Below are 52223 nucleotides of genomic sequence, written 5' to 3'. Positions count from 1 at the left end.
GAGAATCGTTTGAACCCGGGAGGTGGAGGTTGCAGTGAGCCAAGATTGTGCCACTGCACTCCAGCCTAGGCCACAGAGCAAGACCCGGTCTCAAAAAAAAAAAAAAGAATAGGGAGAGCTTTGGACAGAAAAGAGAGAGGAGAGAGAGACGCTAGATGAAAGGTGTGGAGAAAGAAAGGAAGATGTACAACGACTCAGAATGTCTGGGCAGCAGCAAGACTCACCCTAGGGCTGGAAGAGAAGGTGCAAAGAGGGGAAAGGGGAGGGTGGGTGGGAACAAGCTGGAGGTGAAGACAAAAGCCAGGCTGTGGCCAGATTTAAAAGGACACTGTGGACTCCCCCTCTCTTCTCCCTCTGCCTCCCCTGAGAGCCTCCCCTCGATTCTTGCTTCTCTTGCCCCCAGGCTCCTCCTCTTCCTGTGCCCTCTACAGGGGATCCCCCACTCCGGGCACAGGGTCCCTATCCAGAGAATCACTATCTCTCTCCATCCCCTCTTTTATACACTGATGAGTTTCCTGAGCTCCTTCTCATGGGAGGAAGGTGGTCCCTATTACTGAGCTGGGGATGGTGACTGGAGAGCTGGGGGAAGTGAGGAGATCCCAGGACATCCCTGGACAACTCAATAAAGTCACTTTTATCAATGCTTCGATCTCCTATTGCTAATTTTTCCTGAGCATGTGTGGCCTGGTAGTGAGGAGGGCGGGTGCTGAGCTTGTCCCCAGCCCCTCCGCCATCCCTTTGGTTGGGGGGTGCTCCCGCTGGGCTGGAGGCCAGCTTCCTCTCTCCCCTTCTGCCTCCCAGCCCCTGCCACCAGAGTCCATCTGCTAGACTGGCCAGGGCTGTGCCGACATACTCAGAGAGGCTCCTGCCAGGAACGACTGCCCACAACCCCTGGGCTCCTCCCTCAGCATCCTGACCTCAGGCTAGTGCTTGTCCACTGGGCAGGCAGGAGCGGGTGGCGTAACTGGCCTCACTCCCATCCTCACCTCTGCCATGGACCAGGGATCATAGGACCCTGGGTTCTGAGAAATCACTGAAGCCTGGTGAGGCAGCTGGACGGCCTCAGTGACGTTGCCTGCTTTGGCCCTTCTGCCTGGGACAGAGGGAGGGAAAAGGCATGCTATTCTGGGAGACATACCACATCAGTCCCAAACTCTCCCACCTGAAAGTGCTGGAGCCTGACTCAGAAACCGAGACAACCCAGCCTACTGCCGGGCCAGGCCTGAGGCAAGAATCCCCGCGGCCTGGGCCCAGGTCCCAGCTTGTCACCACAAGCAGCATCAGGGAGCCAGTGGGCTGTGATAGGAGGACAGAGAGAGGCCTAAAACTGCCTTTGCAAAATTATGACTGAGACAGTGAAAGAGATTTAACTTAACTAACTCTATCTTGCTTTTAACCTCCAAGCTGTCCTCGTTCATTCCTGGGCACAGGCTGAACTACCTTTGGGAAAATCTTTGTTTATAGTTTATAGTTTAAACAAAGATGGTGACAGCCCTTTCCCAAAGCAGACCTCCTTCTTGCCCGGGGACTAGACTGCCTTTGTAGATTAGCCACAAGATTAGAAATTATGGCTTAGAAGTTGTGCAGCTGGAGGCTACAAGCTTCTTATCCTCTCTAAACTGCTCCTAAGATGAGGGCTTGAGATATTTTGCAGACCCTGCACTTGATGGATCAGATGGCCCCACCCATATCAATAAACTGGCTCATCTGATCTTATGGCCTCCACCCAGGAACTGACTGAACACGAGAAGACAGCTTCGACTCCCTGTGATTTCATCTCTGACCAATCAGCACTCCTGGTTCACTGGTTTCCCCCAAACCACCAAGTTATTTAAAAACTCTGCTCCCAGCCTGGCACAGTAGCTCACACCTGTAATCCCAGCACTCTGGGAGGCTGAGGCAAGCAGATCATGAGGTCAGGAGTTCAAGACTAGCCTGGTCAACATGGTGAAACCCCATCTCTACTAAAAATACAAAAATTAGCCAGGTATGGTGGTGGGCGCCTATAATCCCAGCTACTTGGGAGGCTGAGGCAGGAGAATCCCTTGAACCAGGGAGTTGGAGGTTGCAGTGAGTCAAGATCGTGCCACTGCACTCCAGCCTGGTGACAGAGCGAGACTCCATCTCAAACGATAAACAAAAAACAAGCCAGGTGCGGTGGCTCAAGCCTGTAATCCCAGCACTTTGGGAGGCTGAGGTGGGCAGATCACGAGGTAAAGAGATTGAGACCATCCTGGCCAACACGGTGAAGCCTGTCTCTGCTAAAAACACACAAAAATTAGCTGGGCATGGTGGCACGCGCCTGTAGTCCCAGCTACTTAGGAGGCTGAGGCAAGAGAATTGCTTGAACCCAGGAGGTGGAGTTGCAGTGAGCCAAGATCATGCCACTGCACTCCAGCCTGGCAAAAGAGTGAGACTCTGTCTCAAAAAAAAGAAAGAAAAAAACAAAAAAACTCTGCTCTCCGAATGCTCAGAGAGACTAATTTGAGTAATAATAAAACTCTGGTCTTCCATGCAGTGGGCTATGTGTGAATTACTGTTTCTCTATTGCAATTCTCCTGTCTTGACAAATCAGCTCTGTCTAGGCAGCATGCAAGGTAAACCCCTTGGGCAATTACAGGCCCACACAGCCCTTCCACCACTAGCTTCTTCCCGCCCTGCGGAGCTGAGGCCTGGAGCGGCAGAGAAAGCCAAGGGTACCCCGAGGGTACCCTTTTGGGAGGCCAAGATGGGCCTTGAGCTCAGGAGTTCGAGACCAGCCTGGCCAACATGGTGAAACCCCGTTTCTACTAAAAATGCAAAAATTAACCAGGTGGGGCCAGGTGCGGTGCCTCCACGCCTGTATTCCTAGCACTTTGGGAGGCTGAGGGGGGTAGATCACCTGAAGTCAGGAGTTCAAAACCAGCCTGACCAACATGGAAAAACCCTGTCTCTACTAAAAATACAAAATTAGCCTGGTATGGTGGTGGGTGCCTGTAATGCCAGCTACTTGGGAGGCTGAGGCAGAAGAATCACTTGAAACCAGGAGTTGGAGGTTGCAGTGAGCCAAGATCACACCATTGCATTCCAGCCTGGAACAACAAGAGTGAAACTTCATCTGGGGAAAAAAAAAAGAAAGAAAGAAAACTTGACCAAGCACGGTGGCTCTTGCCTGTAATCCCAGCACTTTGGGAGGACGAGGCAGGTAGATCCCCTGAGAGGTCAGGAGTTCAAGACCAGCCTGGCCAACCCAGTGAAACTGTCTCTGCTAAAAATACAAAAATTTGCTGGGTGTGGTGTCGGGTGCCTATAATCCCAACTACTTGGGAGGCTGAGACAGGAGAATCACTTGAACCCAAGAGGCGGAGGTTGCAATGAGTCGAGATCATGCCATTGCACTGCAGCTTAGGCGACAGAGCAAGACTCCATCTCAAAAAAAAATACATATATATACATTTCTACACTCACGACAATTGTCATCTTCCTCTTTTAGAACACCAGACAAAACTTCAGTCCCCACACTAATATCATTGTTTAAGGTCAGCCCTCAATTCTCATTCACTTTTAGAGCCAAGGCAATTTATCAGGGAATGCTTCCTGCAGAGGGTATGTGGGAACAAGCACACGGGCATGTCTTTCCTGTAGATCTAAGAAAAGACTCAAGATCACCAAGCCTGCAGTCACAGGGTCCTGGTGAATACCTCTGTCACTGTCGAGGGCAAATGTCAAAACTCCCTGGACATCCAGAACCTCAGCCATCATGGTGAATGATCTGGAAAACCTGAGGAGGAGGTGAGCTGCAGGGTGGGGTGAGGAGGCAAGTTGAGGATACCAGGCCAGATGCTGAGGGCTGGCACAGAGGAGCAGGACCCACCCAGAACTGCATGGACTGCTCAAGCTGGCAGGGATCTTTATTATACAAAAGGGCCCAAGAGGGGCAGCAAGTTATCCAAGGTCACATGGGGGGAAGGAAGAAGCAGGACTAGAATCCACAGGGCCCTGACCCTCTGGGACACACATATACTCCCTTTCCAATGGAATGAAATAAGGGAGAGATACGGAAAGACAACCGTGGGCCCAGGGTGCAGCTGAAATGGGCACAGGGTCTACCCACTGGCAGCCTCTGAGTCGAGCCCCACCCCTTCCACAAAGCCGAAGTAGCCAGCGCAGTCCTTCCTCCAGAAGCTTGCGGAGGATGGGGAGAATCTATATGTGGTGACCAAGACCATGGAGATGCCCAAGGAAGCCATGCTGGAGAAGCGGGGCAAGGCCAGAGGAGCAGCTCCATCCCCACCTCACTGCTGTGGGGCTCAAGGTTGACAGTCTCGGAGATGCCTTCTCTGCCCCACCCCTTCCATGCACACTTGCCCCCGCCTTCCCCCACGCAGCCCCTACTCTCCTCTGCATGCTGTGCCATTCCCCTTCACACTTTTATCTTTGTTAAGGACTTTTTTATCTATCATCTCACAGGAATCCTGGGAGGAAGGCAAAACTGCTTTTGCAATCACCACTTCATAGAGTTTAGGAAACTGGACTTCAGAAAAGTCCAGGGACTGACCCAAGGTCAATCTGTGAGCAAAGCTCAGGTTTCAAAGTTCCCAGCTGGCACTTTCCCCAGGCGGCTCCACTGCAGCCGGGGTTCTTCCACCCTCTGCCAGGGTTCCCTTCTTTCATTTTCTCTATCTCCTCCCCTCCCCTCCTGCCCTGTGGACGACTGTCTTTTCCAGGGCTCTCTGTTTCCACACAGGAGCATCATCATGGCTTTTTGTCCCAAAAAGCAGCGAATCACTGGGGGGGAAGACCTGGAGTCACAGCATAGAGTGCGAGGGAGGGGAGGGGAGGCAGCCTCCCAGGGACGGTTCCTATTCAGGGCCAGGCCCTCAGAACTGAGCTGAAATTTGGAAGTTTGGAGTCTTCCAAACCAGCTGGTGACTCCACTCTCTCCTGGGCCCCTTCCAATCCTTATTTCACATCCCCTGCTGTGTGACTCCCTTATGCCTGCACCCTGCACCCACCTGTCCCCTCCTGGAGGCCACACTATATGTGCTGGGTGTGGGGCGGCGGGGATGGGGGGAGGTTGAGAATAGACAGAGAGGCCAGTGCCCAGTACCCCATTTCTCTCCCCCGCCTTCTTTTTTTTTTTTTTTTTGAGACAGAATCTCACTATATTGCCCAGGCTGGAATGCAATGACACGATCTTGGCTCACTGCAGCCTCTACCTCCCAGGTTCAAGTGATTCTCCTGCCTCAGCCTCCTGAGTAGCTGGGACTACAGGCATGCACCACCACCCATGGCTAATTTTTGTATTTTTAGTAGAGACGGGGTTTCACCATGTTGGCCAGGCTGATCTTGAACTCCTGACCTCGTGATCCACCCACCTCGGCCTCCCAAAGTACTGGGATTACAGGCGTGAGCCAGCGCACCCAGCCTGAGACAAGTCTCTTGTCACCCAGACTGGAGTGCAATGGTATGATCTCAGCTCACTGTAATCTCCACCTCCCGGGTTTAAGCAATTCTCCTGCCTCAGGCTCCCAAGTAGCTGGCTACAGGCACACACCACCATGCCGGCTAATTTTGTGTTTTTAGTAGAGATGGGGTTTCTCCATGTTGACCAGGCTGGTCTCGAACTCCTGTCCTCATGTGATCCGCCTGCCTCAGCCTCCCATTGTTGAGATTACAGGCATGAGCCACCAAGCCCAGCCAAGTGCCCCATTTCTGACCTTCACAGACATCCCCCATCCAAGAACAAGAAGCTGAAAATACCCTCAGAAGGTGGGAGAAGCAGAGGGCTCTTCTCCCCATCTCCGCCCCAAAGGTGGACAAAGCCTTAGAAGGTAAGAGGGACACAGAGACCCCCTTCCTAAGCAAAGGAAAGAAACCTGTCAAGTCAGCAACTGAAGCCCAGAGCCCCTTCTCAAGGGAAAAACTTTGGGGTGTTGGTGGGTGGGATGCAGAGAGGTCTTCTGGACATTGGCGGAACGTAGTGCTGACTGCGATGGTAGCCACAGGTTTCTTGGGCCTTTTCGGTACATCATCTCCCCCAACCCCCACCACACTGTTCTGGGTAGGTTGAGGCTAGGCCCACCCAGTGCTGCACCAAAGCGCAGGACGCCTCTTCCGTTTGGGCTTTCCGTCCTCGTGCTTTCGCTCTCCATCTATGGCAGTCATCCATGGTGACAGGGTGTGTCCCTTTCCCCAAGACAGGATCCTCAATACCCGTAGGTAAACGTTGTAAGGCGTTGAGCCCCCATGCGCCCTCACCACAAGACCCTGCTCCGACCATCTTTTCCTGGTGAAGTTTTCACGGGGGAACAGGGCGCCACGCCCCAGAAAGGAACCTCTGCCTGAGAATGAGGGACTTGCTCAGTAAAGTGAGGTCGAAGAGGGTGGAGAGGGGTAGGATCCCAGTCACCACTGTCCTGAACCCACAGCTCAGTCCGGACCCAAGATGGCCCCACAGCAGCACACGGGGTTTCAGGCACTGCAGGTGGAGGTGAAGGAATTGCTGCGGTGCAGATGTGCCAGACCCGGGCAGCAGAGCTTCTGCGGAGAGAATGACCGGAGGGGCGGGGTGGAGGCGTGGCTGGGGTGCTGGGGGCGTGGCTGGGGAGGCGGGGCCGGAGTGCGGTGGGCTTAAGTAGTGAGGGCGGGGCTAGGGCAGAGGCGGGGTTGGGGTGATGAGGGTGCAGCTGGGGCTTTGAGGACCGGGCTTGGGCGGACCTAGGGCTGGGCGGTGAGGGCGGAGCTGGTGCGGAGGTGGGGCTGAGGCGGTGAAGGCGGGGCTGGAGCGAAGTGGGCGGAACTGCGGGCTGCCGGGCAGAGGTGGTGATGGCGTTCAGGGGGCGGGGCTGGGTGGTGACGACAGGACTACTAGGGACGAGAGGCGGGACTTAAGGTCGCAGGGGGCGGGGCAGATTGCCCAGGGGTGGGGCGGGATCTGGGACAGGGTTCAAGTGCTGAGGAACACACTTCGAGCGCGGGAAGACCGAGCCCGGGATGGCGGGTAAGATGGATGGTGGGGGATGATAGGCTGGGCTTAAGATGGCTGAGGGCGGAGCTACAAGCTGGTAAGGCCAGAGGAGGGCTGGATGGGGCGTGATCGGCCTCCTCCCCGGAGATCTCAGCCCACCTGAGGAGGCTTCTTCCTGGGGAAAGAGACCGGGCCCTTGCCCTGATGGAATGGCCATTCTGAGCATGAAGACCTGCGTCCCCTCCTTCAGGAAGCGCGCTGTCTCTAATTGCCTGGGGATCATTACTTCCCATCTCTCTGCCAGGTTGATCTAGTCTTGGATCTACAGGAACCAGTTCTGGGAGGGAGGACTGGGGGTAGGAACGGAGTCTTTGAATGGCTGCAGGACTGCAGGAGACTTCAGCAACCTCAACTCCATGCTGGGGGAACATTCTGTACCTGCTGGGGGTTCTGTGTGGTGAGGGTCAGGAATGAGGGTGAAGGCCATCCCTGATGTGCCAGACCTACTAAGTTAGGCCCAATGGTACCAAGCAAGACCTACCACAAAATTTACGGGTCCCAGTGCAAAATGAAAATGCAGGACTCCTTGTTATAAAAGTTATTAAGAATTTTATTTGGCCAGACGTGGTGGCTCACACCTGGAATCCCAGCACTTTGGGAGGCCAAGGGTAGGCGGATCACCTGAGGTCAAGGGTTCAACGCCAGCCTGGCCAATATGGTGAAACCCCATCTCTACTAAAAGTACAAAATTAGCCAGGCGTGGTGGCACACCCCTGTAATTTCAGCTACTTGGGAGGCTGGGGCAGGAGAATCACTCGAACCCAGGGGGGCAGAGTTTGCAGTGAACTGAAATCACGCCACTACACTCCAGCCTAGGCGACAGAGCAAGACTGTCTTAAAAATAAATAAATAAATAAATTTTACTGCAGATCACTTCTGAAGTTGGTGGCTCCCTAAATGCAAAGCATCCTGTGATGTTTTTTCTCCACTGTGCAGACAGAAACCATCCTGGACTAGAACTTCTTCCAGGGGAAGGTGGGGTCCTTCTGTCTTTACTTTGAGCTACTTTGAGGTGAGGAGTTGAAAGTGGTCAGGCCCTGATGGGACTCTGTGGCCTTGACATACAAGGAGACCAAGGAGACAGACCCTCCTCACACCTGGGAGCCAAATGCCTTGACCCCACTCTGTGTCCTGTAAGCCAGCCTCTCCATATTTCGAGTGCTGGCCAACAACAGCTGGCTCTCCAGATATTTTCTGCATCAGGGATCCCCAGCCCTGCCCGCCCATGGCTAGGGAAAGCAGGGTGGGGCTTGAGGACAAGCCTGGGGGAGCTGGTGAAAATACAGAGAAGCAGCTAGGCACGGTGGCTCTTGCCAGTAATCTCAGCACTTTGGAAGGCCGAGGTGAGTGGATCACCTGAGGTCAGGAGTTCAAGACCAGCGTAGCCAACACAGTGAAACCTCATCTCTACTGAAAATGCAACAATTAGCTTGGTGTGGGTGGCAGGCACCTGTAATCCCCGCTACTAGGGAGGCTGAGGCAGGAGAATCACTTGAACCCAGGAGGCAGAGGTTACAGTGAGCCAAGATTGCGCTTCAGCCTGGACGACAAGAACAAAACTCCATCTCAAACAAAACAAAACAACAACAACAAAAAAAAAAACACGGGAAAATAAGGAAAAACGAGTAAGGAAACAATGCTCTGCCCCAATGTCGTGTCTGTCTGCAGTGCACTCTATAAGTCAGAGAGACAGGAAGGGGCCCACGGGGCAGGTGACTGGGGCTTCCTCTCTTAAGTCAATTCCCTCTCTTCATCCCTATCTCCTAGCAAACCCACACAGTCACAAGCTTGGTCCCCAAATCAGGGGTGATTATTGTCCATCATTACCTTGATTAACCACCAGAGGGAGGTAGAGAGCAAAGTTTACCACCTGCCTGAGCAGCACGCACCCCTTGGCCTCCTGCTTCAGCATTCTAATTGGCCTGAAGAGATTTTACAAGGCAGTCTAACTGAAATATCCATCAGCACAACTTAAATTCTGCCACAGGCCAGGTGCGGTGGCTCACGCCTATAACCCCAGTGCTTTGGAAGACTGAGGCAGGAGGATTGCTTGAGCTCAGGAGTTCAAGACCAGCCTGAGCAACACAGGGAGACCTCTGCACTCCAGCCTGGGTGACAAGAGTGAGACTCCATCTCAAAAACAAAAACAAAAAAAGTTTGCCATGCATGGTGATGCATGCCTGTAGTCCCAGCTTCTGGGAGCATGGAGGGGGTGCTGAGATTAGAGAATCCCATAAGCCCAGGAAGTCAAGGCTGCAGTGGGCAATGATTGCACCACTGCCCTCCAGCCTGAGCAATAGAGTGAGACCCTGTCTCAAAAAAGAAAAAGAAAAAGAAAAAAAGGCAGCCAGGTGCGGTGGCTCACACCTGTAATCCCAACACTTTCTGAGACCAAGGCAGGTGAATCACCTGACATCAAGAGTTCGAGACCAGCCTGGCCAACATGGTGAAACCCCATCCCTACCAAAAATACAAAAATTAGTTGGGAGTGGTGGCATGCACCTGTAATCCCAGCTACTTGGGAGGGTTAGGTAGGAAAATCTCTTGAACCCAGGAGGCAGAGGTTGCAGTGAGCCGAGATTGTGCCACTGCATTCCAGCCTGGGAGATAGAGTGAGACTCCATCTCAAAAAAAGAAAAGAAAGGAAAGGAAAGGAAGAAGGAAGGAAGGAAAGAGAGAGAGAAAGAGAGAAAGAGAGACAGAGAGAGAGACAGGGAGAGAGAGAGAAGCAGGGAACCCTGGATGGGAGGAAGGAGCAGCACAATACAAGGCTACATGTGGATATTTTCATTCCAAAAGCACAAAAGCTTCAACCTGGCTGACCCCACCAGCCCATGTATCTCCTCCCTGCCTGGAACCCACCAAGCCCCCTGCTTGGAACGTCATTAGGCCATCTGCGGGAATGGGGCAATGCAGTGCAGGGAGGGTAGAGAGGACACCAGGAGTGTGAGGACAGGCCAGGAAGAGTGCTCTGAGATCAGAGCTGGCTAAATGGGCTTTGCGGGTCCTTGGGGAGAGCAGAGCCACATGTAGCCTTTCAAAGCCACTGTTCCCCAGATCTTTGCAGAACCCACTAGACTAGGAAACTTGGCCTGCAGCCCATGGGAGGAGGGTCGTCACTGGAAAGAAACTCCCAAAAGTCTAACCGAGGCAATGCCAAGCTGGTGAGAGGGTGGGAGTGGGACCACCTTCCCCGGAGCTGATTAAGGCACAGGAGACTGCACAGCCTCAGGACTATATGCTGAAATGCAGGCGTCACGTCAGTGTAGGGCTGAGAGATACGGGGAGGAAGAGGTGGAAATCCAGGAAGAACCAGGAAAACAGACAGAGATGAAAAGGATATAACACATACAACAAGTTTCTACGTAAATATGTATTGTGATAGGGACCAGATGACTAACGATAACCTTTTTTCTTTTGAGATGGAGTCTCACTCTGTCACCCAGGCTGGAGTACAGTGGCACAATCTCAGCTCACTGCAACCTCCACCTCCTGGGTTCAAGTGATTCCCCTGCCTCAGTGTGGATGGAAGACCCCGTGGGAGACCCTGCAAGTGCCGAGCCAAGGGTCTGAAGCCTCAGCCTGTTCCCATATGAATACAGAATTAGAAAAGAATTAGAGAAGCCGGGCATGGTGACTCACGCCTGTAATCCAAGCACTTTGGAGGCCAAGGCAGGCAGATCACCTGAAGTTGGGAGTTCAAGACCAGCCTGACCAACATGGTGAAACCCCGTCTTTAAAAAAAAAGAAAAAAAAGAAAGAAAGAAAATAATTAGAGATGTAGTTACATAGTTATTCCTATATATAATCATGAATAATCACAGTTACTCACATGTAATCACATAAATATATATACTCAATATAATCTTTTAATCTTACTAATGATCATTGGGTTATGAAGCATGGAACTGAGGTGACATTGTGAACAAAGTGATCCTAAGGCAAGATGCTCTAAGCCCTCTGTCACGCCCGCATAAGGGCTGCTGGAGGGCGCCTCAGCTGTGCAGCAGCACCAGTGCTGGGAGAGCGCCCGCTGTTTAGCCGCTAGGGAAGGAGACGTCCAAAATGCCCGAGACGTCTCCTTCCTTGGGGGAGTCAGGAGAAAACTCCGCTCCCCCAAGCTCTTGTGGTAGGCCTGACGGCTGTCAGGGACGCCCACAGACATCAGGGGGTTTAACTGTCTCTATGTGATGCTGTGCTCCAGCGGTCACGTTCCATGTCCACTCTCACGCTCCGCCTCTGCACTTGGTCCCTCCTTCTCTTAAAATATACAATCAGTAATAGTAACATAAATCTTAATGTCTTTGTTCTTTCTTGACAAGTATGAAAAAGTGCCGTCGCATTAGGTTTTCTCCTCGCCTCGGCTACTTGAAAGTCCTGGGACCCGTATCTCCAAGACACGTGATTTACCTGACCCTATCACTGACCACCATTGCCTCACCCTACCTACCTTCCCCCTGCTCTGTACTCAGTAAAAGTCAGAGTGTCCAGGCACTCGGGGCCAAAGGACTCCGTGCTTCGGTTGGCAGTGGACCCCTGGGCCCAAACTCTGTTTTCTCTTTCTCAGTGTCTTGTGTCTTTTATTTCCACAGTTTTTTGTCTCCACACCTGTAGAGAGGGGCTCACAGGATCCTCCAGGGCTGGAGCTGTGGAAGGAGGATGAAGTAATGGATGGCTGCAGTGAGCCGTGATCGCACCACTGCACTCCAGCCTGGGTGGCGGAGCGAGGCCCTGTCTCAAAAAGGCATAGGGTGGATAAGAAGGGATGTAAACAAGCTGGGCGCGGTGGCTCACGCCTGTAATCCCAGCACTTTGGGAGGCCGAGGCAGGTGGATCATGAGGTCAAGAGATCGAGACCATCCTGGTCAACATGGTGAAACCGCGTCGCTACTAAAAATACAAAAAATTAGCTGGGCATGGTGGCGCGTGCCTGTAATCCCAGCTACTCAGGAGACTGAGGCAGGAGAATTGCCTGAACCCAGGAGGTGGAGGTTGCGGTGAGCCGAGATCGCGCCACTGCACTCCAGCCTGGGTAACAAGAGCGAAACTCCGTCTCAGAAAAAAAAAAAAAAGAAGGGATGTAAACAAAAAGAGAGTGAACAGAGAGGCAGGGGCAAGGTGGTTCTTTTTTCAGACATAGAGAAGAAATATTTGGGAGCATCTGTCATATTGAATGAGACGTTGGAGACACAAGTGGAGTGATGACATTTTTAGGGAGTTTTCCTGAGTGTAGAATGGTCTAGTCTCATTCACTACCAGCCCCTCACGAAAACCTTCAGTAAACATGGAATTTACTCTTCACAGCATTCAGGGTTGTGTTTCTTTTTCAATAAGTGATACTGAGAGGGGCCTCCAGGCGGGAGCAGAAAGGCTCAGGTGTGTCTGGTTATACCTGCACACATGCACGGCCACATAGCCCAACACTATCAGGGCCTTGCTTGTAAGTCCCTTATTCTGTCCTCTAGGGATGTGACTGTGTAGGCAAAATTTGAAATTCCTTTAAAATCCCTTCTAGGCAGAGATTTAAGCTAAGAAAAGGACCTGAGTGACCTCTCGTGCGACATCTGAAAGCCCACCACAAGCACCCTGGGCTTTTCCACGAATGTCGCCGTGCCTCTGCCTACGGATATGCGTATGTGTGTATACAACATTCCGTGAGGAGCAGAAACGAGGAGCATTCAACAACAGAAAACCATTTGGTCTAACTCCTTCTCTGCCTACTCAGACATCTGCTTCTAGCAGTACCAGAGATATGTCCATGCAGCTAAAACAAATCGAGTGAGGCAGCGCTATGCAGGCTGACAAGCCCAGGGCTGGAGGGCAGTGCTGCAGATGCTCTGCTCTCTGCTGGGGTGTGTGGACAGACAGTACTCCTCATCCTGTGTCGCACCCGCAGACCCCACCATGAATCTGAGATGCTCCCCAATGACCATGATGATGACAGAACAGAGGCGCCATCCCTGGTCACTCACACTCACACTCACACACACACTCCCACTGCCTCCCTCTGCACCCCTCCCAAAGGCACCTGCCTTCCTCTCCTCTCAGCCCACAAGCCAACCTCCAGCTGCTGCCTATCAGCCTTGGCTACCCCCACCCACGCTGGCACCTGCTTGGCAGCTCCCCATCCACCCCCTCAGCCCTCAGGAGGCCAGGGCACACGTGGAACAGGTTGATGCTGTTCTCCCGGAAGTGGAGCGGGAGGGGGGTGGGGTCACTCAGGCAGGCGGGGTCCCTGGAAGCCTCTGACCCTGCATAAAGCAGCCTGTCCTGGCAAGGGACGGTCATCCTCTCAACCTACAGACCAAGCGAGCCCTAGGCCCTCGCCCCAGACCCAGCTGCCGGACAGGACCCATCCCTGTTCCCAGGTAAGGACTTGATGACAGCAGGGGAGGGAGGGGTGTTCTGGGGACACAGGGAGATGGGTGGACCAAGAAAGGCATGGAACTCCCCTAGAGTCCAGTGGTATAAGTATTCTGATAGGCCTTGGGAGGGATGGGAGAGGTAGGCCTGTGGGCATCTGTCCGGTGAAGAGAAGGCTGCCGTTGCCCAAGCCCTCCCCAGGTGCACCCAGATGGCACCAGGAGGTTGTCCTGCCCCTTTCTGGCCTTTCCAGGAATAAGGGTTAAAAAAAAAAGAAAAGAAAAAGCTCCTCAAAGCTGGCAGAACAGCCCTACATATCTGTGCCATGCTTCCTGTCCCCTGCTGCTGTGAGTGCCTGCGGTGGATGTGGGGTGCCTCCATGCCAGCTGGTGTGGCCTCTTCCACCCACAGGGATAACTCGGGTGTGCCAATCGGCCAGAGCACCCGGACTCAAACTTCAAAGACAGAGACTTAAGATGTTGATCCTCAGCCTGGGTGTGGTGGCTCATACCTGTAAGCCCAGCACTTTGGGAGGCTGAGGCAGGTGGATCACCTGAGGTCAGGAGTTCGAGACGAGCCTGACCAACATGGAGAAACACCATCTCTACTGAAAACACAAAAAGTAGCCAGGCGTGGTGGCGGGTGCCTATAATCCCAGCTACTTGAGAGGCTGAGTCAGGAGAATCACTTGAACCCAGGAGGTGGATGGTGAGCCGAGACCGCGCCATTGCACTCCAGCCTGGGCAACAAGAATGAAACTCCGTGTCCAAAAAAAAAAGATGTTGACCCTCAGGCTTTCATGGGCCCCACATTCTCCAGGGTCCTCTCACCCAGGCGCACGTCTCTCGGGGCCACATTCATTGGTTCTTTCCACACACATTTGCCAAGCTCCAACTCTGTGCCAGGCGTGGTATTTGCTGCTGCTGCTGCTGCAGAGGTGACTAAGGCCCATTTCCTGCCCTTTGGGAAGTCACAGGCGAGGAGGTGAGAGGGTCAGGTGAGCAGATCGTAACAACAGGAAGGGCAGGTGTTCGGCAGAGCGCTTTGGGAACACAGGTACAGTCACCAGCTCGCTGGAGGAGTGAGGGAAGATGTCACAGGAGGTGACCTGAATTGTGTGTTAGAGGACGACTGGGGGTTGTTCAGATGCGGAAGGGGGTGTTATTGTAAGCAGAGGGGGCAGAGGGAAAGAGCACTGAAATGCCTGGATCCTGGCCAGATGCAGTGGCTCACGCCTGTAATCCCAGCACTTTGGGAGGCCAAGGAGGGTGGAACACTTAAGATCAGGAGTTTGAGACCAGCATGCCCAACATGGTGAAACCTCATCTCCATTAAAAATACAAAAATCAGTCAGGCATGGTAGCACATGCCTGTGGTCCCAGCTCCTTGGGAGGCTGAGGCGGGAGAATCACTTGAATCCGAGAGGTGGAGGTTGCAGGGAGCAGAGATGGCACAACTGCACTCCAGCCTGGGCGACAGTGAGACTCTGTCTCATAAAAAGAAAAAAAATCTGGATTCAGGCATCCCAGGGGCTGTGAGAGGAGAGTGTTTCTACTCATACCTGTGAGCTGGGAGGCACACACGAGGGGAGAACAGGTGCAGGGAAGTGTACCCCACACACAGAGAGGGCAACTGGGGCAGGTGAACAGCTTGGCCACCCAGGTCCTTAGTGCCAGCAGCACCTCCTTCCCTCCCCTGTGTCCTCAGACCCTGGCTCTTGCTAGTCTCTGGAGTGAGGAAACTTTACTTCCATTGCTAAATGAATGCTCTAAACAAGTCACAGTGGCTCACACCTGTCATCCCAGCACTTCAGGAGGCCGAGGTGTGAGGATCACTCGAGCCAGGAGTTTGAGACCAGCCTGGGAAACATAACAAAACCCTGTCTCTACAAAAAAAATTTTAAAAATTAGCCAAGTATATGACTGCAGTCCCAGCTACTCAGGAGGCTGAAGTGGGAGGACTGATCAAGCCTTGGCGGTCAAGGCTGCAGTGAGCTGTGATCACGCCACTGCCCTCCAGCCTGCACAACAGAGTAAGACCCTGTCTCGGAAGACAAGAGAAAGGAAGAGGAGGGGAAGGGAGGGGAGGAGAGGGGGAGGGGGGAGAGGAAAGGGGAGGGGGAAAGAAAGAAAGAGGAAAGAAATGCTCCAGCTGGGCTCCCTGGCAGTGAAGAAAATGAGTGTGGAGTGAGAAAAGGGCCCTGGCTTTGCTGGCCATCTATGGAACTTTGAGGCAACTGTTTCAACTCTCCAGCCCTAGGTTCGTCATTATAAAATGCAGACTCTCTTGGTTCTTTCCAGCGATGGCAGGAGATAATCCAGGCATCTCTGCAGGGGCCCAGCCCATGTCCCGGGCTCCTCAGCAGCCGCCTTGACACTCTCCCGTCTCCCCACCTCCACAGAGACCATGACCATGTTTGAAAATGTCACCCGGGCCCTGACCAGACAGCTGAACCCTCGAGGGGACCTGACACCCCTTGACAGCCTCATCGACTTCAAGCGCTTCCATCCCTTCTGCCTGGTGCTGAGGAAGAGGAAGAGCACGCTCTTCTGGGGGGCCCGGTATGTCCGCACCGACTACACGCTCCTGGATGTGCTTGAGCCCGGCAGCTCACCTTCAGGTCAGCCTCCAGCAGGGCCGGGAATGGAGGGATACTGAGGGGCAGGGGCTGGGCACCTGGCCTGTGAGGAGGACCTCAAAGCTCCCTCTGGCCAGAGGTGGTTAGATGTCATCTAGCCCAAAGCTATCATCTGGAGCTGAGGAGGCCAGGAGTCGGGGATACCTCTCAGCTTAGCCCATTTTTTTTTTTTTTTTTTTTTTTTTTGGAGGCAGAGCCTCACTCTATCCCACAGGTTGAGTTCAGTGGCGCGATCTCGGCTCACTGCAACCTCCGCCTTCCAGGTTCAAGCGATTCTCCTGCCTCAGCCTCCCAAGTAGCTGAGATTAAAGGCACCTGTCATCACCTCCAGCTAAGTTTTGTATTTTTAGTAGAGATGGGGTTTTGCCATGTTGGCCAGGCTGGTCTCAAACTCCCGACCTCAGGTGATCCGCCTGCCTCGGCCTCCCAAAGATTACAGGTGTGAGCCACCATGCCTGGCCTGCTCAGTCTCTTTTATTTATTTACTTGTTTGTTTTTGTAGAGACAGGGTCTTGCTTTGTTGCCCAGGCCGGTCTCAAACTTCTGGGCTCAAGCAATCCTTCCATCTTGGTCTCCCAAAATGCTGGGATTGTAGGCATGAGTTATCCCGCCCAGCCAGCCCAGCCCCTTTCATCTTTTCCCTCCTGCAGACCCAACAGACACTGGGAATTTTGGCTTTAAGAATATGCTGGACACCCGAGTGGAGGGAGAAGTGGATGTACCAAAGACGGTGAAGGTGAAGGGAACGGCAGGGCTCTCGCAGAACAGCACTCTGGAGGTCCAGACACTCAGTGTGGCTCCCAAGGCCCTGGAGACCTTGCAGCAGGAGAGGTGAGAGTGCGCAGGACCCAGGGATGACTGGGAGGTGGGTGGGGCAGTGTGTGGAAAGGGTGCTTTGGGCCTTCAGTTGAAAGGTAGGATCCTTGCACTGACCTTTGCCAATGTGGTCACCACAGGGGAGCTCTTGAAGGCAACCCTTCTGGCCCATGGCTGCATCTGGCCCATTTCCTAGTCACACCTCCAGGTCTGCCACTGCCTCCAGGACCACCTCCCACTATCACACACGCACAGGGAGGACTATGTCCACACCAGCTTGCTGTGTGATCTTGGAAAAGTCACTTCTCTTGGGACCTCAGTTTTTTTTCTGCAAAATGATGGGATTGGTTGATCATCTCTAAGGCTCCTTCTAACTCTAAGACTATGCAATACACTAGAAAGAGGAGGGATGGGTCTTAACTGCCCCCAGCTGAGGCCTGAGCGCTGTGTTCTGCTCCCATAAATGAAGCCTCCTGCCTGGCCCCAGTACACACTAGGCACGCCCTCGGGAATGCTGCCCCACAGCACAAGGGTGTGGCAGGTGCCACCTTGATGCTGGGCACCATGGATGTTTGGTTTGACACAGGAACTGGCTTTTAAGTAGTTAAGTAGTGGTTGAAAGAAGGAGGTAAGGACTGGGAAGGCCAGAAGGAAGGGCTGGGGTAGTCATCCAGCAAGCACGTATGTAAAGCACTCTACTACGGGCTTGGGTGCACCTAGAACATTTTTGTCCAAGAACCTTGCAATCTAGGAAGGTGAAAATTTTAAAAATCTGTGCAGGCCGGGTGCAGTGCCTCACACCTGAAATCCCAGCACTTTGGGAGGCCGAGGTGGGCGGATCACGAGGTCAGGAGTTCGAGACCAGCCTGACCAACATGGTGAAATCCCGTCTCTACTAAAAATACAAAAATTAACCGGGCATGGTGGCATGTACCTGTAATCCCAGCTACTCAAGAGGCTGAGACAGAAGAATTGCTTGAACCAGGAAGGCAGAGGCTGCAGTGAGCCAAGATTGTGCCACTGCACTCCAGCCTGGGCGGCAGAGCAGGAGTCCATCTCAAAAGCAAACAAACAAACAAAAACCTGTGCAACAGTAATTATAATTATAATCCAAGCCAGGAAGTGGTTAGTGCCGTAGGAATGGTTTCACCAAGTCCTGTGGCAGGTCAAAGGGACTTTTGGCTGGAGAACTAAAGGAAGATCTCATAGACATGGCAGCCTCTGTTCTGGGCCTTGAAAGACGAGCAGAAATTGGGCACGCAGGGCTGGGAGAAGGGTATCATTACGGCACACAGGTGAGCAATCTTAACCACCAGGGCCAGCCCGGCAGGGGCAGATGAGGTGTGAGTAGAACGAGCAGGAAATGCAGCGTGAACCCAAACTACGGAGGAGCCAAGCGGCAGGTCCAGGAGATTGAATTGTTCTGTAGGCGTCAGGAAGACCCTGAAAATGCTCTGATGTGTCCCATGACTAATCCAACCAGATGGAGGAAGTGTGTCAGATAGGGGAAGAGGACAGGAGTTTGAAGCAGTCAGACCAGGCAAGATACTGTTCTTCTTTTTTGCGGGGGGTGGGGAACAGAGTGTTGCTCTGTCACCCAGGCTGGAGTGCAGTGGTGCGATCTTGGCTCACCATAACCTCCGCCTCCCTGGTTCAAGCGAATCTCCTGCCTCAGCCTCCCGAGTAGCTGGGATTACAGGTGCCTGTCACCACACCCAGCTAATTTTTGTATTTTTGGAAGAGACGGGGTTTCAGTACGTTAGCCAGGCTGGTCTTAAACTCCTGACCTCAGGTGATCCACCCACCTCAGCTTCCCAAAGTGCTGGGATTGCAGGTGTGAGTCACCGCACCCAGCCAAGACACTGTTTATTCTATCCCATGAGCAATGTAAACTGAGGACCCGAGCTGGGGAAGGGCAACAGGAGTGAAGAGGAAGGAATGGATGCAGGGCATATTAACAAGGGCAGTAGAATGGCCTGGGCTTGGTAGCTGATTGCAGGATGAGGGAAGGGATTTTGTCAAACGTGACTGTGAGATTTGACTCAGGTTGTGACGTTATAGGACATTAAAGGTACCATTTCCGGTGACAAACAGGAAGACAGAGGTTAGAGGTAGATTTGGAGATTGTGAGTTCCTTTTGGATGTTTTGAGTTTCTGGCTCTGCTGAGACATCAGCTGAGAATGTTTACCAGGTGGTTGGAAATAAGGTCCTTGAACTCAGGAGAGAGGTCAAGGTGAAGATACACACGGGGTAATCAGCGATATAAAGATTAAAACTGTAGGGGTCGGGGAGGAGGTTCAATCCTATCATCCCAGCACTTTGGGTAGCCAAGGCAGGAGGACTGCTTGAGTCCAGGAGTTCGAACCAGCCCGGGCAAGATAATGAAACCCTCATCTCTACAAAAAATGCAAATATTAGCCGGGCATGGTGTTGTGCCTATAGTCCCAGCTACTGAGGAGGTTGAAGCAAGAGGATCACTTGAGCCCAGGAGTTCAAGGCTGCAGTGAGTTATGATCGAGCCTCTGCACTTCAGCCTGGGCAACAGAGTGAGACTTTAAAAAAAAAAGAAAACACTGTAGGAGTGGGTTGGGCGTTTCAGAGGGAGTTGAGAAAACAGGACTGAGAACAGAATCTTACAGAACACAAAATTGTAGAGAACCAAATAAAATGGAAAATGAGGTGCAGACAGAATGGATAGGATTTAGAAGCTAGAAGCACTGGAGTTGAACCAGGGCGGTACAGCGTGACTGGAAGCCAAGGGAAGCCAGCATTGCTCTGAGGTTTGGACAGCAGGATTGAGTATTGCACGGAGTTAGGCAAGGTCATTGAGACTGACAGGTAAGAAGTCATTGTAATCTCAGCTGAGAAGGAAATAGAAGGTAAAGTTATAATGCATTTAGGCAGATTAGGGTCAGGCGCACTGGCTCAAGCCTGTAATCCCAGCACTTTGGGAGGCCGAGGCGGGAGGATCACAAGGGCAGGAGATCGAGACCATCCTGGCTAACATGGTGAAGCCCTGTCTCTACTAAAAATACAAAAAAGTAGCCGGGCGTGGTGGCACGCTCCTGTAGTCCCAGTTACTCGGGAGGCTGAGGCTGGAGTGAGCCGAGATCGCGCCCCTGGATTCCAGCCTGGAGACAGAGAGAGACTCCATCTAAGAAAGAAGGAAAGAAGGAAGGAAGGGAGGGAGGAAGGAAGGAAGGAAGGCAAGCAAGAAAGAAAGAAAGAGAGAAAGAAGGAAAGAAAGAAAGAGAATTTAGGTGGACCGGGCATGGTGGCCCACATCTGTAATCCCCACTATTTGGGAGGCTGAGGCAGGAGAATCACTTGAACCCAGGAGGCAGAGGTTGCAGTGAGCCAAGATCATGCCACTGCACTCCAGTCTAGGCCACAGAGTGAGTGAGACTCTATCTAAAAAGAAAACAAACAAAAAAAGAATTTAGGAGTAGGGGTGAGCATATCTTTTGATATATTTGCCAATGAAATGAGGGGAAAAATAGGGTAGTAATTTGAGAGAGCAGCATGATCAAAGCAAACAAATTTGTTAGGATTCAGACACATTTATATATGGAAGCAGACAGAAGGAGCAAGTGGAGAAGAGAAACTGGTGTTAACAAGAGAGCGTAGATATGGAGAGAAAGGGTCCCAGAGAGATAAATGGGGAGGAAACAGGGAAGCATCTACCCCTGAACCAGAGGAAAAAGAGGTAAGAAGTACCTGAGAGGCCCTATTCCCGGCCAGGTGCTGGCCCAGATAATTACCCAGTTTATCTCTGAGCAACCCAGGATGTCAGCATCATTATACTCATTTCATAGATGGGGCAACTAAGACTCAGAGAAGCTGCCCTGCCAGTAAGCAGGAGATCTGGGTTTCGCCCTCAGACCTGATCCAGAGTCCTCACTCCTTCCCTGCCACCACAATGTCTAGCTCCTGGGAATGACAGAAGAAAAGACGAGGGCGTGGCACAGGCAGGAAGAAGCTCTGAACGGGTTCCCTTATGTTTCTCCCGCCACAGGAAGCTGGCAGCAGATCACCCATTCCTGAAAGAGGTTCGAGGTCAAGGGGAGAACCTGTATGTGGTGATGGAGGTGGTGGAGACGGTGCAGGAGGTCACACTGGAGCGAGCCGGCAAGGCAGAGGCCTGCTTCTCCCTCCCCTTCTTCTCCCCGCTGGGGCTACAGGTTTGATTCAAACACATACACACACACACACACACACATTCACATTCACACATACACATTTACATTCAGCCCCTCCCTGGAGGCTTCATTAGCTTTGCCTGATCAGTGCCCACCCAGGATGCTGAAAAGGACCACTCCTTCCCTCAGCATTTCAAGATCCAAACCCCAGACACACGCCCCCTCCCTGGTCAGTGGCACCCAGTGAGGGCAGATCCCTGTGCCAGATGCCACAGGGAACTACTGGGGAAGGGGAAAGTCCCATTCATAGGTTTTCCCTCATGCTGTTCCCAATCCAAAGAGGAGACATCCTTGCTCTCAGAAAGTTCTCAGGCTCATAGAGGAGACACAGAGGTTGAAGCCCAGAGAACACAGGCTTGGAAAAGTCAATGGAAATAGGAACGCTCCACATACGTCTACCTATCGCATCTAAACATTCAAGGGATGATTTGGGATTTGGAGCCGGGAGTAGAGGTTAGTCATGGAAGCCTTCCTGTAAGAGGTAAGCATGGGACACATGACAAAGAGGAAGAAGGAGCCAGGGCTTGGATGGAAGCTCTAGGATGATGCGCAGGCAGGAGATGGAGCAGGTTGGCCTGGTTCCCTTCATGCATCTGAAGCAGAAAGAGAGACACAGATTGCTAGAGGGAAAATCAGCAGAGCCAGGCGCGATGGCTTAGGCCTGTACTCCCAGCACTTTGGGAGGCTGAGGCAGATCGAGGTCAAGGGATCGAGACCATCCTGGCCAACGTGGTGAAACCTCGTCTCTACTAAACATACAAAAATTATACTTACTGGCAGGGGAGATCCCATGATCACGAAGGTGGTTTTCCCAGGGTGAGCCTGTGCACTCCAGATATGCTGACCCCTGCAATTTCCCCAAATGTGTGAAACTTGACAGCATAATTTGTGGTAGTGGGGGACCGCGTTCGCGCTTTCCCCTGATTAAAAAAAAAATACAAAAATTAGCTGGTATGGTGGTGCAAACCTGTAGTTTCAGCTACTTGGGAGGCTGAGGCAGGAGAATGGCTTGAACCCGGAGGCAGAGGTTGCAGTGAGCCAATATCACACCACTGCACTCACTCCAGCCTGGGCTACAGAGCAAGACTCCATCTCAATTTAAAAAAAAAAAAAAAGGAAAATCAGCATAAATGAGTGCAAGGGCTTTGAAGTCCTTCCTCAGAGACAGACCAGGGACACCACTGAGGGCTTCCAACTTCTTATCTCCCTGAAGGCTCTCAGCCCTGACCCCGCACCTCCCCAAACCCACACTCCCAATATCTCATACTTAAGATCTCCAGAGATTCACAAATTCTCATCATCTAATTCTAGGGATCTGTAAACCACAAGGAGGCTGTAACCATCCCCAAGGGCTGCGTCCTGGCTTTTCGAGTGAGACAGCTGATGGTCAAAGGCAAAGATGAGTGGGGTAAGCAGAGACCCACATGTTCTCCCCGCAAGACGAGAATTACCTGCACCAATACTGAGGCACCCTGGTCCCCTCTTGCGGCAACGTCAGAGAATGAGCAGGGGCGTGTTTTGTACTGTGATCCAACTGCAGCCGTGGAGGCTGCTCTGGAGAGAGGGTTGAAGAGGCTCCTGGGTTCTGAGCATCTCCTGGGTGCTGGGCACTGTGGTCACTGGGGGAGGGGGTACAAAGATGAACAGGCATCGCCTCTGCTCTCAAGACGTCTGTGGCCAAAGGAGGAAACAGACAGAGACTGGAATGGAAGGTAGAAAGTAGTGTTATCGCCGGGCGCGGTGGCTCACGCCTGTAATCCCAGCACTTTGGGAGGCCGAGGCGGGTGGATCACGAGGTCAAGAGATCGAGACCATCCTGGTCAACATGGTGAAACCCCGTCTCTACTAAAAATACAAAAAATTAGCTGGGTGTGGTGGCGCGTGCCTGTAACCCCAGCTACTCAGGAGGCTGAGGCAGGAGAATTACCTGAACCCAGGAGGCAGAGGTTGCGGTGAGCCGAGATCACACCATTGCACTCCAGCCTGGGTAACAAGAGCGAAACTCCGTCTCAAAAAAAAAAAAAAAAAAAGTAGTGTTATCATAGTAGAGAATTTATCAAGGAAGAAAAGATTGCTTCTAGCAATGGAGGCTGAAGCAGGGAATTAGATGAAGCATTTGGGGCACAAGGTCCTAGTCCTTAGCAGAGCCCTTTGGCTTGAGACTGGAGAAGGAACTGTGGGGCAGCTGGTAAGTGTCCTCCTGCCCTCCCTCTTGCCCTTCACAGATATTCCACATATCTGCAACGATAACATGCAAACCTTCCCTCCTGGAGGTAAGTGAAATTACTTACGGGCTTCCCACATCTTCCGCCCTACCCCTGACATTATCTGCTAAAATCCTCCACCGTCTCCTAGCTTATACTATAATCCCCCAAGGAGCCTCTGCTTTTGTTTCCCAAGTCCCTAAAAATACCCAGCCTCAACTTCAGGAAAGAGAGAGAGATGTGTATAAATACTGCCCCAGAGAGATGCAGAAACTGACAGACAGAGACCGGAAGGCACAGTCAGCAGCAGAATAAGGTCGGGAGACAAGTGCGTTCCCAAATTTCGGGGGTGGATGAGTTAGCATCATCTCCACGTGTTTTTATAATGATAACTGATAAAAACTGCCTCGACAACTGCTTTAGATGAAAAGGCAGAAATGGGTTTTGTGCTGACAGATGTGCATTTTTTGTGTCTTCAGGAAAGTCAGGAGAGGAGAAGGTCATCCGTAAGTGCTTCCTTTCATTCCACTGAAACTTTCTTGACTCAGAATTTTAAAACTCCAATCTTTTCCTTGCCTTCTCACGGGACTGACAGAAATGGCAGAGCAAGTCTCAGAAAATAATTGTCCCCAAAACACAGCAGAAATTCCAATAGCTTGGGAAAAAGTAGTGGAAATGGGGAGACTTTGGACCAGATGCCCAGGTGGTCTGATGCCTGAGACCTTTGTCCTCAAGATGCTTAGTAGCAGCCAGGCACAGTGACTCATGCCTATAATCCCAGCACTGTGGGAGGCTGAGGCAGGAGAATCCCTTGAACTCAGGAATTCGAGACCAGCCTGGGCAACATAGTGAATCCAGACCCTGTCTCTATTTAAAAAAAAAAAATTTGTGCCCACACTGGAGTGCAATGGCGAGATCTTGGCTCACTGCAACATCTGCCTCCCAGGTTCAAGCAATTCTCCTGTCTCAGACTCCCAAGTAGCTGGGATTACAGGCACCTGCCACCATGCCCCACTAATTTTTTATATTTTTAGTAGAGACGGGGTTTCACCATGTTGGTCAGGCTGGTCTCAAACTCCTGATCTCAGGTGATCTGCCCGCCTTGAACTCCCAAAGTGCTGGGATTTCAGGTGTGAGCCACTGTGCCTGGCCTTAAAAAAAAAATACTGGAGCAGATGTTTCTTTAAAAAAAAAAAAAACTGGCCAGATGCAGTGGCTCACACCTGTAATCCCAGTACTTTGGGAAGCCAAGACGGCCAGATCGTGAGGTCAGGAGTTCGAGACCAGCCTGGCCAATATGGTGAAACCCCATCTCTATTAAAAATACAAAAATTAGTTGAGTGTGGTGGCACATGCCTGTAGTCCCAGTTACTCAGGAGGCTGAGGCAAGAGAATCCCTTCAACCTGGGAGCAGAGGTTGCAGTGAGCCAAGACAGTGCCACTGCACTCCAGCCTGGACGACAGCAAGACTCTGTTTCAAAAAAAAAAAATTTTTTTAAGAGTCTTAGTAACTATAACCTGCTACACATACATATGCAACTCAGTCACCCAGCAACTGGGGCCAAAGCCACTGAGTCACAGTAACACCAGGAACGAGGCAGCTGGCATCTCCCAGGAGACAGGCAGGATGTATTTTCCTCATCTTCCTTAGTGTCTCATCCCCTGGTATGGCTGCCATTCTGAAGGATTGCATTCTTTTTTTTTTTTTTTTTCTTATTTTCTCAGTTATCAGCAACTTTGTTTCTCTCAAGACTTTGGCATGGAGGTAGCATTAGGGTAGAGAGAGGAGAAGGCAAAGTCATTCTTCTTTGTCAACTAACTCATGAGAAGGGAACACAGACCTTCTTTCTCTGCTCTTGGCTGGAATCTTAGAGAAAGAGAAGTCAATTGTGTACTTATGTGGGATGAGGCCTGGGACATCGGGAAAATTCACTGTTGGGTTAGATGATAGCATGCGTCCTGGTCCACCTTCTCGTCCCGACCCTCAGGCCCAGGCTGGTGGATACCCCCGTAACCACATTCCTTGGTAAAGAAAAAAGGGGCCAGGCTCAAACTGGGGGGTAGGGCATGGGGACCTAAAGGGGGTGAGCGTGGGAGCCCTGCAGGGAGAATGCTTACTGGAGGGCCGTGTGCCCCATTACTGTCCCCACAGGGGATGTACACGAAGGCTTCAGGACACTAAAAGAAGAAGTTCAGAGAGAGACCCAACAAGTGGAGAAGCTGAGCCAAGTGGGCCAAAGCTCCCTGCTCAGCTCCCTCAGCAAACTTCTAGGGAAGAAAAAGGAGCTACAAGACCTCGAGCTGGCGGTGAGGACCCAGTGGAAGTGGGGCAGGGCGGGAGAAGGCACGTTTTGGTAAAGGTTTGGTGGGGGCGGGTATTGCAGCAGGTGGGGAGATCTGACAGTGGCAGGAGGTGGCCAGTGGCCAGGGGAGCCCATCGTAGATCCTTCCCCAAGGCTGGCCACGTGCCCCCTGGCTGTCAGGCCACTGCTCCTTCCTTTGCCCCTGGGAAAGGGCAAACATGCTCCCCCTGATGGCCAGAGGGTAGGAGGCAGGCCAGAAGGGCCGTCTGCCGGAGGGGCTGGAATCTTCCCTTTCCAGAGTCCAAAACTCAGGGACCAGGGAACCTAGGAGTCCAGCACTCTTCAGGACTTGAGGCCTTGAAAAAGAAATGGGGAAATGGGAGAGAGTTCACGCCTGTCAGGGGACTATTACGTGCTGGGCCCTGGGTTGGGGTCTTTCCTATGTTATCTTCAATAGTCACCCACCTTCCCCACAGCTTGAAGGGGCTCTAGACAAGGGACATGAAGTGACCCTGGAGGCACTCCCAAGAGATGTCCTGCTATCAAAGGAGGCTGTGGGTGCCATCCTCTATTTTGTTGGAGCCCTAACAGGTAAGTGGGGAATAAGGTCTTCATTTATAGACCTTTTCAGTGATAGGAATGAGTCACTTGAATCAATTCCCAAATGGATGAATAAATAAATGAATGAATGGCAAATTATACCATAGTTAAATAGTTTATATCTACATTTTTATAAATTGGTTTCATGGCCAGGCATGGTGGCTCACATCTATAATCCCAGCACTTTGGGAGGCTGAAGCAGGTCAAGAGTTCAAGACCAGCCTGGCCAAAATGGTGAAACCCTATCTCTACTAAAAATACAAAAATTAGCCCGGTGTGGTGGTGGGTGCCCATAATCCCAGCTACTTGGAAGGCTGAGGTGGGAGAATTGCTTGAACCCAGGAGGGGTAGGTCGCAGTGAGCCGAGATCACTCCACTGCACTCCAGCCTGGGCAATAGAACGAGACTCCATCAAAAAAAAATTGGGGCCGGGCATGGTGGCTCATGCCTGTAATCCCAGCACTGTGGGAGGTCGAGGCAGGGGGATCACAAGGTCAGGAGATTGAGACCATCCTGGCCAACATGGTGAAACCCCATCTCTACTTTAAAAATACAAAAATTACCTAGGTATGGTGGCACACGCCTGTAATCTCAGCTACTTGGGAGGCTGAGGCACAAGAATCGCTTGAATCCAGGAGGCAGAGGTTGCAGTGAGCCGAGATCACACCACTGCACTCCAGCCTGGCAACAGAGTAAGACTACATCTCAAAAAAAAAAAAATTGGTTTCATTCCTAGGTATTCACTTGGTCACATTGGATGGTCTGAAAAGACAGCCTAGTCTTGCCAATAGAGGTTGAATAATCCTAGTTTTATCAGCCACATATTTAAATTTTCTGCATATAGCTAAGATCATCACTTCTATCTTGATACCTGTAAGATTTAATTTCAGCGAGTAACATTTTCTGATCTTGCCCCTAAAAGCTCTTCTTCCCTCCACATTTTCTGGTTTTCCACTTAGAAAAACTCTGTGATCCAGCCAGGTGCGGTGGCTTACGCCTGTAATCTCGGCACTTTAGGAGGCCAAGGCGGGTGGATCACGAGGTCAGGAGTTGGAGACCAGCCTGACCAACATGGTAAAACCACGTCTCTACTAAAAATACAAAAATTAGCTGGGTGTGGTGGCGCACGCCTGTAATCCCAGCTACTCAGGAGGCTGAGACAGGAAAATTGATTGAACCTGGGAGGAGGAGGTTGCAATGAGCCAAGATAGCGCCATTGCACTCCAGCCTGGGCGACAGAGCAAGACTCTGTCTCAAAAAAAAAAAAAGAACTCTGTGATCCTTCAGATGTAAGCTGAAATGTTTGTTCCCTTAAGAAGCCTACCCTCCAACTCCAAGACCAAAGTGGACCCCTCAGCTATGGCTCCCTTAACACCTGTATTGTAATTACATACAATGAATGAATGCTGAAATTCTAGAAGTGCACTCTTTGGAGTCTGTAGTCCCCTCTGCACCAGTGACACACATCTTTCTCTGTTTTTGTTTTTTCTCCAGAGCTAAGTGAAGCCCAACAGAAGCTGCTGGTAAAATCCATGGAGAAAAAGATCCTACCCGTGCAGCTAAAGCTGGTGAGAGAAAAACAGCAGATGCTGGGGAGAGTCTGGGAGTAGCTGGAGCCAGCGGAGATGCGATTTCCCCTAAGGATGGAGCCATTCTGGAGGACCCTCGACTTATCCCAGGGGCTTATGCCCACTCCTCCCCGTTCTCTCTATATTTCTTCTTTTTTGTTATTTCACAACAAGCACTAGAAGGCTGAATTTCTGGGCAATGATCTGGGTTTATCAGCCTGATCTTGGGAGAAGAGACAGAAACTCTGGCCTTGCTTATTCATAGCCAAATGTTGTGAGCAATTTTCTTTTGTTTGTTTTTGAGACAGAGTTTTGCTGTTTCTATTGTTACCCAGGCTGGAGTGCAATGGCATTATCCCAGTTCACCACAACCTCCACCTCCCGGGTTCAAGCGATTCTCCTGCCTCAGCCTCCCAAGTATCTGAGATTACAGCCATGCGCCACCACGCCCGGCTAATTTTGTATTTTTAGTAGAGATGGGGTTTCTCCATGTTGGTCAGGTTGCTCAAACTCCCGACCTCAGGTGATCCACCCACCTCGGCCTCCCAGGGTGCTGGGATTACAGGCATGAGCCACTGCACCCAGCCGTGAGCAAATTTTTAATGTATCTGAGTCTGTCTCAATTCGTTCCTCTGTAAAATGGGGCTATAAATCAATGTGCTGCCCTCTGTATAGGGTTGTTCAAAGACCCAGATGGGGTTGTACTGTAAGGTAAAGTAAGGGATTCTAATAAGAGGAATGTAAACTTCTTGGGATTCTGTGAGTTAGAAGGAGAGAGGTTTCCAGTTCTTTTCTTTTCATGCTGTTTTGGTTCCCTCCAGGTGGAGAGCACGATGGAACAGAATTTCCTGCAGGATAAAGACGGTGTCTTCCCCCTGCAGCCCGAGCTGCTCTCCTCCCTTGGGGATGAGGAGCTGACTCTCACGGAGGCCCTAGTTGGGCTGAGCGGCCTGGAAGTGCAGAGATCGGGCCCCCAGTACATGTGGGACCCAGACACCCTCCCTCGCCTCTGTGCTCTTTATGCCGGCCTCTCCCTCCTTCAGCAGCTGAGCAAGGCCTCCTAATTTGCCTTTTCCATCTGCCTTATGCTTCCCTAATGCCTTCCCAACCTTGTGGTGCTGTGTCCTTAAGGGCATTTCAGAGCCATCAGCTGAAGACAACTGATATCTTAGCTGGTCACCCAGGATAACCAATATCCACCTGCCCAACCATCTATCGCCCCCTACCCCTCCAGCTCTGCAACCCGTTAGCCCAACTGCTGATGCTTAAATTTTCACTCAGACTTTAAAAACTATGAGCCGTTTCAGCACAACTGAAAACAAAGATCAATTAATTTTCTATCCTAATCCTGCCTACTTATACTTAAAAAAAAAAAAAAAAAAACAAGCTTTACTGGAATTAATGGAAAATATTATGTCAATTTTAGGATGATATGTCTTCTGGTGTTTTTCTTTAAAGAATTGATCATACAGAAATTCTTAATTTGTACCAGAAAAAGAAATGATTGTTGTACTGTGCATAGATCATATGTACATGACTATTAATCTACACCGTCCTCAGGCTAGCTGGAAAACGTTCATAGGGTATACAGTGTGGAATCTAGATTCTTTTTTTTTTTTCTGTTCAATTAGTTTTCTTTCTCTTTTTTTGAGACGGAGTCTCACTGTCGCCCAGGCTGGAGTGCAGTGGCACAATCTCGGCTCACTGCAACCTCTGCCTCCCAAGTTTAAGCAATTCTCCTGCCTCAGCCTCCTGAGTAGCTGGGATTATAGGTGCAAGCCACCATGCCTGGCTAATTTTTGTATTTTTAGTAGAGACGGGGTTTCACCATGTTGGTCAGGCTGGTCTCGAACTCCTGACCTCATGATCCGCCTGTCTTGGCCTCCCAAAGTGCTGGGATTACAGGCGTGAGCCACCATGCCTGGCCTCAATTAGTTTTCTTTAATGAAATTTAGATTCTAAAGTGAGATGATATCAAAGCAGTTTGTCTTCAAAGAAGAGCATTTGGGGGTCCCCTAGCTCTGGGTTGAGGGAAAGACCCAGAGATAGGTAGTAGAAGCCCAAAACAAAAATAAGACGAATTTCAAGTTTATTGAACAGAAAATGCAGATGGGCCTTTAAAAAGGGAGGGGGGGTAACCCAAGAATAAGACTAACCCAAAACTTAAAAACTAAATTGTGATATTGTTTCACCGTTCTCTGTTCTGCCCTGAAATTTAGGGTTCTTGTAGGAGGGAGTACTGTGGGTAGGCTTCGCATATGGACCTACTACTAATATGGATATTACAGTCTCATCAAACTGCTGTGTTGATACCATCCTTCTCCACCTAAAAGCTGGGTTTGAACATCTTTCACAACCTTTTTTTTTTTTTTGAGACGGAGTCTTGCTCTGTTGCCCAGGCTGGAGTGCAGTGGCGAGATCTCAGCTCCCTGCAACCTCTGCTTCCTGAGTTCAAGCAATTCGTGGCCTCAGCCTCCCAAGTAACTGAGATTATAGGCACGCACAACCACGTTCGCTAATTTTTGTATTTTTAGTAGAGACAGGGTTTCACCATGTTGGTCAGGCTGGTCTCAAACTCCTGACCTGGTAATCCGCCTGCCTTGGCATCCCAAAGTGCTGAGATTACAGGCACCCGGCCTACCAACCTCTTTAAAGCAGTTTTAGGACCAGACACAGTGTCTCACGCCTGTAATCCCAGCACTTTGGGAGGCCAATGCGGGCAGATCGCTTGAATCCAGGAGTTCAAGACCAGCCTGGGCAACATTGCGAAACCCCATCTCTATAAAGTATACAAAAAATTAGCCAGGCATGGTGGCATGTATCTGTGGTCCCAGCTACTTGGGAGGCTGAGGTGGATCACTTGAGCCTGGGAGGCTGAAGCTGCAGTTAGCCAAGATAGCACCACTGCACTCCAGCCTGGGTGACAGAGTGAGATCCTGTCTCAAAAAGTAAAAATAATTTTTTAAAAAGTAGTTTATGAGTGCAGCTCATGCCTATAATCCAGCACTTTGCAAGGCCAAGGCTACGGATCACCTGAGGTCAGGAGTTCGAGACCAGCCTACCCAACATGGTGAAGCCTTGTCTCTACTAAAAATAAAAAAAAAATTTTTTAAATAGCTGGACATGGTGGCTTGCACTTGTAGTCTCAGCTACTTGGGAGGAAGAGACAGGAGGATCGTTTGAACCCCAGAGTGGGAGGTTACAGTGAGCCAAGATCATGCCACTGTACTCCAGCCTAGGCAACAGAGCAAGATTCCGTTAAAAAAAAAAAAAAAAAAAAAAGTTTTATGAGTGGAATAGTTTCTCTAAGGATTTTGGTCCCAGGAGTCAGACTCTCCCCCAGCGTCTTAGCCGCCCCCTGCCCAGGCTAGTTCCCTCATCCACCAAGAATTCATGACCAACTGCCAGAAGCTTTGTGTTATGACACCATCCTCCCCGATCCTGGGCACCTTCCAAAGCCTCACTCTATTGCTCATGGATATACCGGCTTGTTATGTGCTGACTTGGTTGTTTTCTCTGTGTGATGTAAACTTAATAGAGGTGAGCTAACACCCAAACTATCCAGAAGAGTAACTCCTTTGATTGTTAAGGATGAATATAACTCATCTGTTTTCTTCCTTACCATTCTCACCCACCTTCAGGTGCAGATATGGTGTTATGAAGAAGAGGTTCTAATGAGTTTATTCCAATGATGATTCAAAACTCCTGTTATCTATCCCCCTCCAGCCCTGGAGGGTGAGAGGACAGTTGAGGAGGAACTGGTCAAGGCATGTTCCTTCAAACTAGAGCACATATCTTTCCAGTTAGCAAGTGGCTGTTTAATGCAAGGAACATCCTGCAATCCTATGAAAGATACAAAAGAGGCTGGGCGCGGTGGCTCACGCCTGTAATCCCAGCACTTTGGGAGGCCAAGGCAGGTGGATCACCTGAGGTAAGGAGTTCGAGACCAGCCTGGCCAACATGGTGAAACCCCGTCTTAAAAAAAAAGATACAAAAGATATGTAGGCTATCCTTTATATATGTAAAGGAGGAGGAGGTCAAAACATATTTCCTGCCTTCTGGGTCCTTACAAGGGCTAGATTGTCTTGTAGGGACCGACAAAGGTCTAAAACTCAGGACTTCCACTTATGGGAGAAGGAAAAGTTTCAAGACAGAGGGTTTGTGTCTTGTGTTCTAAGAAACTGGGACCTGAATTTTCCACCTGGTTTCACCTTCCCCGTAGAACCAGTGGACGAGTCCTTTGAAAAATAAGTGGGTAGGATTTCTGGTCCAATTTGCTTCCCCTTAGGTACACCACTGGGTAAACCATCATTCTCTCCTTAGGCACACCATTATTCTGTTCCCCATTTCACAATGTCAGTCTGGATGTATAAAAGCCCTCTCAATGGGCTCCCTAAAGCGCCTGCCGGCCAGTAGGAGCTCCCACCCTCTTTCCTCAACCCTCCCAATCCACCGCAGCCCAGAGCACAGTGTCTGGTTATCTAACCATCTGACTCCCCGTATACTACATTCTTGAGCTGTTTTTCACCCTCTATGTGCTAGTCCTGGGCCGTACATAGGGTAGACCCCCATATTTCATTAAACTGGAGTGATTCTACGCAATTGCACGCTCCCACCTATCGGTACTCCCAGACTGCAGAAATTGTATGCCTTATTTTCAGCACTCAACTAAAATCTAACCAAGGAAGTCCGGATCCCATAGGGTTCTTTCTACTCTCCAGTTCGGTTTATTTAAGCCCAACAGCCCCTAGCTTCACGTCCTTCTTTCGCAGCCTTCTTTCTCTCCCTCCCGCCGCAGGCACGCGGCAGCCCTAGAAAACAAACTTCGTGGATCTGGAAGGAGACCCCCGACCGCGGAAAACCGAGCAAACTTGGGCGCAAAACCCGCCCGGCAACTCGTGACGTCATCTCGCCCCGCGCTCGGATAGGCTGTACCCACTTCACTCTGGTTGAGGGGTTCTTAAAGTCCTTTGTAACCCAGATTGGAGCTCAAGGGGACCTCTCGTGGACGCGGACAGAAATGCAGTCTGTGAGGGACATAAAAGCATCACATTTAAGCGCTCGAAAGAAAGCCCCCAAGAACACATACAGGCTCCTCCCCGCTCCTTCCCCGAAGCTCCGCCTCCATCCTGCACCTCGGCTGTTGATTTATTTTCCCTTTGTTAACTCGGCCATCGGCCTGGCGGGCCTGGCGTTTCCCAGAAGGCCCAGCGCCGGGAAGGGGTTTGTAGCTGCTCCGTCATCGTGCGGCCCGACGGTAGCCCGCGCTCGTGTGCAGGCCCGGGTCGGTTCCTGGTCCCCGGTGCGAGGGTTCACGCGAGGCCCTGGCCTTGGTCCCCGGACTAGGCCGCGAACCCGGGTGCCATGAAGCAGGAGGGCTCGGCGCGGCGCCGCGGCGCGGACAAGGCGAAACCGCCGCCGGGCGGAGGGGAACAAGAACCACCACCGCCCCCGGCCCCCCAGGATGTGGAGATGAAAGAGGAGGCGGCGACGGGTAGCGGGTCATCGGGAGAGGCAGACGGCAAGACGGCGACGGCAGCGACTGAGCACTCCCAGCGAGAGCTGGACACCGTCACCTTGGAGGGTACGGGAGCCCAGGCCGGGAACGTGCAACGATCACGGGTGACAGCTACCCCTGTGATTCAGCTTCTCGCTGGGAAGCCAGAGCAGCCTCCACCACCCCTAGTTCCTTGGGATCACCCCCAGATACCTGCCCCCACTGCCCTGACACTCCCGACTCCAGGCCCAATGACTGAATCTTCTCTCCAAGGCTGGGAACCACTCCCCTCACATCCCGTCCGTCCCCATATCTGGGGTTGCGCCTATATCTAGGTCCCACTGGGCCTGGGGACTCTCTCTTCTAAGTCCTCCCCTTTCTAAGCCCTCCCATCTGACCTATTCCACTTACATCCCGCCCGACTGATTTTAGCGCCCCCAGTATATGACTAATTGATCCCGCCAGAAACCAGTGTTTGTGTCTATGTGTGTAAACAGGTCCAGGATGACCTAGAATATTGGCTCCTGAGTTTTAAAACTGTGCAGAATATTTTTGTTGTCCTAGCTGCCTTTCACAAACTCCCCTGCATGAACCATTTCGACCTGGTATCTTGTTTGCGATATTTCTCTAACTGAAGTGTCCCTTGCCCTCTCCTTCTCCCTTCAGGCCCCTACTCCCGCTCTGTTTCTAAAGGGTTTAAATACACACACACTTAAAATTTTTCGAGTGTCATCTTTGTTTGGATTTGTAATTCTCACCTTTGACCTGAACTCCTATATACCAGTGTCTCCTATTTTTTTTCTCCAAGGTTTCTGTTTCGAGTATCTATAGTCCTCTTGTTCCTCCAAGTTCATGTTTTACTTTTCCAACTTAAAGCATCCTGTCTACATTTGAAGTGGGTCAAGTGAGAGCTTCCCACTGTGATCCTGATGCCATTTTCCTGGTTCTGGATCAAGTGGGACCAGACTGCTTACTAGGTTTTCTTTTCATTACATTACATGAGAAACTAGCTCAAAAACATTGAGATAAGCAAAGTTATCCTCCTGGGTGGTGCTTTTGAGGATGTGATGGTGTTGACTACATCAACTCTTTACTCTAAAGTTGAGCAACAGGATCAATATCTAATAGAGATCCTTTTACCTACAGTAGTGACAGCCAGTGTCAAAGGTGCCACTCAGCATTGCCTACTGGGCAGTGTTTATTACAGGCACTTCATTTTCTTATTGTAAAGTAATTCATAGTCATTGCAGAAATTTTGGAATGTATGAGAAGTTCAAAGCAGGGGGGAAAAACATGGTCAACATTTTTTCTTAAGAATTTTTGAGCTGATCTCCTGTAATTGAGAGCAAGTTATATACCAGTATCCTAGCTGCCTTTGCTACACACAGTTTGTATCAAGGCATAACTAAATATAAGTTTTGAATTTTATGTGTTTTCATTAACATCTGTAAACATAATCAGCATTCAATTTATTCCAGAAATATTTATTGAACACCCAATTAGAGCAGAAGCTCTGGTATTAGTTCCCTCATCTGTATGAATATGAGGAATAGTACGGTACTTTATTGGATTGTTGTGAACATTAGAATGTGTAAAACTGTGCCTATCACGTGGTTATATCATTGGCCTAGATACTCTGTGCAAAGCGCTGAATATACAGAAGTGCCTAAGGAACTAATCATTGATTGCATTCCCTTATTGCTTTGCATTTAAACTTTTTTTTTTTTAAAAAAAGACGGGGTTTCACCATGTTGGTCAGGCTGGTCTTGAACTCCCGACCTCAGGTGATCCACCTGCCTTGGCCTCCAAAGTGCTTGGATTACAGGTGTGAGCCACCATGCCCAGCCGCATTTAAACTGTTTCTAGTTTCTTGGCTATTATAAATAGCTCTGAAGCAATCATCTTTGTGCCCAACTTTAAAAATCTACTTTTATAATTATTTCTTCAGTACAGATTCCCAGAATCTGTATGCCTGAGTTAAAAAGGCTGAGTGTTTTAAAGGTTTTTGATAGTTATTGTCCAGAAAAACTGTACTGATTTACATTATATCAGGAGAAATGTACTTTTCACTGTACTCTATAATTTTTTTTTTTTAACAATGGAGTCTTGCTCTGTTGCCCAGGCTGAAGTGCAGTGGCACAATCTTGGCTCACTAGAACCTCCGCCTCCCCAATTCGAGTGACTCTCTTGCCTCAGCTTCCCAAGTAGCTGGGATTACAGGCGCCCGCCACCACGCCTGGCTAATTTTTGTATATTTAGGAGAGCTGGGTTTCACAGTGCTGGCCAGGCTGGTCTCGAACTACTGACCTCAGGCAATTCGCCCGCCTCAGCCTCCCAGAGTGCTGGGATTACAGCCATGAGCCACCACACCCAGCCTATAATCTTTTTAATGTTACTAATTTGGTAGTTTTAAAATGTTTCCATTTGCAATTACTCAAATACTAATGAAATATAATTTTTGTCTGTAAGCGATTTTTCCTCCTAGTATGTTGGTTCGTCTCCATTTTTGTTTTGAAATTGTGGCATTATAACCATTATACCATTATATTTCTTAACCATTTATGCAAGCTCTTTATAGAATAAAAATAAATCTTTGATCACATTTGTTGAAAATATTTTTCTTTTGTGTATACAGTTATCCAAAAGGGTTTTTTTTAATGAAGTCAACCTTATTAATCTTTTGTGCCTATGTGATTTCTTACATTATTTACATTTAGAAAGTCTTTTCCATTAAGATCTGATAAATCTCCAGGTTTCTTTAGTTTCTTGGTTTTTCTTTTCTTCCTCTGTCATCCTCTACCCCATCCCCTGTCCCTCCTGTATTTTTTTCTTTTTTGAGAAATGGGGTCTCACTGTGCTGCCCAAACTGGTTATGTCTTAAAATCAATATGTGGAATCTGTAAATATTGTGTACCCCATTAGGGCAGAAAAGGTGATTAGTTGTATTTTGCCCCTTTGTGAGAGGCTCCTTAGAACCCCCTGCCTGGAGTGGTGGGGGACTAGGAGTCGCAGTGACATCGTTTTCTTCTCTGCTCCTCTTCAGACATCAAGGAGCATGTGAAACAGCTGGAAAAAGCTGTTTCAGGCAAGGAGCCGAGATTCGTGCTGCGGGCCCTGCGGATGCTGCCTTCCACGTCGCGCCGCCTCAACCACTATGTTCTGTATAAGGCTGTGCAGGGCTTCTTCACTTCAAATAATGCCACTCGAGACTTCTTGCTCCCCTTCCTGGAAGAGGTGAGTGAGTCAGGCCAACTGAAGGATGCAGGCCTGGCCTCAAACCCCCAGAAATATCGTCATTTTCTACCCAGAAGCCCCATTTTATTACCTGCCATAGCATGAAGAGTGAAGCCAAAGCAGCCCATTTTAATACTAATCTACCCAGTGACAATGGAACCGTCCACTGCCCTGTAGTGTCAGTATTCCAGGTCAGGGGATCAGAAGCCTCCCAGCCAAACTCATTTCCCACTACTCTGCAACATGTGCCCTCTACTCCAGTTGAGGTTGAGTTGGGTGACCTCTTTGTTGTCCTAGGAGAGAGAAGGTGCTGCTGCCTCTTTCCTCTGAAGCTTCACCATGGAGGAAACACAGAACAGTGGTTAAGAGCACAGGTGTCAGGGCCGGGCACGGTAGCTAACGTCTGTAATCCTGGCCCCTCTGGGAGGCTGGACTCGAATGATCTGCCAGCCCAGGAGTTCAAGACCAGCCTGGGTGACATGGCGAGACTCTGTCTCTGCAAAAAGTACAAAATGTAGCCAAGCGTGGTGACACCTGCCTGTAGTCCCAGCTACTCAGGAGGCCAAGGCGGGAGGATCGCTTGAATGCAGGAGGTGGAGATGGCAGTGAACCAGGAGTGCACACTGCACTCTGTCCTGGATGACAGAGTGACCCTCCTACCTCATAAAACAAAAAAACACAGGTTTTAGAGGTAGAGTTGAATTTGTATCCAAACTCTTGACAGTTAGTACTGTGAGACTTGAGCAAGTGACTTCATCTTGCTGTGCTGCCTCATTTTCTTCATTTGTTAAATGTGATGAAAAGATTGGGGAGGGGGGAGTGTAAAGCTCCTAGAACAGTGCCTGGCACGTAGTGAATGCAGACGAAGTCCGTTTGGTGGTGGTGGTGGCCTCCATGCCAGGAGAGCCCTTTCTTTATCCTTTGTAGCTGTAAAATCTCCCTCATGATTCATGGCATGGTCCAGGTCTCAGCCTTCTCAAATTCCATTGACCCTCCAGCACTTGCATTTCCTTAAAATCCTGTATAGTTACAGTCAGTTCAGTGGATGTGAAAACTCAGAAAATCCCTGGAGGCAGGGCAGTGAAGAGTTTCTTGTCTGTTAAAGGGGAAAAGGTACTCTTCCCCCCAGCTCCACCTGGCATGTGTTCTGACCTTCACATCTCCAGACTCATGAAACATGATTATTTTGGGGAGCGACTGTAACACATTATTTCTTCCAGTGGCAATGACAAAATATGAAAATAAGTTTTGTGTATATGTTGACTTTCCCCAAATTTTCTTTGTTCCCACAAGAGACAGTTTTTTGGTCTCGTGATTCTTGACTGCATCTCTAGAATTATTTCATGAAGCCCTGTATGGTAGCATTTGCAGTTGTTCCAGGTGTGGTGTTTTAATCTCTCTACTTAGATTGGGCTCTTTGAATGTTCCTTACATTGTCCTTTGTGTCCCCATTATGTGCTGTAAAGAAGTTTATTATTCTCCTGTAACACTTTATTGTGTTTATTAATATATTGCCAGCCTCCTTGACTTGTTTATTTGAGATGGGATCTTGCTCTGTCACCCAGGCTGAAGCACAGTGGCACACTTATTGCCCAGTGCAGCCTCAAACTCTTGGGATCAAGCGATCCTCCTGCCTCAGCCTCCCACCTCAGCCTCCCAAGTAGCTGGGAACACAGGTGCATACCACCATGCTTGGCTGGTTCTTTTTTTATTTTTTGAGAGATGGGGGTCTCGCTGTGTTGCCCAGAGTGGTCTCAAACTCCTGGTCTCAAGCAGTCTCCTGTCTCAGCTTCCCAGGTAGCTGACACTACCAACGTGAGCCACCACACCCAGCTCCTCCTTGATTTCTTTGGGAAAGACTATCATCTTTATTTTTTTATCCCTAGCACATAGCAAAATCTTGGCACATAGTAGGCACTCGATAAGTATGTTAAAATACATAGCGGATGCTTAATAAATTCTTGGTTACTTTATTTGACTGAGCTTTTCCATGTCCTCTCCTAGCCCATGGACACAGAGGCTGATTTACAGTTCCGTCCGCGCACAGGAAAAGCTGCATCAGCGCCCCTCCTGCCTGAAGTGGAAGCCTATCTCCAGCTCCTCATGGTCATCTTCATGATGAACAGCAAGCGCTACAAAGAGGTATCCAGGATGCTGTGAGAGCGGGTCACAAGCCCCAAGTGATGCAAGGGGTTTGGCAGGGAGATCGTTCCTGGTGAAGAAATTGAAATAATCCCTGGGTTCTTAAGAACTGTTCCCCACACTCTTTCCCCATAGAGGCATGTGATTACCCCACATCCGGGGAAAATCCACTCCTACTCTGGGCACTGTGGGACAGGGCTTGCAGTGGTCGTGCTGTACTGGTCAGTGGGTGATACCAGCATATTACATTCTTTGGGGAAAAGTAGGGGCATTTGGAGACAGAAGGACCTGGGTTCCAATCCCAGCTGTACCCTAGGCAAATTAATTTCTCCCAGCTGGCCAGGCGCAGTGGCTTATGCCTGTAATCCCAACACTTTGGGAGACCGACACAGGTGGATCACCTGAGGTCAGGAGTTCAAAACCAGCCTGACCAACATGGAGAAACCCAATCTCTACTAAAAATACAAAATTAGCTGGTCGTGGTGGCACATGCCTGTAGTCCCAGCTACTTGGGAGGCTGAGACAGGAGAATCACTTGAACCTGGAAGGCGGAGGTTGTGGTGAGCCAAGATTGCAGCATTGCACTCCAGCCTGGGTAACAAGAGCCAAACTCTGTCTCAAAAAGAAAAAAAAAATTTCTCCCCACTATATGTAAAATGGGGAAAATAGTACCTACCTTACAAGATGGTTAGCATTACATAAAATAATTTGTTTGAAAATACTTAGCACGATGATCTGCACCTGGTAAGCTTTCATGATGTTTTAGTAAATGGTGGCTGTGATTATGGACTAATAGCTCCATTTTGCGTACTGCACTTCCTCCACTCCCGCAGCTGGGGCCAGCTGCTTTGTTCATCATGGCCACTGTCACAGGAGCACATTAAAGAAATAAGTCCCACTCCTTAATTTCCTGTTTTTTTTTTTCCTTTCCTTACCACACTGTTTTTGGTGGGTGGGTGGGTGGTTGGTTGGGGGTTTTTTTTGAGATCTCGCTTTGTTGCCCATGCTGGAGTGCAGTGGTGTAATCACAGTTCACTGCAGCCTTGACCTCCCCAGCTTAAGCAATCCTTCCACCTCAGCTTCTTAAGTAGCTGGGACTACAGTGTGCGCCACCACACCCAGCTAATTGTTGTATTTTTTGGTAGAGACAGGATTTCGCCTTCTTGCCAAGGTGGTCTCCAACCCCTGGGCTCAAGTGATCCCCCGGCCTCGGCCTCCCAAAGTGCTAGGGTTGTAGGCATGAGCCACTGCACCTGCCTACTGTTTTGTTTTTATGGGAGATGGGGTCTTGCTATGTTACCCAAGCAGGTCGTGAACTCCTGGGCTTAGGTAGTCCTTCCACCTCAGCCTCTCATGTAGCTGCGATTACATGAGAGGCACGTGGCACTGTACTTGGCTGTTTGTTTTTGAGGTATAATTCACCCCTTTAAAGTGTACAGTTTAGTGGGTTTTGATATATTCACAAAGTTGTATATCCATCATCGCTAATTCCAGAACATTTTCATCACCCCAAAAAGGAACACCGTACCTGTGAGTAGTCACTTTTCATTTCCCCTTACCCAGCCCCCAGCAGCTACTGATCTGCCCTGTGTCTCTGTTGAGGATTTGCTCACTCTGGACATTTCATGTAAATTGAATTACACACGATGTGTCCTTTGTCTCTGGCTTTCTTCACTAAGCATCATGTTTTCAAGGTTGATCCATGTTATACTGTGTGTTAGTACTTCATTCCTTCTCAAGGCTGAGTAATATTCCATCATGTGGATAGGCTACATTTTGTTTATCTGTTCATCAGCTGATGAGCACTTGGGTTATTTCTACTTTTTGGTTATTATGAATAATGCTTCTGTGAACATTCGTGTACATGCTTTTATGTGAACATAAGTTTCCAGTTCTCTTGGCTGCATATCTAGGATGGGAATTGCTGGCTCAAATGATAACTCCATGTTTATCCTTTTGAGGAACTACCACTTGATTCTCTTTTGGCTTCCCCAGGCACAGAAGATCTCTGATGACCTGATGCAAAAGATCAGTACTCAGAATCGCCGGGCCCTAGACCTTGTGGCCGCAAAATGTTACTATTATCACGCCCGGGTCTATGAGTTCCTGGACAAGCTGGATGTGGTGCGCAGGTACAGGCGACCAAGGGTCTCACTTGGGGCCCTCGGGGTCAGAGACTTGGTCAGTCACAGGCACACAGCTGTGGACCTGCAGAGGGCAATGAACTGGTAGATGTAAGCAGGAAAGAGGGGCAATGGTTCCCATGCCCTGTGCCACGTGAGGGGTGTGGGAGAGAGCCTGATGCTAGATGAAGAAGTCAGTCACTGCCGGGCTGTCCTCAGCTTCTTCTCTTCACCCCACATCAAGGTAGGACTGAGGGTGGGTAAGGGGTGGAGGAACAGGCTAGAAAACATTTTACTTCTTTGCTTAAAACCTGGAGTGGCTTCCCATTTCCCTCAAGGAAAGGCAAAGTCCTTACAATAACTCATCAGGCCCAATATGATCTGCTCCATTTTGACCTTCTAGATGTCACCTCCTCTTGCTCCTCAGCTCCACTGGCTTGCCCGGTGTGCCCAGCGTGCTCTTCCTCAGAGCCTTTGCACTGGCTGCCCCCTCTGTCCAGAACACTCTTCTCCCCACCTCCTTCAAGCCTTCACTTAATAGATCCCTTCTCAGTGAGTCCTGCCTTGGCCAAGCTATTTATGTGGTGTGTTTTTTTTGTTTGTTTGTTTTGATATGGAGTCTTGCTCTGTTGCCAGGCTGGAGTGCAGTGGCACAATCTCGGCTCTCCGCAGCCTCTGTCCCCTGGGGTTCAAGTGATTCTCCTGCCTCAGCCTCCCGAGTAGCTGGGATTACAGGCGCACGCCACCATGCCCGGCTAATTTTTTTTGTATTTTTAGTAGAGATGGGGTTTCACCGTGTCGGCCAGGATGGTTTCGATCTTGGCCAAGCTATTTAAAAGCACAGCTCATCTTTCTCACCTCCTGCGATCCCCATTGCAGTTCCCCTGACTTCACAGCCATCCTGCCTTCTGCCGCACTGCACGATGTCCTTTCTCATGCTCGTTGTCTCCCCCACTGCATTCCCTAAGGGCAGGATTTTGTCCTTTTCGCCCACCCGGAATAGTGCTACACACCTTAGGCAGTCGATAGTTAAATATTCAGCGAATAACCAGAAAAGCAATTTGTATAACTTTTTCTTTTTTTTTTTTTTTTTGAGACAGACTCTCACTCTCTCATCAGGCTGGAGTACAGTGGCGCGATCTCAGCTCACTGTAACCTCCGCCTCCTAGGTTCAAGTGATTCTCGTGCCACTACACCCAGCCAGTTTTTGTATTTTTAGTAGAGACGGGGTTTCACCATGTTAGCCAGGATAGTCTCCATCTCCTGACCTCGCGATCCACCCGCCTTGGCCTCCCAAAGTGCTGGGATTACAGGTGTGAGCCATCACGCCCAGCCAACTTTTTTAAGGAATTGAGAGAGAGTGAAGGGTCAGAGCCAGTTCAAAGAGTCGTGATTTGAAGGCTTTGACATATTTTTTCTTTCCTCCTTGAAGCTTCTTGCATGCTCGGCTCCGGACAGCAACGCTTCGGCATGATGCAGACGGTCAGGCTACCCTGCTGAACCTCCTGCTGCGGAATTACCTACACTACAGCTTGTACGACCAGGCTGAGAAGCTGGTGTCCAAGTCTGTGTTCCCTGAGCAGGCCAACAACAATGAGTGGGCCAGGTACCTCTACTACACAGGTGAGCAGAGGGGCCCAACCCACAAATCACATGTCTCAGGCCTGCTTGGTGCAAATCTTCCAAGGGGTGGTACATAAGAGGACCATTTGGCACTCTGGCTTGCCCAGGGGGTTGGATGACCCCATTCTGTTGACCAAGTCTGCTTTCCTCCACTCCCAGGGCGAATCAAAGCCATCCAGCTGGAGTACTCAGAGGCCCGGAGAACAATGACCAATGCCCTTCGCAAGGCCCCTCAGCACACAGCTGTCGGCTTCAAACAGACGGTAAGCCATAGCCACCATCATCCCTTTGCGTCTTTTTTTTTTAATTGAGATTATGTCTCACTATGTTGCTCAGGCTGGTCTTGAACTCCTGGGCTCAAGCAGTCCTCTCGCCTCTGTCTCCCTAAGTGCTGGGATTGCAAGTGTGAACCGCCATGTCTGCAAAAGGTTGCTTCACAGCTGTTTGTGGGTATCGAGAAGCAGACACTACCTGCACCTCTGGCAGTTGATGTTCAGTGTCCTCCTTGCAGCTGGGTTTAGATTATTACTGATTCCCCAGCACTTCTGACAGTCATTCCAGGCATGGACCTAGATTGTGTTGATTCAAAACCCCGAGTTCTTACCTGGTCCTTCATGTTCACATTTGGAAACTATTGTCTGTGGCCTAGGAACCCAGAATAGCTCCATAGGCTGACTGGCTCAGCCACTTAAGAGCTGGCAGTCACCAAGTATTTTTTTAAGCATCCAGTTTGGTATTAGGTACTGTAAAGGAAAGGAAGGGAGGATAATAAGTGGTCTTTCTCTCTCTCTCTTTCTTTCTTTCTTTCACTTTTTTGAGATGTAGTCTCCCAGGCTGGAGTGCAGTGATGCAGTCTTGGCTCCCTGCAACCTCCACCTCCTGAGTTCAAGCAATTCTCCTGCCTCAGCCTCCTGAGTAGCTGGGCAGGTGCCTGCCACCACACCCAACTAATTTTTGTTTTTTGTTTTTTTGTGGGTTTTTTTAAGATGGAGTCTTTCTCTGTTGCCCAGGCTAGAGTGCAGTAGTCCCATCTTGGCTCACTGCAACCTCTGCCTTTGGAGTTCAAAGGATTCTCCTGCCTCAGCCTTCCAAGTAGCTGGGATTACAGGCGCCCACCACCATGTCTGGCTCATTTTTGTATTTTTAATAGAGACGGCGTTTCACCATGTTGGCCAGGCTGATCTCGAACTTCTGACCTTAGGTGATCCACCCACCTTGCCCTCCCAAAGTGCTGGCATTACAGGCGTGAGCCACCATGCTCAGTTGGTATTTCTTTCTCTCACTTTCTTTTCTTTTTTTTTTTTTTTTTGACAGAATCTTACTCCAGTGCCCAGGCTGGAGTGCAGTGGTGTGATCATGGCTCACTGCAGCCTCAACTTTCAGGGCTTAGATGATTCTCCTATCTCAGCCTCCCAAGTAGCTGAGACTACAGGCGTGCACCATCACACCTGGCTAATTTTTTGTAGAGACAGAGTTTTGCCATGTTGCCCAGGCTGATCTCCAGCTCCTGGGCTCAAGGGATCCACCCACCTGGGCCTCCCAAAGTGCTGGGATTACAGATGTGAGCACTGCATCCTGCCAATATATGGTATTTCTATTTTTCTTTTTTTTTTTCGAGACTGAGTTTTGCTCTGTCACCCAGGCCGGAGTGCAATGGCACAATCTCGGCTCACTGTAACCTCCACCTCCCGGGTTCAAGCGATTCTCCTGCCTAAGCCTCCCAAGTAGCTGGGATTACAGGCATGTGCCACCATGTCTGGCTAATTTTGTATTTTTAGTAGAGATGGGGTTTCACCATGTTGGTCAGGCTGGTCTCAAACTCCTGCCCTCAGGTGATCTGCCTGCCTTGGCCTCCCAAAGTGCTGGGATTACAGGCTTGAGCCATCGTGCCCAGCTGATATCTCTTTCCTTTTTTTTTTTTTTTTTTTTGAGACAGAGTCTTGCTCTGTCACCCAGGCTGGAGTGCAGTGGCATGATTTCAGTTCACTGCAACCTTCGCCTCCTGGGTTCAAGCAATTCTCCTGCCTCAGCCTCCCGAGTAACTTGGATTGCAGATGCATGCTACCACACCCAGCTGATTTTTGTATTTTTAGTAGAGACAGGGTTTCACCATGTTGGCCAGGCTGGTCTTGAACTCCTGACCTCATGATCTGCCTTCTTCAGCCTCCCAAAGTACTGGGATTACAGGCATGAGCCACCATGCCTGGCGAGGTATTTCTTATTACAGTATTTCAAATAGATAAAATATGTTGACTCAAAAAGCTTGAAGGGTATATGTGAAGTCAGAGCCCAGTAGCCAGGATGTAGACCCAGTCTTCCCAAATTCAAACCTTTGCTCTTACCTTCACACAATGTCTACCTCCATAGTGCCTTGACAGGGAATGGGAAATATGTACATTGATTAGGTCAGTGCAGTGGGAGATTTATTTCTGTAATTCAGATTTGTTTTTGATCAAATAATTAAAGCGAAGGGTCTTAAAGAAAAAGTTGGCTGGATACAGTGGCTCACACCTGTAATCCCAACACTTGGGAGACCAAGGCAAGACAATTGCTTGAGACCAACCTGAGCAATATATGGAGACACCATCTCTGCAAAAATAAAAAACCTAGTTGGGTGTAATGGCATGCACCTATAGTCCCAGCTACTTGGGAGGCTGAGGTGTGAGGATCACTTGGGCCCAGGAGGTCGAGACTGCAGTGAGCCATTATCGTGCCACTACACTGCAGCCTGGGCAACAGAGCAAGATTCTGTCTCAAAAAAAGAGAAACGTGGCCGGGCGCAGTGGCTAATCCCAGCACTTTGGGAGGCCGAGGCAGGTGGATCACGAGGTCAAGAGATTGAGACCAGGCCGGGCACGGTGGCTCAAGCCTGTAATCCTCGCACTTTGGGAGGCCGAGGTGGGTGGATCACCTGAGGTCAGGAGTTGAAGACCGTCCTGGCCAACATGGCGAAACCCCCACTCTACTAAAATTACAAAGATTAGCCGGGTGTGTTAGCGCCCACCTGTAGTCCCAGCTACTCAGGTGGCTAAGGCAAGAGAATCACTTGAACCTGGGTAGTGGAGGTTGCAGTGAGCTGAGATTGAGCCACTGCATTCCAGCCTGGCAACAGAGCAAGACTCCATCTCAAAAGAAAAAAGAAACGTTAAAATTGAACTGGCCTTTGAAAGATGGGTAGGATTTTTACAAAAAGTAAAGGCTTTTCAGACACATGGTGCATGAGCAAAATGTTAGATTGCTTACAATAAATAAGACACACTACAGTTTCTTTTAAAAATCACTAAAGATCCAAGTAATTAACATGTAAAATGCATCATGTACCCCAGGAGGGGCTTTCAGGCAGTATTTTTAAATGAGATTTTACTATGGACATGGAAGCTTTCCATTTCCTGTGGTGGAGCCCAGTGGCAGGAAGGTGTAGAGACAGCTGGAAGAGAGGCCAGGGCACTGTTGGTGAGGGAGCCCGGGGAGAGAGAAGGCGGGAGTGAAGACATGTTTGGGAGAAGGCCTGCAACCAGCCCTCTGCCCTCTGCCCTCACATACCCCTGCTGCACCCCTGTCGCCACCCCAGCTTACGGAATCACTTGGGGGTCTGATGAAGCTGTAGGTTCCTATTCAGAGAGTCTGTGTTCCTAACGGGCCCTGGGTGATGCCAGCGCTGCTGGTGCACAGAGTGCGCTGAGGAGGGCGGTGCCGGCTCATCCCTTCAGGGCTGGAGGCTGGCTGGCGTTTGTTCCTGAAGCTGCCTTGTCTCCTGGAAACTCAAATGTCTCTCTCCACCCATTCTTACCCTCCCTGTCTTTACTTAATGCCAGCTTCGCTACCTGTGTTTTCCATCCCATTCCTTCCTCTCTTCTGGCTTTGGCTCATCACCTGTTTGCTTCAGTCTCTGGGCAGAAAGCCCCCAGCCCTGCTGCTTCTCCTCAAGCGGCCATTCCTGTCCCCCTCAGCTCCCTCCCCAACAGCACAGTGGCCAGCTCCTTCCCTCCAGCGTTCTCTCTGCTCCTCCTCACCACCCGGCCTCAGCAGAGCACTCAGAGCCTCTCTGTCGATAGTGAAGCCCTCATTCTCTCCTTGAGCATCCTTGTTTGCTTTCCCAGCTTCAGCTGTCACCTGCATGATGCTCTTCAGCCGGTACACTGCTACTCCGTTACTCTGCTGGGGCTGCCACCTCAAGGTCCCACAGACTTGGTGGCTTAAACAACCAAGATGTATTTCATCACAATTCTGGAGGCTCTAAGTCCAAGAGCAAGTGTCGACACGATTGGTTTCTTCTGAGGGCCTCTCTCATTTGCTTGTAGATGGCCGTCTCCTGGTGTTTTCACATGGTCTTCCCTCTGTGCGTGTCTGTGTCCTACTCTTGTCATAGGAGGACAATAGTCATATAGGATTAGGGCCCACCCATATGACCTCATTTTACCGTAATTACCTCTAAAGGCCCTGTGTCCAAATACAGTCCCACTCTGAGGTCCTGGGGTTTAGGTCTATAACATGAATTTGAGGGGGACACAGTTTAACCTATAACACTGCCTCTGACCCCTCTTGCGAACATCAGGCCTACAGATCCAGCTCTCCCTCCCACCCCCTATCTCTCTCTATACAGCGTATCCCAAACAGACCCCTCCTGGCCCCCTTCCCAATCCAGATCAGGGCCATGGGATCCTCTGACTCTCCCTTACCCCGTTCCTGTCACTGGGTCATCTGTTGAATTGTCTGCACGTCTTCTGTGCCTGTTCCTTGGTGTTGCTGGTGCCGTGGTTCCAGCTGCTAACATTTCCGGACACTCCTGCCTGGTCATCTTCCTCTCCACCAGCCCAGCTTACACTCCCTTGCCTTACTAAGCAGGGCTCCAGCTGTCTCCTTCCCCTGCCTGGGAAGCTTCCATTGCTCCCCACTGCCGCAGAGTATCGTACGGTCTCGTGAGGCAGACAGGCTGGGTATTGTTATTGTTATTTGCTAGTTTTAGAGATCAGGAAACCAAGGACCCAGTCACTCAGTGTTTACTAGCTAGACACCAGGTGTTCTACGTGCCAGCTTCAAACTGCTCAGCCTGGCATTCAGAATGGCAATGGCATGTCCCCAGACCGTGGTCCCAACTGTCCATTTCCTAACAGCTCCCCAGGCACCCATACTTCTCTGCCTCTTTTTCGCTCTGTACCCTTGACCCTCCTCCTTTTTCTACTTTGTCAGAATCCTTAAGGCACTTCATTAATACCATTTCCAGGGATTTCCCCTCACACTTGGGTTACTCCAAGGGACAGGGCAGCCTCATGGGTGCCTGTGGAGGGGTGAAGGGTCCGCCTGGCCGTGGGTGTGATCACACACTCCTGTTGTAACCCCTGCTTCCCCCGACACTTGCTGCCCCGCGATTTAGCTGCCTTGTGTTCTGTACCTCCCATTTGCTGGTAAGACCCTGAGTCGGCAGGCCTCCTTGGCTTCCTCATCTCTAAGATTAGCAAATAACTACGGTCCCTCCACCATAGTTCTTGCATGGTGCTGGATCCACAGTTGGCACCATTCGGAAATACCTCAGTCCTGTGGAGGAAGACAGGCTGGGTTTCCAGCCAGCCTTCTATGTCTGTATACTCTGCTCTTCACTGAGGCCAGGCCCCTTCCGGCGCGTCTGCCTCTACCCAGATAACGAATTGTACCCACTGATCCCCTCCTCTCCTCCAGTAACAGTCCGCCTCCCTAGTGAGCATCTAGCTGACACCCATTCCATTCCCCAGGCCTATGAGGCCTGGTCCCTTGCCATTGCTGAGCCACAGCACCTGCCCATCTGACCTTAGAGCTCTGTCATTTTAGAGCAGAGTATGCACAGGGTGGTCAGGTGAAAGGCAGCTGAGGGCTCTGTGACCAAAGGCGGAGCTTGGATCCCATGCCCTCCTCCTCTCTCTGAGCCTAAACAGTGCTCCCTTTCCCTGTTTCCCACTGTATCTGACAGAATTTAGGCCACATTTCATTTTCTTCTTCCGCCCACGGGGCTCCCTGCCCACTATGTCCCCTGTCACTCTATCCAGGTGCACAAGCTTCTCATCGTGGTGGAGCTGTTGCTGGGGGAGATCCCCGACCGGCTGCAGTTCCGTCAGCCCTCCCTCAAGCGTTCACTCATGCCCTATTTCCTTCTGACTCAAGGTAAGGCTGGCTTCCCCACCCCAGAGCCCGCTAGGCCCCTTTTACTGGGGCCTTTCCCGTGCCCATGCCAGTTTGCATCATCCAGTCCACTCCTGTTCTCCCTGCAGCTGTCAGGACAGGAAACCTAGCCAAGTTCAACCAGGTCCTGGATCAGTTTGGGGAGAAGTTTCAAGCAGATGGGACCTACACCCTAATTATCCGGCTGCGGCACAACGTGATTAAGACAGGTGTGGATCAGGATCTGAGGGGCTGTCGGAGGACAGAAGCCAGGCTGGGACAAACCCAGTGGCTATCTGTGGGCAAGTGAAGGATCTGTGCCCACCCTGCCCTGCCCACCCCATCGCTCCTTCCTCTCCCAGGTGTGCGCATGATCAGCCTCTCCTATTCCCGAATCTCCTTGGCCGACATCGCCCAGAAGCTGCAGTTGGATAGCCCCGAAGATGCAGAGTTCATTGTTGCCAAGGTGGGGCTGGTTCAGGAACCACAGTGACCAGGTTGTCACTTTCCTGCCAATTTCAGAAGGCAGGAGTGGGAGGAGTTTGGCCAAGGAGGGGAATAGGTAAAGCAATGGCATAGTCTTTTCAGGGAGTGCCCGTCATTTGCAGTGAAGCCAAGTTGCCAGAGGGAGAATGGATGTGCGTGTGAGTGTAGGTGTGTGTACATGTTGAGTTTATGATAGTGCCTGTGAGTGTGAGAATACAAGGCGGGCAGAGGAATGGGATGGAACAAGATGTTCTCTGGCTTAGAAGACGGGTGTGCTGGGCCAGGCGCAGTGGCTCATGCCTGTAATCCTAGCACTTTGGGAGGCTGAGGTGGGCGGATCACCTGAGGTCAGGAGTTTGAGACCAGCCTGGCCAACTTCGCAAAAGCCTGTCTCTACTAAAAATACAAAAATGAGCCAGGCATGGTGGCAGGTGCCTGTAATCCCAGCTACTCGGGAGGCTGAGGCAGGAGAATTGCTTGAACCCTGGAGGCGGAGGTTGCAGTGAGCCGAGATCACGTCACTGCACTCTCCTGCCTGGGTGACAGAATGAGACTCTGTCTCAAAAAAAAAAAAAAAAAGAAGAAGGAGATGGGCGTGCTGGTGAGCTTTCTTTCCTCTTTGGGGGCCTGCAGGCCATCCGGGATGGTGTCATTGAGGCCAGCATCAATCATGAGAAGGGCTATGTCCAATCCAAGGAGATGATTGACATCTATTCCACCCGAGAGCCGCAGCTGGCCTTCCACCAGCGCATCTCCTTCTGCCTAGATATCCACAACATGTCTGTCAAGGTGAGAAGCCCGTGGCTGCAGAGTCACACCTGGCAGCAGCACGCCCCTCCCTCCACATTCATGGATTCCTCAGAGAAGACTGGCTTGGTTTGTGGCCCAGGTCCCAGCCCGTCGCTGTAAAATCACTGAGCTGCAGCACAGGGGGCCCAGAATGGGGAGGGGACTTGGCCACAGTTCCACAGCTAGTTGCCCTCTCCTGTTCTGTTTAAGGGATTTGGTCACCACGGAGGACCAAGCAGGGATTCAGAGGGCAGGGCTCTACATTTGGTTCCAAATTTGGTCATTTAACTTCTCAGAGCTCTATTTCTCCATCTCTGAAGCTGATAGGGAGGTGTTACCTGTCTTGCTTGCTTCACAGGGTTGGTAAGATTAAATGAAGTCCCTGTATTGAGGCACTTAACAAAGTCTAAATTGTAAAAAAGATGGGACTAGGCTAGGGGTAGGAGGGATGTGGCTCACACTTGTAATCACAGCACTTTCGGAGGCCAAGGCAGTTAGATCACCTGAGGGCCAGAGTTCGAGACTAGCGTGGCCAACATGGTGAAACCCCGTTTCTACTAAAAATACAAAAAATTAGCTGGGCGTGGTGGCACATGCATTTATAATCCCAGCTACTCTGGAGGCTGAAGCAGAAGAATCGCTTAAACCCGGGAGGCGGAGGTTACAGTGAGCCCAGATCATGCCATTGCACTCCAGCTTAGACAACAAGAGCAAAACTCTGTCAAAAAAAAAGAAAAGATGGCGCTGGTATCTAGCTCCACGAAAGGGTGAGCCCTCGTCCTCAGGCACTGAGTTTGGTGCTGTTATTATTTGGTTGCCATCTTTTCTTCCAGTCTCCTCCCAGGAAACTAGGGATATTGCTGCCTTGCTTAAAATCCAGCTAAGCCCTTCTTCACGTGATATGCAAGGCCCCTTGTGACCTGGTCCCTAACGTCTCACCTGCCCTCCTGCTCCTGCCCCAGCAGCCAGCAGTCAGCCCCACTGAGTACAGGCCTGGCCTCTCCCCATTTCCACACCCACTGTGTTCCTCCTTTTCCTCCTCCCTGCCCAGTCGAGAGTGTTGGTCGTTTATTCCTCTCTTTTCAGTATTTCCCACAGGGCACTGTAATAATTCCTTCGATGCCTAGCCCCCAACTAGACTAACTGGAGAGGGCCTGCTGCTTCCTGCCAGGTGTTGGCTCACAGGGGACGCAGGGAGTGCAGGTTGCACAAATGCCTCCCCTGCTTCCTTCACTCCCTTACCTCTCCCCTCTCTCTGCTGTGCCCCAGGCCATGAGGTTTCCTCCTAAATCCTACAACAAGGACTTGGAGTCTGCAGAGGTAAGCTGTCTGCTTTCCGGGTGAGACTGAAAGGTCAAATTTCCACACAGAAGGGGAGGTGGGGAAGTGTCTGGAAGGGCTGGGAGCTGCTCTGAAGCTTTGGCCTCACCCTGCCTCTCTCCCCAGGAACGGCGTGAGCGAGAACAGCAGGACTTGGAGTTTGCCAAGGAGATGGCAGAAGATGATGATGACAGCTTCCCTTGAGCTGGGGGGCTGGGGAGGGGTCAGGTGAATGGGGACAGGCTCTTTCCCCCTCGGGGGTCCCCTGCCCAGGGCACTGTCCCCATTTTCCCACACACACAGCTCATAGGCTGCATTCGTGCAGGGGGTGGGGGTGCTGGGAGCCAGCCACCCCCGTCTCCCTCAGGGCCCCTCCCCAGCCGGTGACTGATTGCATAGTGGGCAGGAGGGTGGGCAGGTGACCTCCCCGGGCAGGGTCCTGGCTAGTGGTGTGGGAGGAGGAGGGAAGGATAGCCCTGTGCTCCTCTAGGGAGCAGGGGCCTAGAACTGGGATGTCTTGGCTTGTATGTTTTTTGAAGCTTCTATTATGATTTTTAAACAATAAAAAGTTCTCCAAAGCGTTTTGTGTATCAGTTACTATACTTCACTGCAATGTTGGCAGCCTTGGATTTTGGTTTTTTGGCCTTTAGAGTACTAAGCTCTAGGTGTGTAGTAATCTGAAGGCCCGATGGGTCTGCAGAGCGGGAGGTACCCAGGGGAGGATGGAGGGACCCTGAGCTGGAGTCAGGGGCCTAGGTTTACTCTGTTTCATACCTGTGTGGTTCTCAAATACTGGCAGATCACCACATCTCTCAGGCTCCTTCCCCACATCTGCCATAAGATTAGTCAGTGAACTGGTTCTTAAAAATAGGAATCCAGGCCAGGCTTGGTGGCTCACACCTGTAATCCCAACACTTTAGGAGGCTGAGGTGGGCAGATCACAAGGTCAAGAGATAGAGACCATCCTGACCAACATGGTGAAACCTTGTCTCTACTAAAAATTGAAAAATTAGCTGGACATGGTGGTGCATGTCTGTAGTCCCAGCTGCTCAGGAGACTGAGGCAGGAGAATCGCTTGAACCCCAGAAGTGGAGGTTGCAATGAGCTGAGATCGAGCCATTGCACTCCAGCCTGGGCAACAGAGTGAGACTCCGTCTATAAATAAATAAATGTTGA

General features: G+C 50.5%; 2 protein-coding genes and 1 non-coding gene across 3 annotated transcripts; all 3 read left to right on the top strand.

Annotated features, from left to right (window-relative positions):
• Positions 1-13311: 13311 nt before the first annotated feature.
• On the top strand, positions 13312-29046 carry GSDMA (gasdermin A). Its single transcript, XM_012452078.2, has 10 exons — positions 13312-13377; positions 15774-15992; positions 16661-16841; positions 20843-21008; positions 22338-22434; positions 23252-23299; positions 25383-25537; positions 26010-26124; positions 27628-27701; positions 28523-29046. Exons 2-10 carry the CDS (start codon positions 15779-15781, stop codon positions 28763-28765), a joined length of 1293 nt encoding a protein of 430 aa, XP_012307501.1. The 5' UTR covers positions 13312-13377; positions 15774-15778; the 3' UTR covers positions 28766-29046.
• Positions 21793-21949, top strand: LOC135271745 (U1 spliceosomal RNA). Its single transcript, XR_010339879.1, has one exon. It is a non-coding gene; the product is annotated as a U1 spliceosomal RNA (small nuclear RNA).
• Positions 29047-32901: 3855 nt separating the features above from the next.
• Positions 32902-51628, top strand: PSMD3 (proteasome 26S subunit, non-ATPase 3). The gene is made up of 12 exons (XM_012451988.3): positions 32902-33285; positions 36242-36432; positions 38437-38574; positions 40570-40706; positions 42130-42320; positions 42480-42583; positions 48341-48455; positions 48563-48682; positions 48815-48918; positions 49572-49727; positions 50997-51047; positions 51174-51628. The coding sequence occupies exons 1-12, from the start codon at positions 33066-33068 to the stop codon at positions 51249-51251; spliced, it is 1605 nt and encodes a 534-aa protein (XP_012307411.1). The 5' UTR covers positions 32902-33065; the 3' UTR covers positions 51252-51628.
• The last annotated feature ends 595 nt before the right edge of the window (positions 51629-52223 follow it).

Source organism: Aotus nancymaae, unplaced genomic scaffold (genome assembly GCF_030222135.1).
Source record: "Aotus nancymaae isolate 86718 unplaced genomic scaffold, 86718_ANA_hifiasm-v0.15.2.pri h1tg000089l, whole genome shotgun sequence".
In the NCBI taxonomy this organism is placed as follows: domain Eukaryota; kingdom Metazoa; phylum Chordata; class Mammalia; order Primates; family Aotidae; genus Aotus; species Aotus nancymaae.
This window is presented reverse-complemented; position numbering and strand designations above follow the sequence as displayed.

What these genes read in the sequence shown, in the direction of transcription:
- GSDMA (XM_012452078.2), top strand. Translation starts at nt 15,779, where the DNA reads ATGACCATGTTTGAAAATGTCACCCGGGCCCTGACCAGACAGCTGAAC. An exon ending in GAGACCTTGCAGCAGGAGAG is followed by an intron (nt 16,842 to 20,842) that starts GTGAGAGTGCGC and finishes CTCCCGCCACAG; the next exon opens with GAAGCTGGCAGCAGATCACC. An exon ending in TCTCCCCGCTGGGGCTACAG is followed by an intron (nt 21,009 to 22,337) that starts GTTTGATTCAAA and finishes ATCTAATTCTAG; the next exon opens with GGATCTGTAAACCACAAGGA.
- PSMD3 (XM_012451988.3), top strand. Translation starts at nt 33,066, where the DNA reads ATGAAGCAGGAGGGCTCGGCGCGGCGCCGCGGCGCGGACAAGGCGAAA. An exon ending in AAGCTGGATGTGGTGCGCAG is followed by an intron (nt 40,707 to 42,129) that starts GTACAGGCGACC and finishes TCCTCCTTGAAG; the next exon opens with CTTCTTGCATGCTCGGCTCC. An exon ending in GCACAACGTGATTAAGACAG is followed by an intron (nt 48,683 to 48,814) that starts GTGTGGATCAGG and finishes TTCCTCTCCCAG; the next exon opens with GTGTGCGCATGATCAGCCTC.